This window comes from Otolemur garnettii, unplaced genomic scaffold (assembly GCF_000181295.1).
Source record: "Otolemur garnettii isolate 467f Iridium unplaced genomic scaffold, OtoGar3 scaffold00037, whole genome shotgun sequence".
NCBI classification, from domain to species: Eukaryota; Metazoa; Chordata; class Mammalia; order Primates; family Galagidae; genus Otolemur; species Otolemur garnettii.
The window spans coordinates 13863806-13931479 of NW_003852432.1; the positions used below are offsets into that span (position 1 = coordinate 13863806).

Genomic DNA, 67674 nt, shown 5'->3' on the forward strand with positions numbered 1-67674 from the left:
AAGCGTCTTCTCACACTCTACCAGATGCAGAGTATAGTGTTGACCAAGGGAGAAGGTAAATCAGATACCCCACTCACAAGGCAGGGCTCCCCCACAATTATTTAAACTTAACTGGTGGTCCTATCGATTTTCTAAAACTCATGAACAAGGTCATAAATTATGTTGACGCAAGTCCTAGAGTCACTTAACCTTACCTACTTGCAGTATCTAAGGTCCTTTCCTTTCTAAGTCTCAGGTTGCCTGTGGCACCCAGAGTGCTGCCCCTGGGTCCCCCACATCCCAGGGTGGTGATGGAGGAAGGGCATTCCAGGCCAAACATAAGGAATAAAGTCTTTATTGGGCTCAGACCAGGAGTCCATGGGTCTTGAGGACCTCTATGTATTTGTCAGTTTTCTTCTCCATGTTCTTTTCAGCCTCATGAGCTGCTTTTTCTTCCAGTAGTAGATCTTAGTCTTCTCCTAAAGTGCTCAAATTTATTAGACATCAAGAAAACTCAAAAGTGAAACTCAAATAAGATACCACCGTATAACTAGTAGAGTGACAAATAAAAATAGTAACAATCCCAGAGCTCAAAAGGGTATGAAACAAGTTACGTACTTTATTGTGGGGGAGCATACCTAACAGATATATGTAAACCTGTGTATACCAAATTACATTTGCGAGAATGTTCATTGTAGAACTACCCTTAGTGGGTCAAACCTAGAAACAAATAAAATGTCTACTATGATGTACTTATAAAACATAATATGATACAGCAAAAGACATTATATTAAGAAAGAAGTTATAGGATTATATAATTTTAAAGCTTACAATGCCACACAGCACAAACTCCAAAAATGTTTATACCACACTATTCACCAAATACTGTTCACTAGTAAGTGTGTCATTATAACTTTGAAATTGATTCCACTTGAAGGAATATAAATTCTTCATTGTACTTTTGACAACTTTTTGTTATGTGGTTTAAAAATATTTATGACTTGAGCGGCACCTGTGCTCAGTGGGTAGGGCACCAGCCACATATACCGAGGGTGGCAGGTTCAAACCTGGCCCCAGCCAAACTGCAACAAAAAAATAGCCTGGCACTGTAGTGGGCACCTGTGGTCCCAGCTACTCAAGAGGCTGAGGCAAGAGAATTGCCTAAGCCTAGGAGTTGGAGGTTGTTGTGAGCTGTGTGAAGCCAAGGTACTCTACTGAGGGCAACAAAATAATAATAATAATAATAATAAAAATACTTATGACTCATGTACTGAGCTAAACCAAAGACTATGCCTAGTTTTTTTTTGTTTTGTTTTGTGTGTGTGTGTGTGTTTAAAAAAAATTCAACATTACTGAAAGATAACTGCTCTATGGTAAAAGATAATTTGACATAGGAAAACTTAGAATAATGTTAAATGTATATATTCACTGTACCAAGATGTGCCTTATGAAAAATTAGGCAAGTTCTATTTATTTCTCACCTAAAAATTCAGATTACATACGCATAATATATGTATATTAATATAAACATGATTATGTATTTTTCATATTACATAGCAAAAATATTTCTGTAATGAATGTTGACTATGTTTGGACTGAACAGTATTTTAGGTGCATAAAAGGCACAGACCGAAATGTATTTTAATTTTAATTCATAGGACCAAATCCTACTGATAATTAAATACTAACTTGTAAATATCAATAATAATAATAACTATTATTAGTAGGTTCTGTTGCCGTAAGGGTCTCATGGAAAAGAGATGTGGCAGAGAATAAGCATGCTTATTGAAATTGTGTTTTAAATAAAGGTGACCATCTGCTTGCTCAAGCAAAATGGCGAGCTTCTTTATTTATGGTTGGTTTATATAGTCAATCTTGTGCATACGCCTTATACAGCAATGACCTCATTAACATTCATTACAATCCCTCTGCACATGCGCATTGGACATCAATGACTTCATTAATCCATTTAAACATCTTGTGACCATCTGCCCTGTAAATAACTCCTCCCTGGTAATCTGACAATCCACCCAACATACACCTTTAAGCATAACCCTTTCAATACAATCCAGTTTAACATAACTTAATGAAGAACATGTTGTCAGTCATTATTTTCTTTGTTCTTATCTGATGAAGCCTGAGGCTACAGGAGAAAGAGAAGATTTGAATGTTTGTTCTACTGACCATGCCATTTGGAGGCCATTAATTCTAATCCTTAAGCAAAACATAGAGAAACTTCTTGGGCATACAGGAATTTGTGTGCAAACCTCTGCTCCCATGTAGGCCTTAAAGCAGGGGGGTTTTGCTGGAGCCTTTTATAAGGAATTCTCAGGCTGGACTTCTCAAAAGCCTCTCATGTGCCCAGGTTTCATCTGCGCCATTAGATACCTGTACGCATTTGGTAAATTCCTCTTCTCTTGAGGTTCACGAGCACATTTCCATTCCCAAACCCATCAGCAAGCAACCTTCACCACACACCACAGATCAGGAAAGCTTACTGATGGGTATCTGGCCAGTTTTCCAAAGGGCTTTTTCGTTGGCCTTATAAAGTCAACTTTAATTCCTTACTGCAGTCTGGAAATGCTATTCCAGCCAAAGCCTTGGTCATGTTAGGCCCGCAACTAACCTGGTCATATGAGATTCTGCCTCAGTTTCTCACAAGTATGCCTGCACACACTGCTCTCTCTCAGTTTTTTTGGCCAGAGGCATATAGGTGTTTCACCTATAGGTTCTTAAGTTTTTAGGTCAGGAACATGGGATGAAAATTTTGTATACTCTACACAGTAAAATGTACATATGCACAAATTTAACATATAACTTCAGATAATTTTAGACCCTTTGTTTTCCATCTACAAACCCTGCAAAGTTCATATACCTTAGATTATAAACTCCTCACCTAGTAAACTAATATGATACAAAATTTTGACAGCTATGTAACATCCATAGCAATGCTACTGAGTTTGTTACAATATTAAACACTATTAGGTATCCAGCCTTGCATGGTAAATTCAGTTGATTCTTTAAATTGTTGCAGAGACATAAAGCACTCATTATCACTCAAAACTGTGCCAAGTACTGCATAAAGCACAGCATAATCTTCGAACTTTTGGAGAAATCTATAGTTACTGTTGAATTTTTATCTATATTAAGTAACCCAAAGTACAGAATATCCATTAAAAAAGTAAGTCACCTATCTTACAATACTACCCTATCAACAGACTGGAAAAAATGCAATTTTGTGTATGCCAATTTATTTGGGATATCATAATAAAACCCTCAGAAATTCTTAATTTTCCACATTATTTATTTCCCTCCTGTTCTATGTTGTTTCATCCTATCTTAGACCATTTATTGAATTCTTTCACAGAGTGAAGAAGGTAAAAGATTTCTAATAATCGGAATCATTTTTCTTTGAACTAATTCAGATAGTCCAAAGAAAATATGTAGCATATGCCTCTAAAATGGAGTAGTACAAAACAAATATGAAACAACTAAAGCAGTTCTTTTTTCACCAACATCAGGCATTGGTATTTGCTCTGTTTACTATGGAAAATATTTGGTCTAAATGAAGAGTAGAGTGTTCAGTTTAACAAAATACTATGGTAGATGGAGAATTGCCACATCCAGCACAGATGAGTAACCTTTTTGTAGTAATTTCAAAGCTACTTGAGGATCTTACATATGTATTATCAACATTTATTTTTAATACATTGAAATATAAAAATAACAATAAAAGGTAGTATTAATAGTATACTAGGAAGATGAGGTCATATGTTAAATTCATTCATTCGGCCTTCTATCCATCCAGTCATCTACCCACCTATCCACTCATTGATCTACTTATTGATTCATTGATCCATCCATCCCTTCATCCCACCCTTTCAATCACTTACATACTATGAGATCTAGAAGGTTGCAATGGTTTTGTTCTAATGGAACCATTAGAAAACTACCTTTTCACAAAGAAAAAATGTAAGCAAATACACAATGGCTATACTAGATGATAGTATTTCAAGTAATCATTTTCCTTATAAATTTTTGACCATCATAATTTTAATTGACTTGTATTTTTATTCTCTCAAGTCTTTCCATGTATTAACTCATGGAACTTGATACTTGTGACAACCCTTTGAGGTAGGGCATATTAGAATTCCTATTGTACAGATGGGGAGATAAGGTAGATTATTTAGATTCAATGGAAAGAGTAAATGATTACCTAAGGTCACTCAGCTAATAAATAGGAGAAGCAGAGGTGAGCTTAGGCAGTGCATCTCCAGACACTGTGATCTTAAACCCCACACCTGTATTGTCTCTTAATGATGAAAGTATTTAATATTTTCAGCATGAATAGCATTAATGATATACACAAATATTTACTCTTTATAATAGGCTTGTCACTATTGACCACTCCTAATAGACATGTTTTATTTTAATCCTTACAACAACCAAATGAGTTAGGCAATATTGTGTTTCATTTATAGAATGAAAAATGGGGCACTAGTAGTTAAATATCCTGCTTAAGACAAAATAGCTTATTTGATTTATACACATTGTATGCCTGTATCAAAAATCACATGTAACCTATAAATAAATACAACTATTATGTAACCATAATAATTAGATTATTTATTTTTGTATATATATATTTTTTTAAAGATGAAGCATCTCATAAGACAAACAGCAGGAATTTAAATCAGGTCTGTTTTATTCCAGAACTAACACTCTTGACTGCTTCATTAAACTTAGTCTGGTTAAATATGTTTAATAAAATACATATTTGTATCTAAAAAAGACATATATACATTCAAAAATGAATCTAAGTAAATCGCAAAAATTTAACTATTAGAAATAAATTCAAGTAAAAAGTTAACATATAGAATAATCTTTTGATAATTCACATTAAGATAGATAGAGTTTTGCCTCTATCTTAATTGCATAAAGATTCCAGACAACCTATATCATATTAAGGGATTTTGTACTCATGTTTCCGGGCTGATGCTCCTATCTAGAATGAAAGTGTGGTGTGGAAAATTAGCAGAGCATTTGGGTTAGCATTCTAGCACTATAGTCCCTGCAAGAGACTAAAATTAAATACATAATAATAGAATAAAATAATAAAATAAAAATAAATAGAATAGATGAAATATTAATTGATTCCTAATAAGATTTTAAAAGTAAATACCTGTCACAAGAATTAATAACTTGCAGAATTTCAAGTGCAGGCTTCTTTGAAATAGGGATGGCAGGCCCCCGGCTACAGATAAAGATTATAAAATCCCATGTGTGAAGCAAGCATCCAAATCTAACACGATAAAGAGAAGAACTTGGGTAGAACCCTTAAACTGGAGCTTATAAGGATTATTCTCAAGATTTCCTAATCAGTGACTAAAGGTATTATGTAAGGAAGTGAGATCCATCCTGATGGAGAAATTCTGTTGTTGCTGATCTCATCACTAGATGCTTGGCTGTGGAGAACACATTCTGGGTTTCACATTTAACTTTGTATCTCAGGATCTGAAAAAGTGCCTCACACGGAGTAGGCCATCAACATATATCTCTTTGCAAATAAAGGACAACTGTCGTAATAAAATGTCCATGTGGCACAGATTCCCTTGTTTTTAAGACATTTTAGATAATAAATATTGAGACATTTATACAAAGAAGTTAAATAATATCCAATCTCATACTGTTTCTTCTTTAAGAAAAAAAAAAAAAAACCAAGATTTTATTTGCATGAGGGGATAAAATTATACATGTAAATTTTGAAATGTCTAGTATGAAAATTAGTAATTTTAACACACTGCACTCTGCAAAGATATTTACATTTAAATATGAATCCACTTAGCAGTTAGGTTGTAAACAAAATTCCGCATGCCTGAGCATAAATATATTTTATATAAATATCTTAAATGTCGGAAAACCATATGATTATATGGACCCACAGCGTGCTGCTAACAAAGACTGACTTATTAAAAAATGTATTGTAAAACTACATATCCACAAATACTTATCAATGGAATTTTTTTTTTATTTTAAAAGTTGCTACCTGGAAATCTAGATCTTTTTTTGTTTGTTTGTTTGTTTGTTTTTTGTTTTGTGTACATTATCTCTTTTATTTTTTTTATCATGACTCTAGAATTTAGGCCTACTGATTCCAAATCTAGTGTGCTTAGCTATACATTTTAGTATCAAAATGTATATACTACGAGTAGATATTTTATGCTTCTCACAATTTGCTAAGATATTATCAGATAAAACCTGTCTTTCTCTTCTAGGGTTAATGCTGGAATCACACACAGCTCAAGGTAAGAATCCAGTTGATCAATTAGATTTCAATTTCCTTATGTGTTAAATAAAGGGGTCCTCATGATGCTTACTAGGCACCTTAAAACTTTAGATATCCATGACTCTACTTTATATGCCTTTATTTTAGTCAAAGGAGTTTAAAGCACATTATATAATACATATAAAATAAGCACTTGATGCTTGAGTACTATACTAGTTTTTCTCTTGTAAATTAAGCTAAAGAATCTGGAGATTGCCTTTGGTGGCAAAATCTTCTGTTAATATGATCAATTGCCTATACTGAATCATTCACCTCTCTTAGGAATAAATGACACACCTCTTTAAATATTTCTATGATAAAGCTTCCATTCTCTCCTGACTTCTCTGTGCATACCCCACTAATAGATGTGAACATTTTCAAAGGATATTTTTTCACTGATGCCATCTGATAAACAAATCTCTGTCTCAAACTATGGTGGAAGTACTATGCTTTCACTAATAGTCTTTTAAAATCCTAAGTATGAATATTAGTTCTGAAGAGATTACATAATTCATTGTATAGCTTAAGTCAGTAATTCCCAACTAGACATACAGCAGAGTCTCTGAGGGAGAGAGAGAATAGTGTAGGATATTATATTTATGAAAGGGGGCAGAGGTTGGAAAAGGTTGAGAGACAAACAAAAATTATCTGGACACCCCTGGAGATCTTTCATCAAGTGGAGAAGAAGAAAGTTCAAAAAAGTTAATTGATTTAAAAAAATAAACTAAATCTAGAACAAATTAATTTTAATGACTATTTTCAACAAATGATTAATTTGTTAATTATAAATTCTAAAACTAGAAGTTGGCATATGCCTGGTATATGCATGGAGCATCCTGGACTGAAGACCAGATAGAGCTGAGTTCAAGTCAGCTCTCTGTTACGAAACAGTGCTTCTGGATTGATGTTTTTTTATATGAAAATGAAGTTTCTAGCCTAGCTGGTTGCTAAATGCCTTCAAAGTTCTGCTACTCTATAACTCTACCTAATTCTATGTCATTTTTGGTAAGCCTTTTTATAGCCTCCAAATCTAAAAAGGGACAATAGCTGCACTTGAGGGATAACAGTTAAAATTTTTATAACTAGAACATAAGTCCCTGCCTGTGGCTGACAGACTAGCGGGTCATGCATCTTAACCAGGCTGATATACCAGAATCACTTGTGAAACATTGTCATCCTGGAAACTCTCGCTCAGTAAATCTGATAGCGCATCTGAGCTGGTGTAGTTTGAATATCTCTCCTGGTGACTCTGATACCTATCTCTGGGTAGGAACTACTGTTCCAGATTCTCTTTTGATAAAATGTTTCCTGAGCTTAGGTTGCAGTCCAAGACCAACAAAGGTAACAAATGCAAGTTATAATTTATCTCCAAAAAGATCTTTTCTTTCCTAGCATTGTGTGGATAAACTCAATCTCACTCAGTTGTAACTTCCACTGGATCAGAGCTTATAGACCTTAGGAATTTTAACTTTTTTTTTTTTTTTTTTTGCTTGAAGCTAAAAGGTCAAGTAATAGAAACTAGGCATGGGAATGGAATATGTATGAAAATGTGAATGTGCATGCATATTTTAACTTACATGCACGTATGTTACATATATAATTATAAATGTATATATCCATCGGCTTATATTTAATCTCTAATATTCTCTGATTCTTCCTCCTTATCCACTTTCCACCATTTTTTACCCTGATCTCTGCTCCAGGAGACTGGCCTGAATGTAATAGTTTCCATGCTCTCTGGCTAATGGGTACCCCGGTAGGATATGATAGAAAAGGAAAAGAGGGAATTTGGTATATTTATGTTCCTGGATCACTCCCACCAAGGTCATCTTTAGCTGGCCCTGCCCCTTGACCAGTCCCCAAATGACTCTTCATGGCACTCTTTGCTGTCCAATTCTGTTAATTGGTATTTTTCTTTACCCCTCAATGGGTGGCAACACCTCTGATGTGACTGGCTCCACTTTGTCATCCTAGTTCTTGTGGCTTTTCTACATTTACATTTTTTAAATAGACCCTTGTAAATAAAGCTTCCTGGGATTATTATTAAAACACACCATCTATTATCTATATACTGGGATCCTGACTGAAACTTTCTTGTCAAAGATACCTTTGAGAATCTTCAATTAATAACAAAAACAAAATGTGGAAAGTGGGCAGACTTGAGCTTCGGTTTGTAAAAAAGCTCCAATTCTGCTATAAACAATAAGCAGATGAGGAAGAGTGTGTAAAAGTTGAGTTGAAATTGAAGTAGTAAGGGATATGAGAAAAGAATATTGGTCTGATCTAGGATGTGGAAACAGAGAGGAAAAGCGAATTTTAACTGAATACCAACACTAACTCACAAGGCTGAGGCTACTGATGTTTCTTTTCAGGCTCCAGAGACACTTGACTCATAATATTGCATTCATTTGGGGGCAGCTCATTAACAGAAAAAGACAGGCAAGCTGCAAGAAGTTCATAGAGGGGAAAAAATGATAGAAACACTGGAGGATTGAAGTGTGAAGAGATTAAAAAAAGATGCAATCACTCTGCTTCACCTAAGTGGTGACTGAGGGGGGACAATGTCAGCTGTCTACAATTACGTGAAGGTTATAAACTCCAGAACCAAAGGAGTGATTACTACAGATCCAGAGAGTAGCTCTCTGCGTAGAGACACACATTACAAAGGGGATATTTCGATCAGTGGTTCCCAACCTTCCTAATGCCGCAACCTTTTAATACAGTTCCTGTGGGTTGCGACCCACAGGTTGAGAACCACCGCTGGCTTAGATCAAATAACAGGACCATTTTCTAATGTAGAGCTATGTTATGTCTCATAAAGCTAAGTGTTACATGCTACGGCTTTTGAAAAAGACACGATGAAAAACAAATTGTGAATAATTCCTTACCGTTTTATATATATATATGGATTCGCCATTATCTGCCTTCTATCTGTTGATGTGTTGTATGATAGACATCAGTCCATCACATGGGTAAGAGTAAAAATGATTCCCATTTTACTATAAGTTTTGTGCTAGACATTTAATGAGCATCTTATTTAATTTTTAACATTGTATTTTTAGAATGAAAGATATTGAAGGTCTGCACATTTGAGCAACATTCTGAAGGTCACCTAACTGGTAAGCAGCAGAGGCAGGACAAAGACCACAGGGTCTTCATCTGCATTCCTCTGCTCACCGTCAACCACCAGAGAGTTAAAAAACGTTAGGACATTTCATAAGTCTTCATTATTCTATTATTGATATGGATATATGGATTACTTCATTAATTTTACGAAGTATTTTTTAAATAATTTACTTGACCACATAACCATATATTTTAGGTACCTTAAAATACGGTCCCCAGGTTTGCATGGCCATAGGCCATTCTTAAGACAATCCGTGTAGTCACCATTCATTATAGCTATGTAAATGAGATAAAGCCTTAATAATTTCATTTCCTTATTCTCCTAATCACTACTCATTTTTATAAAAATAATTTCTATATTCACTACTTTATGCAATTCACACTGTTCAAAAAGTTATATTTATCAAGTTATCATTTGAAGAACTTTCAGGTGTCCACAAACTATGGCCTGCAGGCCACATGCGGCCTGCCTAGGACATTTATCCGGCCCACCGGGTGTTTTTGCCACCACTGTCTGTCTTGCTTAGCAGCCAACTAGTCCCGGAGCCCGCAGTCTGGCCCTCCAACGGGTCTGAGGGACAGTGAACTGGCCCCCTGTTTAAAAAGTATGAGGACCCCTGACTTAGGCCATTAGGCTCTTTCTTAAGAAAAAAGTTAATACAAAACACTTTTGTATTTTGTCAATTTAATTTAACTTATAGATATTTTGAAGGAAAAAAACCATTTTCATGTCTATAAATGGCTATTGGGCGAAGTAAGTAAGAGCTCCTTTCCCCCCCAAATCTTTAACCTCTCTGGTTAGAGGTGAGCACTGCTAATATTTTCTTTCATATCTTTTCAGGAATTTTCTATGCACATGTCTGTGTACATTTTCTTCTTCTCACTTAACCATTTACCTTGTTTATCTTTCCATATCGGCACATAAAGTGCTATTTTCTGTACTTTGCTGCACTGACAGGGAAAATTTCTAGCCGGGGCACTTCTGGGTCAAATCGTGTGTGCCCTTAACACTTGTATAGGTTTCCATCAAATTGTCATTCCCAATGTGCATTTTATATTAACAAAACAACATATGAGAGGATAAGCAGACTGTTAAACAGACTGTTTACAATTTAGGACTCACATCAAATTCTAAGATGTCATGGAAGAAACTTCTGTTTGGTGAGCATAAAATGGTAATTTGCAAAAGAGGAACATTTTATTCTGCATAAATATTTTTACTCCTGGGCCAGGCTTACCTTTTCCTGCTTATACTTCAAGTTAATTACACAGGACTTGTCAGTATTTTTCCAAGGATTATTATTTTTTTTTTAATTTACTAATGTTTAAAATAACGGATTTCATTTATTCTTTGTCCTACTTCTTGACTCAGGCTGTTTATTCCACCTGGAAAATTCACCTCCCACCAACTTTACTTGTCTAAATTCTACCTACGCTTCTTGGTTTAGTTCAAATGATACTTTCTCCATTTACATGATATTTCCTTCTTCAGAACTTTCAGCATCTCTATTTGACCCTTCCTTTCTAGTAAACATTTTGTATTTATAAACCCCAGGACATGGTGGCTATCCTTAGTAGCAGGCTCTGGATCTCTCCGGCTCTGTACAAGTTCTTAAACTCTGTGCCTGCACTTCCCTTCTCTAGGGGTTGATTTCCTGAAGATTACATACTCAGTATTGTGATGCTACTTTCCTGATGTTTTAAAACATCCTAAGTTTTAATTTTTAATGTCAACTGCTAAAATAACATTTTATCCTCATGTTACAGAGCTTTTAATGCAGCATAAAACTGTTTTTAAAATGCTGCTTTAAAACTCAATTCATCAACAGACGCAACTTTCAAACCTGAGCGTTAAATCTGAAACATACTGGCGAGGATAGCACAGATGCTATCAAATTAAAGGCCTTTGGAGGCAGGCTCGCATAGTTTACACGCCATCGGACCTATTTATAGATCTGACTCCTTTCTGCAATGTCAACTGTAACATTATCCTTATTTTAAGCCTCAGTATCTCAAATATCAGCCTCTACTAGTTGTACAGTTCTCCCTTATTTGATATCAGAGAGCCCAATGGAGCCTTCTGAAGTACCTAGTCAGATCAGCAAAGATAATTTTTTAGAAGTTCCTAATTTATCTGATTCTCCTTGTGAAGATGAAGAAGTTAAAGTTAGTTTCAGGCCTGGTTTCTCCCCTCAACCAAGCAGACGAGGTTCTGATTCTTCTGAAGACATGTACCTGGACATACCCGCTTCAGGGACTAGGCGAGTTTCATTTGCTGACACCTTTGGATTCGATCTTGTGTCTGTTAAAGAATTTGATTGCTGGGAATTACCGAGTGTTTCAACTAATTTTCACTTAAGGAAGGACACTGAAGAATATGTTTTATCTCCATTATTTGACTTACCTTCTTCAAAAGAGGATCTTCTGCAACAACTTCAAGTAAAGAAAGCAGTCCTGGAGTCTGCTGAATGTCTTCCTGGGTCTACGAGTATGAAGGGGATTATTCGTGTTTTGAATGTTTCTTTTGAGAAGTTAGTGTATGTGAGGATGTCCTTAGATGACTGGCAGACACATTATGATATTTTAGCAGAATATGTTCCTAATTCGTGTGATGGTGAAACTGACCAGTTCTCTTTTAAGATTTCATTGGTTCCTCCTTATCAAAAAGATGGCAGTAAAGTTGAATTTTGTATACGTTATGAAACTTCTGTTGGTACATTTTGGTCAAACAATAATGGCACAAATTATGCGTTGGTTTGTCAAAAGAAAGAACAAGAGCCAGAGCCTGTAAAACCACGGGAAGAAGTTGGAAACAGACAGATAAAAGGCTGCTTAAAAGTAAAATCAAGGTAAGGCTGGATCTACCATTCTTTGCTACTCATGATCTTAAATTTGAAAATGTCATTTCATGTAGGGAATGTGTAGTCATTCTATATAAAAGGTTACTACTTGGTATGTAAAAAACTATAGTGCCAAGCTTTAACAAGGTCATTGCTATTCAAATGATAACATTGCACTATCTTTTCAAATGTGAAAAAAAAATACGGGTCCAATGGAATAGATTTAAGAGGGATAGTGAGACATGTATAGTAAATGTATATATTACTTGCCTAATAAGTTATAAATTACTTATGTTTAATCACGAAATCTAGATTCTTCACATAGAAGAACTATTTTGGCTTTGCAAGGCTATCTATTTTGGGTGTTTTTTAAATGTCTAGGCTCTACCTTGAAACATTTTTGATAAACAGCAAACTGTATTTCAATATATCCTTAGTGCTCAGAAATGTATAGACTTTTCCAAAAAGCTGCAACACACATTTAAATGAGTGAGTCACAGAGGGATGTTTGAAGTGGTAAGAGTGTCTGCTCAGGTAAATCATAAGACACACACCTTTAATAATAAGCTAACAGGGAGATAAGAATAGGAGAAATACACAAATTGCACATAAAATTTCATAATTATAGGAAAATGTAACATTATGGAATACAAATTAGTATACTTCGGTAATAAATGGAGTAGAGTAAAAAAATGACCCAAATATAAATAAGGATATTCATTTATATAGATTAGAGAATTGGGATGGGACCTCTCATTAGTAACCCTGCTCTCCTGTGAATGTGAAAAATAAAGAAAACTGGCTTTCAGCTCTCTCTATAGAGTCAACTAATTTCCATGACACTAGGTTAGCAGTGGCATGGAAATTAAACATTCAGGAGGAGTTAGACCCCCTCTGTGCCTCAGAGTCCCCACAGGGAGGTCCACCATTGCTCCACCAGCCACAGGCAAGTGTTTGATGGTCCTCTGAGTGCTTAATTCTAACTGTCCCGAAACCCACAGAATTTAGTCACTGTACCAGAAATAGTGTAATATGAGGAAAAGGGAGCTGCATTAGGAATCGAGACACCCTGATTCTAATTCTCTAAGTGTAATTTAATTAAAAGAAAGTAAGGTATGGAATTGGTAAATTTTTAACTCCTTAGGCTTTAATGTATAAAGCCATAAGTAATAACTCCTAAATGCTTTGTTCCCATGCAGTCACAAACTAAATGGAGTACAGGTGAAAACAATTCAAACAGGAAATTCTTTTATTTTAATTTTCTTTTGAAATTGTTTTAAAGACTGGCCGAATCAAGTTTGTGAATTATGCCAACTTTTTCAATCTAAATAAAACTCTGTCAGATTTTAACTGGTGCTATGAAGACAGGTAATATCATAACCTCTAAATATCATGAAATAACGATTTAGATGCTTCTGAAAATGCTCAGGAACATACTAGCTCCACAGCCAAACAGGTTTGACATAATTTAGCAAACTAAAACATATATAAATATATACATAGTGAATACTTTTCCAATGAGATAATTGCCAGTGAATACCCACTAACCCGGCTACCACCTGCTGTGTATGTTACACAAAACAGAAGGTAGGAAAGCTGCAGCTCCTTGTGAAGCTGTATTGAACTCAGTGGATTTTTCCCAAGTTAAAGATGCAGCATTAACATTACAAGCAATACATGCTAAACTATGATTTTGATAGATTACTTTGCTAGAACAAACTCAACTGGATACCACGACAAGGACTGGATAACTGATAAGCCTCATCTTCCACCTCAGCCCTGATATTTCTGGAACCTTTCCTAGTAGATGTATAGACCTATATATATCCACACACGCATTTGTATTCAGAACAGTAATCATTGGATTCATAGCGGACACTATTCAAGTTTTAATATTGCTTTGGGGAAAAACCTGAAAAGAACTAAACCACAAAATGGTCTAAAGGCCTGTAAAGTTTCCTAATGAGTTATAAAAATGGAAAAAATCTCTCTCCTTCAAAACCACAAATACATTTTCTGCACTTCTATAACTTAAAAATGACCAACATAATTCAAACCACATTTCGAAAAAAAAGCATTTGCCTCTGGAGGAGGCTTTTTGGGCTGAGTTTCAGTCCGACATGAATTTTTACATCTGATTTATATACCACTCAGAATGGAGTGTATAAAGGAAATCCTGACAGATCCTTAGAGCTGCATGTGCCATAATAGAATATTTATACAGCTTTTCCATGATATAATTTATATGCAATGGGGTTTCAAATATTCCTAAAACTCACACAAGAGAGCATTATCAAATTTCTAAATGAATATTGCAGTTGGATTTTATTGTAAAGAATTTGGTTAGAGAAAAATAGCACACCTTATTAGTGTTATTTCACAAAATATATACTTGGCTAAAATAAAAATGAACTAATATTTGTTTGATCAAAAAATTATAGCTTCTAAAATATCTTCTTCCCTCTGAATAGTTATAGACTCTAAATGGGTCTTTTTGGGGGCATTTTTACACTTCTCGTGTAGCTTAATTTGGAGGCTATTTCTTTCAGAAGATGAAAACAAAAGAGAAATTTATATACATTTTTGCTTGGTACATGCAACGAGATTAGTAATAGTGTGCAAAATAAATCAGAGTTAAAATGAAAATTAGGCAGTCGTGGTATACAGAGTAACATCTAACTTCAATTCCTCTTAATACCAAAGTTAATTTGCTATCAGTGTCCCTGAGATTACATCTTCTGAAAGTGTCAATAATCCCTGCTAATAAGCATAGAATGAACTGTGGGAACACATTTACACAAGATTTCTGATATGTCAATCACCCACCCAGGCGTTATGTTTTCTCTACGGAGATTTTTCCTTGGTTAGGGTTTGCAAATCTCCCACATTGGTGTGGGTTTTCTTTCTCTTTTCTTTCTTTCTTTCTTTCTTTCTTTCTTTCTTTCTTTCTTTCTTTCTTTCTTTCTTTCTATGTTTAATAGTCTATTCACTTTGGACAGAAAAAAAAATCTAGAGGGAGAAGAAAGCAGAGTTTGTAACTCAGAGGCATGTGACTGAGAGTGACCCAAAGTTATCTAATTGCTCTGAGTGGTATGTATCACAAGACACCTGTTACGTGTCACTACATAGGCAGCACTGGAGTGTGAGCTAGCAAACACACTGAGCATATTTCTGATCTATATCCCCTGGGATTTATTTAAAGACCAACAACAAAGGATGACAGATAGATCACATTGAATAAGGTAAAAATATCACGCAGAAACAGTATAACCTCAAGCTCCACCACGTCTTAGCTGTGTGCACATAAACAAATTTGGTTTCTTCATCTGTTAATTGGGAATAGCAGTGGCTCTATTTCATAAAGGTTGAGATTTTTATGGGGTAAAATATTAGCATAGGTGCCTGGCACCTAAGTTATTTACTAATGATAACTACCACAATGGTAATGCTAATTCTAGCTTCAGGTGGATCTGAAACACTCCAGCAAAACTCAAGCTGCACCACAGTTTCCCTTCCTCTTTCCCTTCAGGGTTCCTAAATTGTCAACTTTGGAGACCCTTTCCTTGGTCTCTTGTAAGATTTTAATCAACAAGCAAAAGTTGACCAGTAAATTTTCTTGAGATTTGTGTCAGCTTATATCTGTAACATCTTAAACCTGGAAGAGAACTTAGCGACTGTTAACATTCCAACATTTAGTTGGTGAAAAAATGAAGAATCAGAGGGAAGGGGGAAAAGGCATTCATCTCAGCATTGAACAGACATGCCTGTTCATCCCAGGGATATATATGCTTAGAAGCTATGTGGCTGTGGGCATGTTATTTACTTCTTTGTCTGTCAAATAGGGGTCATGATGCCTGATGTGGCAATGATTAAATAAATGCTTTAATGCTTCTAGTTAGAGTACTTATAAAATTATTGTCAAAAGCTAACTATTATAATTGGCATAATAATACAGTATCATCATTGCTATCAAATCTTATTCAGCTAACCAATCTCCTGATTCCTGGACTTGCATCATTTCTCCAGGTACCATAACTCTCATTATTCAGATTCCAAAACTGATTCAGCAAATGTTTATTGGCAGTCCGTGTACCAGATTCTGGGCTGTCAGGCAGCAGTATCCAAATGAGAGACGTGACTGGAGTCAGGAGCTTATGCAGAGAGGAGGTTCCAGTGGAAAAGACCTCACAGGGCAGAGAGAGGGGAGGGGGAGAAATAAAACCCCCAAACCAAGCCCAGATTCTCTGGGTGTACAATGGAATCCACAGATAAAAAAATAAAACAGGAAAAGTATACATTGTAGATTTTGTAGGATATGGGATCTATAACTGGCATCATATACTGGTGAGGAGAGTGGTCTTCTCAGAATCTTGTGTTTTTGCCCCCCCAAAATGTAAAATGTTTGCCTGTTAAATGTTTGGTCTCCGCACTTGGGTACGTAGGTTGGTTATATCTGGCTTTGAATTTCATTAAGTGAAATCAATTTATTGTTGTAAGCAAGGAAATTATATGATGCAGGTATTTGATGATAAGTATTTATAACACGGCCAGGTGAATGCAAATGAAGTCCTGAGTGCTTTAATGCTAAAGAAGGGACTTAATGAGTCTGACCTTTTTGAAGAATAGAACCAGGCACATCTAGGAATGGAAAAGACAGAAATCTTTTCTAAAGCTCAATTTTTAAGAATACAGAGAGTTTATCTTTCAGGGTGGTAAAATCACTCAAATGAGGCCAAGAAAAGCACTGGGAAGTGGGGCATAAGACATGGCCATGCTGCGTGTTCCAGCCAGAGCTGTTAGATTGTGAGACTTCCTTAATTTACACATACAGTGTAATCTGGGGTCCTGGAAATAGTCCAAAGAGGTGTAAATAGCCCCACGAGGCCTTTGGGACTGAATGTATTCCATAACTAACTCGTTTTGAGTCTGCACTAATTGTGGAAGCTGGGTCTGTTTAAGGGGAGGGACCTCTGGCAAGGCCATATGGAAACATAAAACACAGCTGCGCGGGGCCCATCAAGAGGGGGTTTGGACGCGGCCAACTGTTTGACAGCAAGTTGCCAACTGGCTTCGAGTTTCCTTGGAGATTCACCAAGGCATCGTGGCTTCCTGGTTTTGTGGAAATCCGTACACCCATAAGCTTAGACTTTTCCTGGAGTAGTTTTCAAACTTTTCTGAGAAAAGAAGAACAAGAGAGTGTCCTCATTCAGAGGTTTGCTCAAGCTGTAGCTGAAGGGAATCACTAGCAATGTCACCCCTCAAAGGGCTCCTCTGGGGTCTCTGAGTCTAACCTCCCCACCCGAAACCCATCTGCAGCCTGGAAAAGTGGAGCAGGGCCCAGGAACTCTGAGCCAAAAATGTTCCAGGAAAAAATAATGATGGGACCATTGTGAAGTGGGCCAACTTAGTTTTCACCCTCCTCCAATCCTGCTAACTGTGACTCGTGTCCCTGGTTTATCCCAACCCCTCATCAGGAATAACATAGGGAAAGCAACCTCAGACGCAGATACGTGGGGGGCCCTGACTACTGAGTAAGTACCTGTCAGACTTACGAGGTCCTCCATACACTGACATTGTAACCGTGCCTAAAACTTACATGCATCTGTGTTGATGTGTGTGGACATGTATTTGTATGCCCACACACACACACACACACACACACACACACGGTATTTCCCTCTTTAAATGCAGACACCTTTCGGCTACCTGCACTGTACCCATTGAGGTTGGTTGCTCAGGAGCACTTTGTGTTTGGCTGGAGACAATGGTAACAGGTAATTTTAGAGCAGAAAGCACCATAGGTTATAAGACAGATCTGAGTACTTAGTTGTGCTAAGGGCTCCACGGAAGTCTGAGGACTCTGGGGGTTTGGAGCATGTGCGTATTGGGGGTTGTGAAATTCAAAAACAATGAAGTATAATAAAAAGAGCAAGGGGTCTCGAGTAGGTAAGTCAAGTCTTTGGGCTTTACTTCTAAGTAATTATTCCCTGATTGAACTTGGATAAATTGTATTTTATATCAGTTTTATGCAGGTATGAAATATGAAAGTAATTTCTACTGTCACTGTTTTCTAAAGGTCTCAACTGGTAAACTACACAGTAGTATTTTAATACAAAAGTCAAAGAGAACACCCAGCAGCAGCAGGTTCTCCTACGGGAGAATGAGATTGCCATGATAAGGACCGTACATTCACAGTCCTGACGGATGGGGGAGCCCAGGAGGTTAACAGCAGTCCACAGCTTTCTTTTGCTTTGAGTTCTGAGCATGGAAGATATTCGTATTACAGTATTTCCTCTGGGAGCCAGAGAATCAGAGACTTTATTTGCGAAATTAGAAAGTTAAAACTACTTCAGAAGATCACTCAGTTTATTTTTTCAATCCTACCTAAAAAGATAGCTGTATTAGAATTCTTGAAAACCTCTTAGGCAAATAACCAATACTTAAGAATAATAGTTACATTATTTTCTAGATATCTAATTTTTTAAATGACATTTCATTCGAGAGTGTAACTGTACAAATAAAATGTTGAAAAGAAATTTTGAATACATTTGTAGAAATCAAATGTACTATAGAGCAACTGAGATTTAAATTGGTTTAAGGGATATACTTTTGTGAAAAAGGTTAACATTGTGTCTACAAGCAGAAATCATTTGAACATATGTTACAGCTCTGTATTCTGTGTGTGTGTGTATGTACAATTATAACTAAGAGCTTTTTCCTAATCAATGACTATATACAGAGGACTGATACAGCCATTCCAGTTGATAATTTATTGAGGAGATTAAACATAGGGAGTGGTATAATACTTCCTAGTTATATTCAACTCAGCCTTGATATGCTGCTGTTTTTTGTGTAAAAAATAAAAACACACATATGCATATGTGAGATTTTGGCTTAAACTTTCTTTTTCTGTGTGTATATGTGTTTGATATGTATGATGTTCTTTGCATAGTTTATATTATAGCTAGTATTTTATATTTTCTATGTTAGTCATACCTCGTTCAAAATTAACTTACGTGACCCAAGTTAAGTTTTCAGATAATGGCAAGTAGGTAAATATTCAAGGTAATATTTGCAATCTCATAAAAGCTCTAGTCCTTTAGTCTGTTTTATCCACATTATGGGATTTGCTTTTTTTTGTTATTTTATTATTATTATTATTTTATTAAATCATAGCTGTGTACATTAATGTAGTCATGGGGTACAATGTGCTAGTTTTATATACAATTTGAAACGTTTTCACCAAACTGGTTAACATAGCCTTCATGGCATTTTCTTAGTTATTGTATTAAGACATTTATATTCTACATTTAGTAAGTTTCACATGTACCCTTGTAAGATGCACCGTAGGTGTGGTCCCACCAATCACCCTCCCTTCTTCCATCCATCCTCTCCCCTCCATTCCCCTCCCTTTCCCCTTTCTCCATATTCTTGGGCTATAATTGGACTTTTGACCTTTCATTGCTTTGTTTTGCTTCCTTTAAACTACCTTTGCTGTTAGTCATTATTACAAATTAACACTTAGCAAAAGATTTACTGCTTATCAGATATTTTTGTGTCTGGAAGGAATAGGACTTTGGCCTTGTCTTCCTCCGCTTACACAGAATGTTTACAATGGTAGCACTTCTAGGCAGTCCTTATCCAGGGATTGTATTTTTGTCACCTTCACATTAAAGTTTATCATTTGTAATTGTTATATTTTAATAATGTAATTTTATTCCTTTATGGAAGAACCTAAAAATTATTTTATCATGAAGAACTTCGTTCAATACTTAGACTATTTTCAAAGAAGGTCATTGACTACACTTACACTACTGCTTAAAAACAATTGTGAGACTGCATTTTACTAGCCATAACACGGACACGGTGATGAGAATAAGTAGTTGGATTAATTAGGTCAAATTCCAGAAAGGTATCCTTTTATTCCTGAAAAGTAGTTATTACAATGAAGAAACTAAAACTGTGATACTGAAACAGAAGGTACCTTTTGAAGGTAACCCTTGACCAAACTGGTACAGAGCTGATTCTGATTTCAAAACCACCCTCCCATTCATTATTGACTCTGCCTCATTAACATTTGTGAATAATTCAGAATATTAAATCTGAGTAATGTTGTGGAGCCTCAACACACTGAAATATATATACTTGGAGAGTTCTGCAGAGTTTATGATTAGAATGCTGGGACTGTATTTGGCCCTTTCTGGCTTCTGAAGCTATGAAAGAACAGGAGTGATACATCAATACGTTGTGGGAGATTAAACGGAGGGAGTGGTGGAATACTTCCTAGCTGTGTTCAACTCATCCTTGATGCACTGCTGTCATCTGTGTCGAAAATAAACACAGTGCTCTCCGCTGAAAGATTCCAGTTTGCATGTAAACATGAGCAGAGCCAAAGGTTTATTTTTAAAGCTTTCTGTCATTCAGACTCTAGCTCCTTCACCTGTCTCCATAGTTTCTATTCCAGCCAGTGGCCTGCCTTGAAAACTTTTTTTTCTGGTCTTTGATGATCCCATTCCTACCTTCCACCAAAGACCGAGCTCAATTTTCTCTCTTCCTTGAGGCTGTTCTGCTCTAATTTATTCAGGTCCTTCCCTTCTCCAAGTTTAGCTTTTAAAGCCTGTATCATTTAACTACTTTCTACACAGTAAGATGTTGCCTTTATCTTATCACTTTTAAAAAACTCACAGATGTGTGCCCTTCTTTCCAACTGAATTGAAGTGACTTGAGGTCAGGAACGGTGTATTAGTCTAAGTATTATGCAGTATTTCCCACAGTGACTAACACCAGCATTTATATATGAAAAGCTCTGAAAAAAATATCTGTTAATGGAAAATGGTTTTTCTCATTGATAACCCTAAGACCTGGTAAAATACAAAAGTATCTTCTGAATAATTAAATAATGAATTATGTGAACTATAGATTTAATGATGAGTGCTTTTATTGTTTTCATGATCTTTTCCCCTTTTTTTAGTGATCATTTTAAAGATGCCTCCTGGACAGTTTATTGGATATCCAAGTGGCAAATTAATTACCTTATGTCCAAAACCAGAAGTGCATCCCCCTACATTCTAGTTTCTTTTCATCCGTATTTTGTTTAAAATCATAGACATTATTCTTGTCATAAAAATAAGAAGCTTCAAGATCGTAATTTATTTTCTTCGGCTAATTTCTATTAATTTTACACCTATATTACATTCTCTGGACATAGAGGTAATGATTGCTTATTTGATCAAAAATAAAAAAAATTTTAAAAATGAATAATAGAATATGCAGAGAAAAGAAACAGATAAAAGAAAATTTTGTCCTTGCAGTAACTCTACTCCAGTTGTTGAATAAATTGGCTCAAAATTAAATTTAAAACTGGACACATTAACTATAGTAACATCTTGCAGATAATCTAAATTTAGATGATTCTTTCAGTTACAAAGGTATCAGTGAAAAATCAAATTGAGAGATTAATTAATATAGTCTGCTATAAATGTTCTAATTATTTAGTTTTTTCTTTTTTCCTGTGGCTTCTAAAGGGATGATTCATTGAGTCACTAATATTTTACTTTTCAGTATTGTCAAGTATTTCTAGCTTGTTAAATGAAAGAAATATTCATTGATCATCCTTTGATCTCCTTCATACTATGATTCAGACAACTGGGACCGGAACCAGAAAAGTCCCACAGGCAGAATAACAAAAGACCAAGGCAGATTTCTGTGCCCATAGGTCCAAATTGATTCATTCTTTCTTCTTGCCAGCGCCAGGCCTATGCTCAGTTAGTGTTGATGTGAATGTTCGTGTGGTCCTTACAGACGCTCCTATCTGTGGACACCTGACTGTTATGCCAGTGGCATCTCTATCTTGAGATTGGAAACAGTCTTGGTCTTTCTGTATATGAAACTAGAATAAGCAGAAAAGATTAAAGGCTAGTAATGCAATGCTTCTAAATTTTTAAACTTTAGACCTACAAAAAAGGTAGTGTAGTGTAGTATCCGCTACACTCTATTAAGTACTATTTAATTATTTTATTTTGATGTAATTTTAGATTTATAGAAAAGCTACAGGAAGAATAGGGAATTTCTGTATTTGTGTATATAAATGTTGCAAACTGTATAACCTAGAAGAGCCATATCATTAGTTCTAGATGAAGAAACTTTTACTTTTGAAAATTTTAACAATGATACCTTTCCGGTTTGTAACTGATTGCTGATTTTACTGCATATAAAACATTGGTGGGAGAAGAAAGAGATAGAATCCAATTTTTTAAGTGATACAAAATTACTAGATTGGAAGAATAAGTTCTAGCTTCTCTAGCACTGCAGGATGACTGTAGTTAACAATAATACATATATACTTTCAAATGTCCAGAAAGAGGACATTGAATGGTTTCCACACAGAATAATGGTAAATGTCTGTGATGACGTTTACACTAGTCTGATCTGATCACTATGTATTATATGTATTGAAAAGTTATTATGCATCCCATGAATAGATGCATTATTATTTGTGAATTTAAAAGCTAAAATTTAAAATTTCTAAACACATTTAACACAATATATCTTGTGAAAATATTAACAATTTTTTTATTATTTATTATTTATTACTTAATTTTAAAAACTTAAAAAAAACCCAGAATATTGCAGGGATATGCATGCTTTGGTTACATAGCTTGTTTTTGTACATTTTCCCCCTTTTAAAATTAAATCACAGCTGAATTTGTATATTATAATTAGCCATATTTATTTAAAAAATTTTTTAATTATAATTTTATGGCAATAAGAATTGGAAACAAATATCAATCTTAGGAAATTAGTATGCTAATTATGTATTATATAAGGCAAAATAATTATAAATCCCATCTATAATGATATATCAATTAACTCTTACATCACCATTCTTAATTAATTTTCTCAGTTTTAATTAAGAGTTTTACTAAAATTTGTCTAATAGTCTTAAGAACTTTATTTTATAAAACCTAAACTCTCTATCCAAAATATAAATGCATTATTGAGATAGGTAATGCAGAACATTTCAAAATATTTTATTTTTCACTTTCTTAGGATAAGTGTTTCAAAGAAAGTAGCTACCAGTTAAGGTTTTATTACAAACCTCTTGTTTTTTAATTAACTTTCAAAATACAAATATGGGTAAACTCCCATATTTGTATACAGAAATATAAAAATATCATGAGCTCAAATTAAATATAAAAATATTGTGAGATTAATTTAAAATTTTTTGGAGAAAGAATAAGCTATTGACTGAATAATACCGAGGGATACTCTTTTTACTGCAATAGAACTTACTTGCCTACAACAAGTATATCGTCTATGACAAATTGTGACCACTGAGAAAATTTGTTTTTTTTTAAAGGATTTGTGAAATTATTCTGGGTTGATTATAAGGTACATTTTTTTCTGTCTATATTTCTACAATTCTAGGGAATTCTTTGACTACGTGTAAAAATTTGGGAACAATTTCCTTTTATCTTTTTAATTTTGTATCTGAAGATCTGGCATTTGTTAGAAACTGCCTATAAAACCATGTAGGACTCTCATCTCATGTGTGATGAACTGTAGCTTATTGACAACTTTACATTTATGATATTTTACTATGTTAATAGCTTAGCTTGTTTCTTATCAATTTAGATATTTCTATTCATACAAACTTAAACTATATATGTTTTAAATCTCTCCATTATTACTTCTTAAGCTATATAACATTATCTCCCATTAGATCATTTATACATTGTAGGGAGCAGAGCCTCATTTCACATAAGAAAAAATTTAGTTAAATGAGATTTATCTAATGAAGTCCAGAAAATAAATAAGAGAAGCTAGGTTTGTAATTTAAGGTTTTTAACTCTTGTAGCTCTGAGGCACAGTGCCTCAGTAGACCAATTATTCATAAAGAATTTGTGGAGTCATCATGTTGCATAGAACTCTATTAGATAGCTTCTATCTTTGAGCAAAGATTTGGCTAAGTAATGATATTTTTACACATGAAAAGAGTGTGCCAAATAGGATGAGACATACTACGTACCCAGAAGAGTTGACAGGGAACACAGAGCAAGGAACACTAGAGAGATGATCCTGCAAGCTGCCCCGAGTAGTGACAGCATGATAGAAGATCTGAACTTGACCTGAAACAGGGAAGTTTGTGCAGTTGTTCTGATCATGAAAGAGTGCTGGATATTATCAAAAGCTTTTTCTGCATCAATTGAGAGAATCATATGGTCTTTGTTTTTTATTTTGTTAATGTAATGAATTATATTTGGAGATCACTTAGGGATCTAAAAATAGACCTGCCATTCAATCCTTCAATTCCTCTACTAGGTATATATCCAGAAGACCAAAAATCACTTTATAACAAAGATATTTGCACCAGAGTGTTTATTGCAGCCCAATTCATAATTGCTAAGTCATGGAAGAAGCCCAAGTGCCCATTGACCCAAAAATGGATCAATAAATTGTGGTATATGTACACCATGGAATATTATGCACCCTTAAAAAGATGGAGACTTTACATCTTTTGTGTTTACATAGATGGAACTGGAACATATTCTTCTTAGCAAAGTATCTCAAGAGGAAGAAAAAGTATCCAGTGTACTCAGCCCTACTATGAAACCAATTTCCATATGAATGCTATAATCCAACTACAGCCCAAGATGAAGGGGAAAGAGGAGGGAGGGGGGTTGGAAGGGGAGGATGGGTGGAGGGAGAGTAAGTGGTAGGACCACACCTATGGTGCATCTTACAAGGGTACAAGTTAAATCTACTAAGTGTAGAACATAAATGTCTTAACACAATAACTAAGAAAATGCGGTGAAGGCTATGTTAGCCAATTTGATGACAGTATTTCAAATTGTATATAAAACCAGCACATTGTACCCCGTAATTGCATTAATGTACACAGTTATGATTTAATAAAAAAAAATAAAATAAAAAGTTTGTGCAGGTGGAGAAGGAGAACATTTACACGGAGGAAACATGTACTTGTGGAGATAGCAGCCAAAGAATGAGGTGAAGATCTTGTTTGTTAACCAGGCTGCCTGAAATGGAAGAAACTGTGAGAGTCAATCAAAAAGGTTGTAAAAATATTGTACAGTCTTCTTAGGCTAAATATTTTGTATGTTAGTCTCTATGCTTGAAGACAAAGGATTATTTTAGTTACATTAATACTCCACAAAGATTATACCGGATAAATTAACATGGAGAAAAAACGCATGATCTAACTATTCACTAACTATAGAAAGGAAAATTGAATGTGATTCTAAATGTTGAGTATCAATTCCCCCAAATTTTTCTCCTAAGATGTTTTACATTAGTAATGTTATAGGAACAGTTCTTTATTGTCTTGAAAAACTTTTTATAACATTCATGAATACCACCATCACACTTACTGTGTTTGGGGCATGCCACGGTTTAAATAATTATTGCTATGTTCATAACCATTTTTAACTTACTATTTTTGTATATGGTGGTATTTTAAAACATAGATCTCATCCATCTTTTATTATCAATATTAATTATTGATATAATAATTCTATTATATGCTCTTTTTAGCATAATAAGCAGATGTATATTATGGCAGAGATTTTTTTTTTTATATTGCTATACTTGTTTCATAGGTAATTCACCTTACTCTAGTCATGCTTAGGGAAAAATTTTTTTTCTTCTTCTTTTTTTTTAGACAGAGTCTCCCTGGGGTTCAGTTTTGTTGTGTCATAGCTGACAGCAACCTCAAACTCTTAGCTTCAAGTAATACTCTTGCCTCAGCCTCCTGAGTATCTGGGACTACAGGCACCCACCACAATGCCCAGCTAATTTTGCTATTTTAGGAGAGATGGGGTCTCACTTTTGCTCAGGCTGGTCTTGAGCTCCTTAGCTCAATCCACCCATCTCCGCTGTCCAAAGTGCTAGGATTATAGGTGTGAGCTACCATACCCAGCAAGAGGAAATTTCTTACGAAAGTTTTGATCCAAATTCTTTCTTCAAAAATCTAAGGTTTATGTTTTAACTTACTGAAAAAAATTACCTCAGTCATCTCAACTTGTGCCATCTTGAATAAAGATGTGGAAATTACTGTGCTTTTTTCTATAATACCAATGATCTCAAAGTTGGGGACATGGATCTTTGTTATCATGAAAGAAAAAAATTATCAAAATAGCAGTAGCCAAACTATTAATAGGCTTTTCAACTTGTACATTGATAGGTAGTAAAAAAAAAAAAAAATCAGTGAGTAGAAGAAATAAATCAAGGATCTTCATTCATTTAGCAAGTACTTATTGAATATATACTCTGTGCCAAGTACTGTTCTAAGCACTGGAGATACATCAGCAAAAAATGATCCTGCCCTAATGTAGCTGACATTCTAATGGAGGGAGAACTAATAATAAATAGCAGACAGCATCAAGATAAGTAAGTTATGTTAGAACATGATAAATGCAATTGAGAAAATAAAGTGCAGACAAGCTTAAATAGAATAAGGCTTATTTCCTCACTGTCTGAGTGAAAAATGCACTTCATTGAGAAGGGGACAATTGATCAGCGATTTGAAGAGAGTTAACCACGGAGATGTATGCAGGAAGACAGTTCATACTGACAGAACCAGCCAGTGCAAAAAAGTCCAGGAGGGAGTGAAGAGGATGGTTCGAGCAGTAGCAGGAGGCCAGGGTGTGGCTGAGGCAGAGTGAAGGAAGGGGAGCGTAGTAGGAGATGCTGTCAAGACACTTGCAGGGAACCGAGGTGGAGAGCATTCCAGTCCATGGACAGTCCTTATCCAAGAGGCAGACTGATAGGCAGACCTGTGATTTGGGAGAGAGTTTAGGGCTAGTAAAAATTTAGGAGTTGTCAGATATAAATGATATATAAAAACACATGCCTGGAAGTATCACCAAGAGAATAGAATCCATAAAGAAGAGAAAAGAAGCAAGAGCTGAGCTCTGGGAAATTCCAACATTAAATAGCAGGGAATAGATGAGGAAGGAGTAGAGATGGTTAAAATTGGGAGCCAAGTTGTACAACACACTCTCTAAAAGTTGAGATTAGAATTGCATCTATAAAACTAAAGCAGTTGCCATGAATTTAAAAAAATCTGTCTTGCCTGGGCACAGTGGCTCATGCCTATAATCCCACCACTCTGGGAGGCTGAGACAGGTTTATAGTTTGAGCTCAGGAGTTCAAGAACAGCTGGAGCAAGAGTAAGACCCCATCTCTACCAAAAACAAAATAATTAGCTGGGTGTTATGGTGGGGGCCTGTTATCTCAGCTACTCGGGAGGCTGAAGCAAGAGTATTGCTTGAGCCGAAGAGTTTGAGGTTGCTGTGAGCTATGATGGCACAGCGCTCCATCGAAGTACTCAGGGCAACAGAGTGAGACTCTGTCTCAAAAAAAAAGTTTCTACAAAGTGCCTTTGTGCTTATAATCTTATTTGTTTTTTACAAAAACACTGTGATGAAGATCAGGCCGGTGTTATTATCTCCATTGTGACAACTGCAGAAAGCAGATTAAAGAGATTTACATAGTTTGTTGAGGTCACAGAATGAGCATGTGGGTTTTTGAGAACTTGAAAACAAATATTTTTGACACCACTGCATATGACTTTTCTACTACGACCTACAGGACCCCACACCACTCACAGCTAAGACTAATTCAATTAGTCAGAACAATAGTCCCTTGTAAAGGTCTTTGGCAAGAAGGACCATCTTTGTTTTTTGGGTTTTTTTTTAAGAATACTAAAAAAAGAAAATATACCCTTTATTACAGAATTTTATTTGCAACTTCTTATTTTAACCTTTTCAATTTCATTTCCATGAGGATAAATTAATTTGAAATACAAATTCCAGGTTTTTTCCTAAGTTACTAAAAATATATGCATTCATAACCTCACCATTTTGAAACAAATGTGAAATTATGCAATGCACATGTATTGGATTAGAACCTGCTGTGTTCATTCATTGATATATTGTGTACTACACTGTTTCTGGACAGTTTGTAGAGGTGGAGGGTCTATTTTAGAGTGGGAACGGTGTCCATGTTTAGAAATAGAATATTCTCTGTAATCCTAGCACTCTGGGAGGCCAAGGCCAGAGAGTTGCATGAGCTCATGAGTTCGAGACCAGCCTCAGCAAAAGCCAGACCCTGTCTCTATTAGAAAATAGAAAAATTGAGGCAAGAGGATCACTTGATCCTGAGTTAGAGGTAGCTGTGAGCTACGATGCTACGGCACTCTACCCAGGGCGACAGCATAAGACTCTATCTCAAAAAACGAAAAGAAAAGAAATAAAATGTTCTAGTGATTGACTTTCTCCTTCTGTTTTCATTGGCTTCTAATGCTCCTTAGGTCTCCAGTAGCCCAGAGGTCTCAGCATAAGGGGCCGTGCAGAGAAGGCACAGATGAACACATACCATCTGCACTGCAATTCGTCTTTGACAACAAACTCTTCTGGGGTCCCTTTACTCTGGATGATTTTTTGTCCAAATACCCAAATTCTATTCTGTAGATGTGTTTTTAATCTACTTAAAGACCCAGGTGCTAATTCTGTTTGAGAGATAGTGGAGTCATGAAACAGTTAAAGTAATCAATGAAGATCAATGAAGAAATTTCACCTTTGAGTTATTTTAAAAAATGCTCTAAACCATTATAGCTGCCATTATTTTATTTTTCAAAATGTGTTGATTACCTTGAATATAGATTACTGGATCTGTACATACTAAATATGTATGTAAATTGGCACTCATGAGAAAAAAATATTTTCTATAATAACAGTGCATGCTCTCTCCCTCCCCTTCTCCCTCCCCTCCTCTCTCTCTCTCTCTCTATATATATGTATATATGTATCAAAAAAACATTAAAAAGTGATGGTTCTGAAAGACACCAAGTGTAGTGTTTCAAGTGTCCTCACTTCTATACTATGTCAGGCAAAAAGAAAAGACTAGAAGATATGTGATGTGGTATTTTTATATGAACTACTCTCTTACACATAATAAACTCCAAACACATTAAGCTATCACCATTATCCATGAACTTGCATTTAAATCATTATATCCCAGCTCTGCCTTTTCAATACCTTGCACCTCATCTCTATTATTTTCACCTCAAGGCTCTAATTTTTCCTTTTATGAGCTCTAACCTGCTAGTGTCCTTGGTGATACACTTTATGGCACTTTCACTTACAGTAATTGTTTGGGCAATTTGCTGCATAGTTCAACTGGAAAACATTTTGCCAGCCCAGGTCTCAACCTTCAGAAACATGTTCAATTTTATAATAAGCCATAGTTTTTAACTTAGAAATGATGTACGTCTCTTATTAAAAACAACATCTAGGTTTTCTTTCAGTGAAAAAATAAAAGTAAATTTAAAGTCATTGAAGTATGGCTAGGCAGTGCTCACGGTGAATGGAAACTGCTTAGCAGGAACACAATTCACATTTCTACCACTATTCTCGCCATCCCCCTAGACAACTTTAACTGTAGAATATTTTTACTGTAGGAGTTAATTTCACCTTACCCATACATCTTCATAGTAAAAATCAGTGTAGAATAGTAGAGTCAGCTAGTGCTCCTCAAACGCCACTGCACGTAGTAAAGGGCAAAGGTACCTGTGCCCAGACCCCACGATGAAGATTCCAATTTAATTGGTCTGCGTGGTCCCAGCTTAAATATTTTAAAATGCTCTGCAGATGATTCCATATGCACAAGGGTTGAGAATAACTGATGTAAACAAAGGACATAAATATTTCTGCTTTCATTTATAACTTACCAAAAAAAAAAACAAGAAAATCTTTTAGTCACAGTATCCTCAAAAGAATAATTCTGTTTAAAAAGAAAGAAAAGTTAATAAATCCAAACAAAATAACACACCTAATAATGTGGCATGAGAGATTTTTAAGCTTACATTAATGCAAGGCGGGGCATCAAGATATAAAGAATAAGCTTTATAATCTATTTACTATTTTGCCCCTGTGATGACTTGGATAAAGGACACATTTCCTCAGGGAAAGGGGATGTTATACAACATAAGCAGAGTTAATTTTCCTTTAGAATGAAGTAAGATTTTAATAGATTCTTTTCTTCTGAAGACATTAATTAAGGTGGTAAAGACTGCTTTTCATCAGTACTACACTATGGCAATAAAGACGAGGGCCCAACATGAACGGATCTGTACAGAAGTGACAAGGCATTTAAAAAGGAGCCTGAAGGAGCGGAGAAGGGGGCGAGTGAGAGCGCAGGAGAGTCAGGAGAGTAAAAAGTAGACAGGATTGGGCTGTATCCATGCTGCCTAGGCTAGCTGTGTCTGTTAGCAATGACTGGAGTTAAGATTGTATCCCTCCACAGAAACTGGGAGACAGAGGCTCTGTCCTCACTGATGATCACATTTTAATGAGATGGGTTCAGGTCCTTGAGGAAAACACTCCTGAACAACTCAGGAGTGCCTATTCATTTAAAAGGGACAGGAAACATGTTCATAAGTATAAGCCCTGTTTCATAAATGGTGGTCCGGGGACTATGTTTAGGTTTTGGCTAGCACAAACGGCAAATTCTTTCAGAAGCCTTGAGCTTTCTCAAGTAGGCACTTTAAGAGAGGCGAGGGTCATCCTAGGAATGCAGCCTTCATCTACTAATAACCATGTGAGTATTTGTTTAAGGCTTCAATGTGCAGAGGGTGAGTGAAGAAAATCACTTGTCTTTCCAGGCCAAGATTGAGACCCAGTTGAGAACTGGGGCTTGCAGAGCCTGGTGAAGGTTTGATCAAGGAGAGAATCTGTCCTTACTGAGTCACTAAGATCCACTTCTACTCATCTTCTAGTTCTTTTCATCGGACATCAGTATCCTTTTCATTACCATGTCCCGTAGTATTCTATCTGCCTGGAATATTCTTCTGCTCCCTCCTCTTCATTTGAGTAATTATACTAAGACTTCAGTTCTCAGACAAACTATCATCTCCTACGGGAAGCCTTTCCTGGCCACCTCTCTTTCCAGGATTTGAGTCAATTCCCCTGTTGTTTTCATTTTATAGGGCTCCATGCTACCCTAATCACAATTGCAATTTTTAAAGTGCTGGTTTGTGTTCCTCTGTATCACTCATTATACTGTAAACTTTATGAAGGGAAAAAATTTTCAATCTCAGCCTGCACTAGTTGTGTTACTTGTGGCTGACTGCCTAGCACATACTAGATGTTTGTTGAATGAATACGTGTTCGATTTTATCCAATATTATTCTGAATTAGCATCATGTCTAACAGGTGGACTGAATCACTTTAAACCCAACTGTTAGTAATGTTCTTCTGCATGGTGACTACGAAACCGTGTGCTGCCTTGTTAAAAGTGGGAGCAGAGGTCCCTGGCTTTGTCAACATAACTGCATCTCAGAAGTTTGGCTCTTGCACCTGACTCCTTTGGCAATCCAGGATATGGTCCAACTTCCTCAGTCACCTTTTCCTTACCTTTCTGTGTGTGTCTGGTCCCAATATCCTCATAGACTAATCACTAATCCTCAGCCATAGTTTTCTTAGTGAACTCTCTTACTGCATCTTCTTAGGGTTCCTGGTAATGAACTTTGCTGGATTTCTTCAGGGATACAAAAGCCTTCGACTAGGCAAGCCCTCTTGGTATCTTTTATAAGCTTCTCCTGAAATCCTCCAATTCCCTCAAATGGGAGGCTCCAGAGAAAATGATTTGGCGCCTCCACTGTAAACTTCCTAATCACCTGGACTTATTTTTCTGAATCTGTATGTCGAGGTCTGTTTACATCTGTTCAAGATTAGAACCTGGGTAGAACCAATAACCATTGGATGTGTCATGGCATTTAAAATTGAAATTAACATTAGTTAGAATAGGAAGTGTAATTAGCTCCTTGTGATAATTATATTAAGAAGTACTGTTCCTGTTAAAAATAATATTACCTCCTATTTAAAGTGTTTTAATCAAATAAAATCTATGTAGGATCTCTTCAAGGGAGTGAGGACCATAGGCTAACATAAAAATTATATTACTCATTTTATATGGAGATGTGACTACGTTATGATCAATAGACATAAACTTATCTAGAAACCCAGTGCAGAGTTTAGGGTATATGGAGTGTAGAACTAAAGAACTAAGGGTTTGATTCTCCTGAATTTTAGTAAAGTAATAGTAACAAAACATTACCTTGTATTTTAGATTAACCTAGAGTAATAAAGTGGCAAGAAAATGAATATAGACAGTAAATAAAGCTCCAGATGAAAAGTTATACTATAACGTATTTTCCACAACATGATTTGTGGATAAGCTTAAAAAATACTTGAATACCTTTACGTGGGTTCTGTAGCTAATTCTGTTGCAGAAATATTAGTTTGATTTTGATCCCCTTCTTCCTGGACTGTTAGTTCAAAGACTGAATGATTTTTACTCTATAAAATTTTTCATATAGTTTCAAAAGGGAACATGGGTGTTAACCACCATTTTGCATAAATATAAAATACTAGCCTAATACTAACAGCTAATACTTCCTGAATCCTCCCAGGCCCTGAAGGATTTGCATCAGTTTCCTTGACTGTGTATTACATTGACATGAATACTTCTTCTTACTTGGTTTAACTACCCCCTTTTTCTTGGGTCCTCCCTCAGGCCTTTCTCGGCTCCCATTTTTCTATTCCCTTACCCTTTCTCCACTCATTGTCAGACCATATTATTCCAGTGCTGTTTACACTGTCCATGTTTCACAGTTTCAATTAAAAAAAAAAAGAAAGCAAGCATTATCTTTCTTTGCTTTGGTCTGTGATTAGCTACAAACCAAACCATTGAAGAAAAATATAAAATCAGTTTTGTACCATGTCCTGAATTTGGCTGATTTGGTCAACATGAATCGAGTGGTTTATGGCTATCAACCCGCCTTAAATCAGAGAAACACGTGCGGAACGGGAGGGAGTCTCTAAAGGTGAACAGTGGAGTCTACATGAGTCTAGCATCTTTTGTGAAGATCTCTGTAACAGAGAATGGAAGAGAGAAAGTAGTTTACAGAAGGTGTGGGTGAGGGGTTGGCAAAGAAAATATGCAACACAAAATGTGGCATGCCTCAGTGCTTTGCATTAATAATTTGCATATTAAGAAGTCACAAGTCGGCACATTAATGAATCCCTAACTAGGCTCTGACACAATAGACTGATCCCTCCCTGGAGAAGTCATTATGGCCTATCATGTCAATGATTCGCATGTTAATGACTCTCTCCCTGCTCATCAACAGGTAGCCTAATAGGCTTCCATTGAGTTCTTTTTCATTTGCTTTTTAAATATATTCTCTCCTCCCTTCCTTTTATAATACTATTGTGAAGAATTGACAAAAAGGTGCATTAAGATGATTTTAATGTGTGACGTAAGTTCACAAAAGCATTAAATTTAGAAATAATGCTTTAAGACTTACTGAGTCTGCCAGGAAAACTTTTTAAATGCACTTAAATACGATTCTAGTTTGATAATAGGTTTCTTATTTGGATTTTTAACACGAACCATCTAACCCAGTTTACCGTATTTCGATTTTCTTTGGTGTACGATATGGTTAGCATGAGTAAAAGAACTCGTTTGAAATATGTTTGTAAAATGAAATTGGTTGAAAATGGATATAAATTCCTGCAGACTTTACATCATAGAGGCTGCGGAACACTTATAAAAACTAAAAGGCTTGAATTAATAAGGTAAAAAATTTAAAAATACAGAAGAAATACTAGACACATATTTGATTGCATAGCAATTTAGACATATGCCAAGCATCTAAAAATTGACTTCATAACTTTAAAAATTTAAGATTTAAGTAAAAATAGCCCCAGCAAGGCAGTGCATATCATAATGTTCTTACTTGCTTTAGCATGCTTTAACTTTTATTAATCCAAATTATTACATTATAACATTTAAGATAGCTGGTGTTGTGTTTTCTTTTGTTTTAACAAATTTAAAGTCTATGATTAAAGTAGACTCTGTCAGTACTTTTATTATTAAATTATATGCATATACACTTGATTTATTCTCCAGATAAAGGAAGAACTATTTTTTTTCTTTGAGACAGAGTCATGCTCTGCAACCCTGGGTAAAGTACTATGGCACTGTAGCTCACAGCAACCTTGAACTCTTGGACTCAGGCATCCTCTTGCCTCAGCCTCCCAATTACCTGGGATTACAGGGGTCTGCCACAATGCCTGGGTGGTTTTTCTATTTGGGAGAGATGAGGTCTGCATTTTTCCTCCAGCTGGTCTTGAACTCCTGAGCTCAAGCAATCTACCTGCCTTGGCCTGCAAGAGTGCTGGGATTATAGGCAGGAGCCACGGTGCCCAGCCAAGGACAAACTGTTGATATGTGTTTGAAATTGTTTTTCAAAAGGCAGGAATGAGCCAGAAACTGGGGGGAAAGTTGGTACTTTGTCCCCTATAAAAAATAACAAAGCAACCAACCATCTCAGAACATCGCCACATTGAGGAACAATAGGAACTCACCAAATAGTCAGGTGAGTGGCTACAGGTCTGTGCTCTGTGCCACTATCAATTTGGCAAGAGATCCCGCCCCTGAGAAGTGTCACTTCTGAATGAGTTGATTGCAAAGTGTGGACGTCTCACGCCCCTTTCTATTTATTTCTTCCATGAACCCTTTCAACCATACACCCGTACTATCAATTTACATTTTAAGTTATCTTTTCTTAACACAGTTTCAAAACAAAATGTAATGCAAATGCTGATACAGCAGTGTCCAAACATTTTTCTTTTCTGCAGTGTATTGGAAAAATAAGAGTTGTCTTGGGTCACACATAAAATACACCAACACTAGGAAAAATGACAAGCAAAAGAAAAGTTCTATGCATACTTTTTGTGATGTCCAACACCACAGATGAGCAAAACAGGTCTCAAATAATTTGCATGTGGCCCCCCAGGCCACAGGTTGGACACCCCTGCTTGGATGTCGGAGCTCAGCATTAACAAATCAAATAATCTAGGTGACGGTTACTGCAGACTCCACAGAGAAAACATGTTTGAACAGGTTTTATTTAACTGCTATTAACTGGCTCAGTAATCGTGACTTCATGATAATAAATTTTATATACCACCACAACAAACTGATAGAATTACGAAGAAAACAATGTCCAAAACTCAATATCTTTAGGGGGAAAAAAGTACACATAACTGTACGCTGGCGATTTTGGAAAGAGATAAGTAGCATAAGAGTATACCATACTCTTTGTAAGGGAATCGTAGAGAACAGGAACATCAGACACCTGAGGGAGCGAATCTCTCAGGTGGACAATCTCTTCTCATCATTTACCTGCTTCTAGGGCAGTGGTTCTCAACCTTCCCAATGCTGTGACCCTTCAATACAGTCCCTGTGGGTCGGGACCCTCAGATTGAGAACCACTGTTCTAGGGTGATGACTGCTTCCTTTAAGAACTTAGGAAAACAAGAACTTCAGGTCAATAAGTTTAAAAATATTTTATCTAAGGTACATTCTTCACTTTTCCCAGGATCTATCACTTTTAAAACTGACATTTCTCTCTTGGTAGAATATATTTGGCAGATTGTGGCAAAAGAATTACTTGGGCAAGGGTCACCTGTAAGGCCTCTTTGACTTAAAATGTATGAATTTTGTTCATCATTACATCCCATTTCAAAGCAACATACAATATTTCTGGTTCACGCTCAGATCCTCACAACTGAGTATCGCTTTACAAAGTACAGATCTGTACAGAATTGTACATTGTGCTCAATTCAATTACACAATTAAATCTAAAAAGTTTTTTTCTCTCCCTGATTCCTTTGGGGAGCTAGACAAAATTGTATGCATGTTTGGACATGACAAAGCAGATGTACACCTATGAGATCGGACAATTAAGTTCACAAACTCATCCGAGAAAAAGTACCACATCCCTCACCGCCACCTATTACTACAGCCACCAAATGGGTATGGAGAGAACGTCAAAGGGAACAGCATTCTCATTTTCAGTATGTTTTCAAGATCAAATGCCAAGGCAATGGTCAATATTCTAATTTAGATATTTAAATAGAGAAGAGTTTCAGGAAAGTTATGAGTCAGCTTTATGCAAAACTTCAAAATGACTTCACAAAACCAACGGGTCACTAACATACTAACATGGAGATATATTCTTAGTTATTGATATGCTTACTCAGTTTATTCAAGGAGCTTATGCTTTTTGATTACATTTTCAAAGCAGTAAATTTGCTTGTATGATAGGTGTTACTCAATAACATATTGGCCTCAATCAACTGAAGATGCTGATAATGTGTCTCTATTTGAAAAATTTTATTGGACATAAATAAAATGATGTGGACACAAATCATTCCATAATAGGTCATCAAAATAATGACAGAATACTAACAAAATATGCAGGTAAGATTTCTGTGGTAGTAAATTTAAACGGATAATGCTGACCAGGAGATTTAATGGACTATTTGTGGCTATCTTGCAATTTTAAGTTGGTAGTTTATTATCTCTATGAGCATTTTTATCTTTTAAAAAACAAGAGTTTTTTCAAATTAAGCATTTCTACATCATATTCGTATAATTTGTTAGTGATAGAGAGCTAGAAGCTATGTTATTTGATATCAAAGAAACCATAGCATTCAATAACAAAGCTTAAAAGAGCAGATTGGTTCCATTTTGAGCAAAGGGGAGGCTGATACGTGGTGGCTATCTGGCTGTGTAAAATAGAGTTCTGTGTCTTTATGTAGCCATAACAAGAAAGTCCCTTTACCTGTTATCAATGGTTGCCGCGAGTGCTGTAAAGGGAGGTCAGTGTGTGTCGTACTTGACCTCTCTAATCTAACTCAGAGGTTTCCCTTTATAGATAAGGAATATGATGCCCACCAAAACCCCGGTGCCAGTCAAGTCAAAACAAATCAGAACAAAATGAAACCATGTGCCTTACCATTCCAGTTACTATTTCCCAGATTCAGCATCCGAGGGGAATATAAAGCCATTTTTAAAATTCTGACTTTTTTCCCCCTTTAAGATTATTTCTTGCATTTTCAATGCCTGTTCATAATATTGAATTATCATCAAGAAACTTAATGTGTCTTTTTATCCTTTATTTCTTCTGCATAATGCCTTAACTTTTTTTTTTCCTTTGGACACTTCTGTTCACACTTAGAAATTCATCTCTCTAATTATCTTTCTTTTGATCAAATATTTCTCTTCTGTTTTCAGTTTTATTCCTGATCAAGAGAAGACCACCGGTATTTTACCACCAAAGGAAAAGATACTGAGCTGTTGTATTGGCTAATGTATTATGAACTTACCTCTACTTAAGTACAAGTCTTTGCGTTCCTCCTCCCTCCAACATATACATGGCCGTGAAATGGCAGAAGGCTAGAAAGACAACTTTTAGGGAAACGGCAATAGAACATTATGAAAGGAATTTTTACCCTAGGAAAACCTGTACAGTGTTTTTACTTATGTCCACTTAGTACCAAGGCTCATATGCTATTCTTAAAAGACTTTAAAAAAAAATCTCCAATAAGGTTTGCTAATTTATTTCTGATGTAAAAGATCATTTATTTTCCATTTTTTCTTGTGCTGGGTAGGGATGGGGGTGAAAGTCATCAAATGCCATCACAGCTTTGAACTAAGAGGACAGGTCTGAATGTCTTGAGGAGTTTCACATTTCCTTTTTAGCTGTTTATGTTATAGACTGAGAGGTGATGCCCACGAATTCCAAGTTTGATCTTTAGACAATTTTGAGCACTTTCAGGCAGTGTTAAGGAGACGCACATACAACATTCATGACTCACTTTGAAATGATCTACTTTTATGCCAACATTTTGATTCCCGTTGGAAGAGTTACACTTTGCATCTTGCAACCTAATCCTGTCATTCACCCTAACAGGTTGGGCAATTCCATCACACCAGACGGGTTTTGTGGCAAGGGTTTCCATGAGGTTTCACTCATATTTTAAGAGACACGTGGGGTTTTAGCACAATGGCATTACAGGACCTTAGGAAAAACCATATTATTACTTATACTGAAAACTACTACATTTTGACAGTGTTAAAATTAACCATAACTCCAAAAGCAGAAGTGCGACATACCCAGAAACTGCAGTAATATTAACATGGTGCCTAAATCCTGACACTGAATAAATCAACTGGGTAATAAAAGAAGGTGTGAATTAGCATTCCAGGGCACACTGGACTTGGAGAGGATACTTTTAAATAAAAGCTTACTTTCACTGAAGACCCACTGATTTTTCTTTGAAGAGAGGTCTTCCCATATTAAGGATATGTTAAAAAGGTTAAGCAAGTATGGTATTATGGGCTGCAAAGTTTACTCTTAAAAATAGCTTGTGAATTTATCATAAGAGAGAATATGATAATCGATGAAAAATAAACACAACTCCAAGTAAAAGAAACATTGAAGGCATTGGTTCTGTGATAATGTAGGAGTAATAATCAATGGGATATTAACTACATTTCCCTAATAAAAATAATAAATCTATTATTTCACTAATAACAAACTCATTATTTCATGTGTTAGAAGCTATGTTAAATTATCCCTCTGTATAAACAGTAAGTAACATTTTGCAGAAAAAAGAAGCAGGCAGAGGTTAAGTATCTGGTTCTAAAATCACCTGGTGAGTAATTGTCTTAGTAAGTGTTAATTCAGAAAGACTGAGATCAGCATTCAGTTCGTTCTGCCCTTTTTTCACTCTGAAGGGACCCTCTATAGAGAGAGCACTGGCATGGTGACTAAGAAACTTGAATCTAGTTACAGCCTTACCACCAGCTTGCACAACTTTTACCACATTGTTGAACGGGGCTTTGGTTTCTTTCTCTATAGAGTGATGAGATGGGACTATCTAAGTGTGAATTCTCCTGCAAATCAGAGAGGAACTTGGCATACAAACTAAAACACACTTTCTGTAAGTTAGATGGGACTCAGAAGAGTCTATAGAACTCAAACTTCTGAAGGATTAATAGCTGACCAGAAATAAAAATTATTGTTTGCTTGTTTGTTTTATTAGCTAGGTTGACAATATTTTTCAATTTCTACCCCATTAATATCTTATCACTTTATTCTGTAAAGCACCTAAAATGATTGGCCTATTCTTCAATGTACGTTTTTCTTTTTCTGGTACATATGTGATACATAAATAATTATTTTCTTTTGTGCATAGAGCTACAGCTGTTCTTAATATAACTAAGCGTGACTTTTTATTTGAGGTATGTGTGGTTAGACAAATACTAGTCACTGTCACCTAACTCTGAGATTCCAGTTAAACATGCAGATTCCCACTCCCCACTCCAGAGATGTTGATTCGTTAGATCAGATTTCGGGCTTCTAAAGGAAGCGTTTATTGCAAGCACCTGAGCACTGTCACACAGGAGGGCTGTGAATCACTTTTTGTGAGGCACTATTTGGACTTAAGTTTGTGCTTCTTGAACTAGCTGACTACTAATAGATGCTCTGGCTTTTAGCTCTCATTTTTCCCAAAATGTATCTTGAATTACTTGACATAGGTGCAATGATTCTTTTCTACTTAGCAGGTATTTTTCATATGATGTCTTAAGCTTGGAATTGCATTTCTGCTTTTCAGTAGCAAAATGCTACCTCTGCTTTAGGTTTCGCCTTAGGAGCCATGTCATTCTGGAAGCTATTTGACCTTGTGGTGCACCTTGCTAAGCACACAGTCAGCACACTGTGGGGTTATTGTTTTATTCAAGTGTCCATCTTCTCCACTAGCTTGGGAGCCATCCAAGGGCAGGGACACTGACTTGTTACTTTGTGGTGACTTAATACAACATTTGGACATTTGTGAGTACTCAATAAATATTTGTTAAGTGATAAATGAATGAATATGGTTCATCACAAATTTAAACTTACTATGATACTTCATAAATGTAACTATTGGCTGGCAACCATTCACTTCTTCCTCTGTTCAGCACATTTACTTTTTATTATCTACTTTAAGTCGTCACATAAATTTTCAACATTTTGTCCCATTTCTTTGAAGTAGGGGTAAATTTACCTCAAATTGTAAAAATGGTACAAGTCTTTGTGCATTGATATTATGACAAAAAGAAAAGGAGAAATGAAAAATCTGGGCATTTTACATTCAACAAGCGCCAATTTTCATTTCCTATTTGATCAAAGACCTTCTGGGTTTCTTGCATTACCTTCAACCCATGCCTCTCTGCCTAAATTCTGCATCTCAAGTGATGGTGTTTCCATTCTTTTAAATGCTTAAATTAGAAACCTCTGCATCATCTTTTAGTTTTCTTTTTATCCTAACGATTATCTATATAATAAAAAAGAGTGCCACAAACTCATATAAAACTAGTAAGAGGAGGAACTGGCTTGGGGGCCAGGAGGTACACCTGAAAAAAATAATGCTCCTGACCGCCTGTTATCTAGGGAGGGGTAGGGAGGGGTAGGGAGGGGCTGTCTGCATAGCTTAAGCCAATGGATTTGGTGCACTGAGATACACTGTTGTCTATGTCAGGAGTTTGCAAATCTGGCCTCATGTCAAAAGCATTGTGGGAGATTTTAGCACCATCATTCTTTAGTCCCCCTCTCACCTCCACGCATAGGTCTATTAATTCAGACTTTACAGAGCTAGGATCTGGTCTGGGAACCGTTGGTATGTTTGAGAACTGTAGTATTCACGTGAGAAAAGAGGGACAAAGCATCAGGGCTCTGAAACAATTGAGAGGCTTATAGTTTGTATAGGAACTTGATTTCTAGTTCGTTAGAAATTCATCCATGTTGAATGCCCATACCCACTGAAACAGATTGGCAAGGACTACCTAGAATGTTATAAAGGCAGTTCAACAAAGAATAAATAGTATACATTCTGCTTTCCCCAGTGAGGGACTAGAATGAAAATCAGGAGCGTACGCAAACCTTACTGGTCCACTGTCTAGGCATATGTACCAGAGATTAGGGAGGGAGACTGAAGGAAGTGTCCACATGATCACCTGAAAATAAATCATCCAGTCCTTAAGAGACCAGAACCTGCAGATTAATTCAAGATCTTGTTGACTCATAGCACAGGAGTTCTAAATTAACCTTGTCCTGGGTCTAGGGCCAACACTGTAGATTTCTCATTCTCATGAATATAAGAAAGCATTAAAAAAGTTGTTAGCATTTAAAAAATCTATATACAGGGAATTTATCAACAAATTATACTGACATTTATGTCAGAAGTTATAACTCCAATGGGGGTCATCTTCTCTTTCTTCATTATCTTCCCCCTTCCCTCTCGTCATTTTGTACCTGGAATATTGCAGGAGACTCATAGGACTAGTATTCTTACTTCTTTGTGGTTCATCCTACCTAAGTTTCCATTATGTTACCTCCAAAGTTAGTTCCCTAAAAGTAAATCTCTGTCCTGTTTAACCACTGCCCACTGCCTGGTTAAAAAGAAAGTAAAGAATTTAGTTTCATTTTTCCTAGCTTGCTGAGCCCTTAACAGACTGGCACAAACTAATCCCAGTTCTATCCCTTAACATTCTTAAGTCCAATCCTCTGAATAGCTTCTCAGAGTTCTTAGATGGGCCTTTTCCTTTCATGCTCTCTTACTTTCATCCTTGTCTTCCTCTTGTTTTCTCTGCCTATGATGACCTTATCCTTCTTCTCTGAGTGGAAAACTCCTTGTTATGCAACTCCATAAACTCTAACTCAGAATGTCACTTCCCTTATTTTTCCTATAGCATCTCATTTCTGTCCTCTCTTCTTCTCTTGAGAATTTCTACAGGATCCCATTATTTATTATACTATTTATCGTTTTATGATAATAATTATAATTGATTATTTATGGCTCTATATCCATCCTGACATTACAGCTTCCTTGAAGTAGTAAGATAGAGATTATTTATCTTTGATTTCCCAGTATTTATTAAAATTTATGGCACACAGTAGGTATTCAAAAAGTATCTACTAGAAGAATGGAGTGACTCCTTTTAGAGTAAATAATATACCTGACTATATTATGTGATTTAAAGTGTACTGAAAATTAACTATTGCTCTGCGAAATTGATATCTCCTTGGCTTTTTAATTTCAAAAGTCATAAGAATTTTAAAATTCTATTTAATTAGTTGACCCCATAATTAAAAGCATTGTCCTGAACTTTAGAAGGGGTGATATTTTAACGCCTTAAAAGACATGCAAAAACATCCATACTTTAAAATATTATATCCTTCTCTGAAATTAAATCTTAATGATGAAAAAAGAGAAGAACAATGACATGGTGATGTGGGCAGGAGGTAGAGAGAAGAGGAGGTAGAAAGGATGCTGCTTTTATCACGTCATTATTATGTGTCAGGCACTGGGAATTCAGGAACAAAGAAAATCCCCTGTTGAAAGATTATTGAAGGAACATAAAGGGGAGATGAGAAATGTTAAAAAATCTGTTTTGGCTCGGCGCCTGTGGCTCAAGCGGCTAAGGCGCCAGCCACATACATCTAAGGTGGCGGGTTCGAATCCAGCCCGGACCCACCAAACAACAATAATGGCTGCAACCAAAAAATGGCCAGGCGTTGTGGCGGGCGCCTGTGGTCCCAGCTACTTGGGAGGCGGAGGCAGGAGACTCGCTTGAGCCCAGGAGTTGGAGGTTGCTGTGAGCAGTGAGGCCATGGCACTCTACCCAGGGGGATATAAAAAATCTGTTTTATTTACATCACAATTGTAGTTCTAGAAACTATCATTATCAACCAAATTTTTTGTCTTTTTCTTAACATTTTCTAAAGCTGTTTAGTTAAACTCTTTACATGTAATTGGTCTTATGAAAAATGCTTTGAATTTTAGAGTGAGATTTTATTTGCAGACATTCTCTAATCTAGGCCAGAGAGCAACCCAGTTGTCTGCATAAGTTATCTGAAACTGGAGTTAAACTGCATATTTAGCTAAGCGCCTGAAAAAGTCACCCCATTCAATGACTGACTTCTAGCCATTTCCTTTCCCGATTTCTTCCTCTTACCTTGTCCCACCTGATATAACCATAATCTTGAAAATAATGTTCTTTTTCATATAATTGTCATTATAAAAGCATATGTTCCCATACATATTAAAACATATATACTTATGTAAATACATATTGAAATTGTTTTGGTAATTATTTCTCTGATGAAATATTTTGGGATTGTTCATTTTTATTTAATATTATATTGCTAAGATTTATCCACACTGTTGTGTGACTCTGTGTTTTATTAATTTTGAGTGCTATCTAATATATTATGTTGTGATATTCACGGTTTTGTGTCTACCCTTTTGTTGATAGGAACTTGGGTTGGTTCAAGATTTATACAGTCAATACCAAGGTCAACATGAACGTCCTATAGGACCTCAGGCAATGTGAATGCGAGTTCCTCTTGGATCTATATCTGGGGATGGATGTAGCACTGGCAGATTATATAAATGTTGATCTTTAGGAGATGACATCAGTTAACTTTTCCGAAGTGGTTTAGCCTGTTTATTCTCTCACCCATTACATATAAAAAAAGGTCTGTGGCTCCAAGCCATCTCCAACTCTTGGTATGAATAGATACTCAAATTTTTTATCAATAGGTATAAAATTTTACCTCCTCGTGGCTTTGATTTTTAATTCTCTATTCTCTAAGAATATTGACCATTCTCTTATATGGTTATCAACCATCTGTGTGGTTTTATCTCTTCTGTGAAAATCTATCTCCCTTACCTCTTGCAATGAATTGTTTGTACTTTTTATTGATTTGTAGGAGTTCTTTATGTATTCTTGATACCCATATAGGTTGATATTTTATGATGTAAATATCTTTTTTCCAGTTTGTAATTTCTATTTTTTCTTTATAGAAAGTCTTTTAATGAACAAAGGTTTAAATTTGAATAGTTAAACTGACCAAATTTTTAACAGTCTCTGATTTCTTTCTTTATTTAAGAAAATATTTCCTACTCTGAAGTCTAAAAGATATCCACATACATTTTCAATTAAGAATTTAAAAGTTTCTGACATTTAAGGTCTGAATTTAACTGATAGCCATTGTCCCTATCTCCCTTTACAGAAAAGTCCCTTATTTCCCTATTGTCCTTTAACAAAGTTCTAAGTTTGTGTGATTCTGTTACCAAGGTCCTACTTCAGTAGTTTTTTCTGTCCATGTATCAATATAGCTCTGTCTTAATAATTTAATCTCATAATAACACCTGAAATCAAGTAAAGTAGGTTTCTCCTTCCTGCCATTTCTCAGAAATATGTCAGCTATTGTTAACCCTTTATTTGTCTATTTAGAATCATATTTTCAAAATCTGTGAAACTCATTTTGAAGTTTTTGTTAGATTTGAACTAAATCTGCAGATCAGTTCAAGAGAGAAAAATATCTTCATAACATTTTCTTCCTATCTATGAACATGGTATATTTCTTTCTTTCTTTCTTTCTTTTCTTTTTTTTTTTGGACATTTAAAAATATTTCTTGATAGGATTTTATTCTTTTCCCTGGAGAAATCTTGTACATTTTGTATTAGTTTTGTTCATAGATATTTGATATATGAAATTTTCATTTATTTCTACTTTCTTTTTTCATTTCTCCCTAAATCTAAATTTTTCCTCCTTTGTCTCTACATTTATGTATTTTTGTGAGACACTAACATAATAATGCACAGTTGAGTATTTAATCATTTGTTCTCAAAATAAGTTGAAGCAGGCTCCTACCATTTTGAATCAATCGTTTAAAAATTAAGGTATTTATTTTCAATAAATCTAACTGAATTAGATTTATTAAAGGAAAAAAAAACTATGGCCAGGTAGGAGAAATAAATTCTAGTGTTCTATAGCACTGTAGGATGATTATAGCTAAGGGTAATATGATTTCAAATATCTTCAAAGAGAATATTAGAGGTACCTAGCATGAAGAAATGATAAATGTTTGAGACAATGGATATGCTAATTACCCTGATGTGTTCACCATACATTATCTACATCAAAATACCACTATATTTGCCCAAAATATTGCAATTATTATCATCTAAATAAATAAAGTCAATGAAAAGATTTTTAAATAAAAATTACTGATAACATTTTAATTAGGTAAAAACAAAAGCCTTTGAGTGAATATTATTTTTCCTTTACAAATGCAATGTTCAGGATTGTTATGGGAATAAAGAGGAAGAAGGAGGAATGCTATGTAATGGTTGATATTTTTGTAAGCACGTAGGCATTATGTACATGGGGAAGGAAAGATGTGTCAGCTCACAGTTGAATTTTATAATAAAAATTATGCATAATTTTTAGCCTCATTGAGCAAGACAGATTTATAGATTATGTCAGCAACCATAATGGAAACAGTGTATTTTTCTAACAAAGTTATATTCATATAGAAATATTATTTTCATTTATGGACCCACTAAATGTACCAAATGATTTTAGTAAAGTTAAAACTAAGCATCCTAAATATACAAAACTGAATTACCTTCTTTAATGGTCAGAATGGAACAATTTGCAATCTCATCATGATTTATTGAAATAAAATTAGTCTTCCTGGAGTTTGGATCCGAATTCTTCATGCAGTGAAGATTAAATTCTGTTTCATAAATGTATCAGCCATTGCCAACTTTCCAGGTTTCTTTTGTTGCTGAAAAGTCACTGAGAAAAGAAACTAGAAGAAAATTCCGCTGGGACAGTATAAGAAAATGTGGGTACTGGTCAAATATTTCTGATAAATTGACTTGTGACATAGCTATACACAAAGGGGGCGTTTTCATGAATACTTTTTCCTATGTAGTGTCACGGGCAAATCTATATTCTAATCATTCCACAAGTATACCAAAAGACAGTAAATTTAAAAGAAAAAGGCATTTATCTTTTTAAATGGGTATGTATAATATGCTAGAAAAGGGAATGCAACTTGAATCATTTTAAAGAAAGAAACTGTATGCTTGCATATGAAAGATCTGAAGTTTTGATCATAAAATTGGCCTGTGGAAATACATTTAACCGAGTATAAATTTAGCTGCATTTCAGTTAGCTTATTTCTTTTCTTATTTTCTGGAGAGAGAACTGATGTCACAAACAGTTCAACTGAAAGAATTTTCAGTAAAACAGAATACAAAAAATTAATAATTGAAATGTTAGAAAGCAATTTCCATGACCACAAATGGACTGGCAGTTCATAACATTTTATCATTTAAACCAAAGAAAAATGTTCATACTTGTGAAGATTAAATTCATGAATAATGGAATCATCTACATTTACATGTATTTTTACTTTGGTTATATGAGTTTTAATATGAGAAGCACAATCTGGTTAAGAAATATGGCATTGTGTAAAGTATTGTTAAAATTTTTCTACAGCCAATGTTTACTAGTATAGCATTTTACAAGATCAATTTTACTTTAAAGCATACAGAGCGATATTTGAAAATATGAAAGCTCACATAATGTTTATTTGGCTGGCTTGCTATTGATTTGAATTTCCTTCTGTAAAAATCAATTCTTAGACAATGTAATCCCAGGAAAACAACATTTTTTGTTTTAAATTTAACAGTAAAGAAGAATCATCAGTAACATCGGAAGAGAATGACTTTGAGAATCCAAAGATTACAGGTAATGTTATTATCTAATTTTTAAACAAAATTTGTCTCTTTTGTTAAAATCTACAGTTAAAATAACCTTACACTGGTGCACTTATATTAACTTTTCAGATACTTACATCCCAACAATCGTTTGTTCTCATGAGGACAAGGAAGACTTGGAAACCAGTAATCAAAATGTAAAAGATGTAAACAGGGGAAATGATGAACATAATGAAAAAGAATTAGAGCTGATGGTAAGTGTTCTGGTTGCCACGGTATTAGGGAAGATGAATCCATTTATGTTTCAAAGATGCCACTATGCCTGCCTTTCAATAGCTTCCACTAATATAATTTGCAAATGTGGAGCGCAGCCTATTCTATCCTCGCATCTCTAGCTTGATCAACAAGGCACTTTGATTTCAGTATGTTGCTTCTGGTCTCTGCAGTGGTAAATTAATGACTTTCATTTCTTATCTCTTTACCAGCGGCTCTGAGTAATAGTTTGTAGGAATTACAGGAGAGGTAGCACTGTCCTAATGTGCATTTCTAATCTTTGTGGCAAGTGTACACTTAGCATAAATTCGTCTGTAAAATGAGAGGGCTGGACTGGATGATTGTTAGGGTCCTGTTCAACTCTACAAGTCTATGATTCTTGCATTTGGCAGCACTTTTTTTTTTCACTTCCATCCTTGTAAGCGTCTCAAAGTTCTACATCACGGTAGAGTGTTAAATTACCAAGTAAGGAGAAAATAGCCTGTGCCATAATTTTTAGACAGGAAACACAACCAGTGCTGTACAATTCGGTATTAAATTTGTTATAAATTTCACACTTGATGAACATTCAATCTATAAGGAATTTGGGGGGGGGGATGATTTAGATAGCACTTTTATCACAAAGGAAGAAATAGGAGTAAATGAGTCACATAATGCAATTTCGCCTTTATTGTATTTGGTTGGAGCTCCTATCATTGTGATACATGGATTTATAATCATCTAAGATTAAAATGACATTTGCCTCTTCCAGTGTCAGTGCTGAAACAGAAAAGAAATAGAGCTCCTCTCTTTCTCTACATATTCCACCTTTTCTATAGTGATATGGGAGCTGCATCACTAAAGTATGCAATTTACTTTGCTCCAACTTTAAGAAACTACAAAGTTGTCATCCATTGTGAGAATTCTCACCAGCTGAAAGTTAACATCGCCATTTTTTTTTTCAAACCACAGAATATAATGAAAGGGCCCTGGAAAATCACATACTTCACCAATACATCTCATTACCGTGAGCAGGCTCAAATATAAAAGTTTGTTTAGAAGTTACTGAGATTGTACGTCCAATAAATGAACAGGGAGCTGTAATTTAGATGCTAATTTGCTCCATGCTGACGTTAATGCATAAAACAATGAAGCTCTATAATAGATGGAAATACAACCAAATCTGTGGAACCCACAGGCATTGGCTTACAAGACAGCTGTGCAGTTGACAAGTAACATGAGCCTTATGTGAGAAGAAGGGGAAAACGTAAGATTTGCATATAATTATTGAGATCATGCAAATGTCAGTTATGAGGAGGAAAAAAAAATACAGGCATCTCACTGTTAAATCCTGACAGTTGGCATCACTGAAGAGCTCAAATACATTTGAGTACCAGTTGGCAGAGGGTCATTAAAACAGAATTTGCAGAGACATTAACTCCCTCACTTTTCTTTGAGTGACGTTTTGCTATTAATAGTTTGCAGAGGCTTTGCAGAAAACATATTAATAAGAGAAACGGTAATGGGGGCACCTCCAGCAAGTGTAAATGTAGCAAGGGGCACCCAGGAAGCTGCTCTCTAATTGATTAGCATGGAGCTATCAATGTGTATATCCCAAGTGAGGAGAAAGTGCAATGACAAGCAAGAATAGTTGAATAATACAATGTGATATTTGGAAGCTGGGAAGGAGAGTGATTAATTTGGGCCCCTTTTTTACTAATCTCATTCCCTAGTCATAGCCTACGAGGATCTCCCCCAAACATCTGGATTCCAGAGTTTGTATGAAACCCACAAATGAAATGAGTCAAGGAAATCGGCCAGATAATTTCCAGTCAAGTTAATAAAACCTATCTAATTCGTTGTGTGTATTTAAGAAAAGATCACATACTCATTATTTTTGTTGTTTTCATCCCATAAGATAAACCAACACTTAATAAGATCTAGAAGTGCGGCTTCCAGAGATGAAAGGAATACATTTTCCACAGAGCCAGTCAATTTTCCAAGTAAAGCTGAGGGATTAGAGAAGAAGCAAATCCATGGTGAACTAAGCGCTGACTTGTTCCAAAGGCCTTTGTCTCCAAGTTCATCAGCAGAAAGCTCCTTAAAGGGAGATTCTCACCACAGTGAAAAATACTCCTTGGGAAATGAGAAGTGTAGTCATCAACCTGCAGAGGAAATTACTGCAGATATGGAAAGAATCAAGAAGTCGTTGGGAGGTCCTAGTCGTGATGAATTAGCGCAATTACACGTCAGCAGCAGAAAAGGCCTAGATGATGATGCTAATCCAGCCCACAAGAGGGGCAGGGTGCATGTATCCTGCCCTTCCTCAGATCTACTAATGGCAGGCAAAACTGAAGTGAAAGACTGGCCATGTTTAAGAGGAGATTTCTACTCTGATGCCTCTGCATATCTCAAGGAACCAACACGTGTATCTCCCAAGGAAGATTATGGCAGTGGTAAGGGTGATGAGGAACAAAGAACTCATTTGAGTGTTAATGAAAAACAAAGCCACGTTTGTCAATCAATCTCACTTGACCAAGGAAGGAAGATGGGCCACTCCGAAACAAGCGTGGAAGGGACTGGAGCGACTGACGAAGACCTGACTGCTATGCTGAGCAAAGATACCTCACTTCCCGCCCAGGCAATTACAGCGTCTCATTCACCAAGGACAAATTCAAGTTGGGAAGAAGCTATATTAACTCCAGAGCGTGATCACTTGACTGGTGAAGGCGTCCCTTCAGAAGGAATAATGAGTCAAGTCTGTTCATCAAGAAATGGAAATGTTTTTAAAAATGATTATCTTTTCCAAGTTGAAGAAAGAAAATCAGGTTGTATTAATTCTGCAGATTGGGGTAAAAACTCACAGCATAAAGAAAATTGGAATGTTCTGGAAAGTCAGGGAAAAGCAAGAGAAAGTAAGACAAATATACCAGAGCAGAACAAAGAGCCAGAGGACTGTGAAGACCTGTGGGAAAAAAGAGATAATACAAGGGGGTTGAAAGCTACGTCTACAGACTTGTTTACCTGCCAAGAAACAGTGTGCTGTGAACTGTCTTCCCTAGCTGATGATGGTATTACTGAGAAAGCAGAAGCAGGTACGGCTTATATAATTAAGACAACATCAGAAAGTGCTCCAGAAAGCATGTCTGCTAGAGACAAAGCCATAATTGCTAAGCTACCCCAAGAGACAGCACGAAGTGACAGGCCCATCGAGGTAAAGGAAGCAGCGTCTGATCCACATGAAGGGAGAAATGATGCTTCACATTATACCCTTTGTCAACGAGATCCAGAGGGTGTAATCCGTGACAAGGATTGTGAAAAGAAATCATGTTTAGGTATTTGTAATGTGCGTGTGGGTGAAACAGAGAAGAAAGAAGCCACGTCTACCTACAATCCTGGGAAGACATATGACAGGGAGCAACTCGGCCTTGGAAGTGTAACATCTATGGAAGAAGAATCCTCGCAGGCCATTACAAAAACTCAAAAGGCAACTTCTAAACCAGATTCACAATTGGGAATATTACCCACAGGCAAAAACATATTACCAGAAAACACGGAAAGATCCAGAGATCATGGAAAGGTCCAAGAATTATCCCATCAAATGGACTTACATCCCACTGCGATTTCTGCTTTTAACTCAGACACTAATACAGGTTCTCAGAAGGACTCTCACATTTCCAAACACCACACTAAAACTACAGGGCCATCTTATAAACAGGCAATTTCTGTACAGAGTACAGTCACTACCATGACTTTCAGATCTCTTTCTACTAAATCAGAAAATAATTGTAACCAATCAAGAGAAATCCAGGGTATTGAGAAGCACCCTCAGACTGGGTCTACACCTGAAGAAATTTCCAAAAGTTCAGTAATGAAACCAGGTAGCAGAAAAGAAAGATGTATGGGCCAGATTTTCCAAAAGGGAGACAGCAGCATGGAAAAATCTCTAGGGCCTGTGATTTTAATCAGTGAACCTCTCGAGAACACGGAAGAAGCAAGGCATGAACATGAAGAATTAATAAACTCTGGACAATTGCCACGTTCTTCAGGTGAAAATGAGCCTGAGAGCTCTGCTTCTGCTAGTCTCCCTGATCAGGAAAGTCAAGTTCAAAGCAACGAATCTTTGTTTTCGAAATATACCAACTCTAGAATACCACACATCCTTTTGTTTCTGATATTTCTTGTAACTATCTATCACTATGACTTAATGATTGGTTTGGCATTCTACCTTCTTTCATTGTACTGGCTGTCCTGGGAAGGGGGTAGACAAAAAGAGTCTGTCAAAAAGAAATAACCTCAGCCCGAGTATTATTCTCTCTTAAAAGATAAGCTATTTAGCCCTAAACATTTGGATTGGTGAAAGAGACTATTCATTGTTCAAAGATCCAGCAGTTTTTCTCTTGAAGGATCATTTAAAAAGGAATGCGTATGAAGTTTGCTCCTTCATATAAGTAATTATTCTATATAGGACCATTATGTTTGGATCATTAAATACCTATATGAATATGAGATCTCAAGCACGTCAAGCTGAAATTAGGTACAGCTGTTGCTCCTTAGCAGGCTGTGAAGTTGCAATGCTTCACGTCTCTTCACTACTTCAAGTGCTATTTCTTGCATTCATTTCTTTTGCAGTAAAGATTCATTTTTTTTTGAGAGTATATGTCCCCCTATGCTTTTCAGAAACAGATAAAACAGGGACAATAGCCGAGGAATTTTTTTTTTTTTTGGCCTTTTAGTACTGAGCATGAAATTTGGATTTACCAACACATACTAATAAATCAAATATTTCAACTTCTATTTCATGTTTTTAAGAAAACACCTATGTATATTGAAATTGTAAACTTAAAGAAACACTTTCTGTTCACTTGAATAATACTTTATACACACACTTTATATACCTAGAAAGCCAGTGCATTCATAACCCATATTTGACAAAGACGGAAACAATCAGGAGATTATCTTTCAGGTCCGTTTGTGGGTGGCCCGTCTTTATGGTTTTTCTCTTGTAAAAAGAGACTGTAACACAGCTGAACTATTTCAATACCAACTATTCAGAGTTGAAAAATGTAAATGAAAAGTTCCACAAGCATTGTTTCAGAGGAAATTTGTACCTGTAAAGAATAAGGCATTAAATGACGATAATAAAAATATTCCAAATGGACTATTTATTCTTCATGGTAGTATTTTTGTCTTCAAAGTTTTAATCTTTTGTCATTGTAAAACAATGAATTATTCCTGATGGTGCATTTAGAAAACAAATAAGTCTTTGGTAATATTTATCATCTGATCATTAAGTCATTAGATGATAACTCAAAATTGTAAGTAAACAGATTATGTGGAAATCTGAAGAAGAAATGAAAATCTGGTAGAGCAATTTGGCTGCTGTTATCACTCACAGCTAAAAGTGTGAAAGGATGAAACTAATCATTTTAGTGAAGTAAGGGTTATGCAAATATTCATTTACAATTTATTCCAACAACTATTAGCTGAATAACTACTGTATGCAAAACTCTGTGCTCTGTTCCATGGTGGAGCATTTCCTTTGATAAGCTGCCCAGCTATCTAGGCATTGGTATGCAGTACTATGATACTTTTGACTTGGCCACGAGGCCAACTGGAAGGAAGCCACTCAGAGCAATACTACTCGAATGATTCCTTTTTCATAAGAACTTCTTTAATAAAACATGTAACATTTATCTACTAAGAGAACAATTAATCAGCTTATTTACCTGTAAAGGTAAATTCAAGGAGGAAAACTTGTACATATCACCCCATATGTCTAAGAAATATGCATTTATGGGAAGACAAAACAAGAACAAAACATCTATATGGTCATTTATTGAACAATAAATGAAAGATTTCCTTCTTTTCATTAGGTACATTGATATTTCTAAATCTCCTAATCGCATGCAACCCTCAAGCCCCATTGAAAATGAATGGTTGACTTCAACTTTTTAGTTGACCGAAAGCAAACATCCTGAAGTAGAACGGAGGGCAAATATTTGATTATTTGAGAAGGCACATTTTCATTAAGTATGAGTGGAATACTACAAGCAGTGCCTAGAAATTATCTCTAAAATTGCTATCCTGATAATTTTGTTGACAGGTCAGAATGACCATGGAGTTAAGGTTAGCATTTCTGTAGTTCTTAAGTGGCTTGGTTTTTGAATTCTAGCTTTAAGAGTTTTAGTCAACTTGCTATATCTCCTTAACGCAAAGAACACTGCATTCATAACTTTATCAACACAGGTGGTCTGAACTGGAATTAGTCCCTTAAAAGAACAACACAACTGCTTTTATCTCTCTTATCTGACTTTGGTAACCTTAACTTAACCAAAACTTCTCATACTCAGACACATTTGTAATATGACAATAGAAGTTTCAATAGGTTTTAAATACTCAATAATGTGTTTCTCTGTATGCAAAGAAGAAATAATTGATTATTTAACTGTCTTCCAAACATTACTTACAAAAAACTTGAAACAAATCATAAGAACTTGTGAGACTATTCCTAAGTGTAGAAGAGGTGGATTGTTACAACCTGTTTTGATCACATTATTATGTCAATCCAGAAAACTGGGTCTCAGGAAGAACTCCTGGTTTAGTATGGATTTGACTGTGACTCATCACAGCCAGGGGAATCTTTATAAGCACAGTGGCCTGCACTGTGTCTCTCCAAGTATTGATGAAGGAGAAAACGAGGATGTCGTGGGAGAGCGAATGAAGAAAGGTACATTGCATATCTGCTTCATACTCATAGACTGGGGGTGGAAATGTGATATAATAACCATCACTTTTTGTCTTGCTGAGTTTCTGACTGTTAGAAACAAAATTTAAAAAATTAATTCACACGTCAAGAATAGGTAGTAAAAACAATTGTCTTTAAAAAATCACATTTGTATAAACTATCAATATTGCAATAGCTCACTGAACGTGAGAAGGAACAAGCCGTGGGATGACACCCCACATCAAAGAACACCGGGTCACACTGACGCCACGTTCAGTGGCTTCCTGCTGAGCTCTAATATGTTGATAGGAAATCATTTCAGAGAGTATCTGTATCTATATTGTCTATCAACATTGTGTTAAAGAAACAAGATGACCTTCTATTTTTTCATCTCCAGTGTGCTGGTTAAACGGAAACCTTAAAAACACCCGTACCAAATCTGGGAAAATAATAAGGTATTTTCCCCAACGTCATTACTAGTGCTTTCTTAATAAAATGTTTTCCAGCCATAAATATCATTTCATATCCCCAGGTCTGTTGTTTTCTTTATGAGGGTCACCTTTTCTGCATGTAAATGAACTAAAAAAGGAGATAAAGCCAAACAAAAAAAAAAAAAAAAAAAAAGAAAAAGAAAAAAACCTCACAGAACAACTAATGAGGATACAGGCAGGTCCGTCTCCTGATTTTTGTTATCATGATCTCTGACCTTTCTTTCAAATTTGTACTGAGTGAATGTAGAAATTGAACTACACAATAGGATCTTCTTGTGGTATTTGAATTTCGCTTTAGCCAGTTCCTGTGGAACTGAGGAATAGGACTGACTTTGATTCTGCAACCAGGTACAACAGAAATATGACCGGACAAGCTCTTCGGGCATCTCCGCAGCTGTACCCCCGGAGGAAGAAACAGTCACAAAGGTTACTGCAATATCTGGTTTAATTCCTTTGTTTATCTGTTTCTGGTTTCAGAAATAATTGGTAAAAAAAATCCTGGCAACATGATTTACTTTTCATTTTATAAAAACAGAACTGGTCATTACTCCAATATGCTTCCATCACCTAACCGAAATGTCTTTAAGTAGTGGATTAAATTTTTACTAGATTTGAATGATCACATTTTATAAGAAATGTCTTTATTGTAGTGTAAGAACCTTATTAAACAAAACACTCTTTGAAAAGTTCGGCGTCTTTTGTGTCATTTGTCTATATGTAAGATGCATACGTATTCCCTTCATTTTTCAAATGTGAGACAATCCACTAAGTGAAGATTTCATGACAAATCCCTACGCCTTACCTCAATATATCTAATTCCTTATATTAATGGCAATAAGGGAAAAAGAGGCCTAGGCAAATCACAAGTAGGTTCCAGAGAAATCCTTTTTAATTGGCTGTGATGTCCCCAATATCTGATTTTCCAGCGATATCAATGCTTACTTAAGTTACTGGGCTTGTGTAGAACTGGTGCTCCTCCCTTCTTCTCACCCCACTCCAACCATCCAGCCATATCTCTCGCTGGTCCCTGCTTCTGTCGGTGAAGCAGATCACTGTCCCCAGTACATGTCATGCTTCTCTGTTCCTCCACAATTTTGCTCACTCAGGCCCTTCTACCTGGAGGGCACTTCTAGTTATCTCTACGCCTTCCCTCATATCCAAGTATATACCTTTTGCTATGTAAAGTGGAAGTCTCCATCCTTTTGAAGTAATACTTCTGTCTGTGGGATTGTGCCACTTTTATATGTCTGTGACACTAGCCTTCCTCTTGCCTGCACTGGACATTCGACTACTTATCTTAACTGGACTATCTTGTCCAGGACAGGGACACAGGTCTCTTTGCTCCCATCACTCTGAAATTCATAGTGTGTAGGAATCCTCAGTCAATACCTGTGGACAGAACTGAACTGTGTTATTGCTTACTGTCCTTGAAATGTGGACAACGTCATGTGAGGTCTGATTTAAACAAGAATAAATGTAACCAAACTAAACCAAGATGTTTTAATAAACTACCAAAGGCAAGGTTGAAAAAGGTAAGGAGAAAATGGGGACGGAAGACAGAGTGGGCCAGCGGATTTAGGATATGAGAAGGAGAAAGACGGTTTTCTTTCTCCATTTCTCCTAACAATTAAATGGATTTCCCATTTTTATAAATCTTGCCTAGCACCTGAAACATTTCCTTTATTCTATTTCATGGGAAATAATAGAACAATTACATATCAAAAGAATGATCATTTAATTCATTGGCTCAGGTGAAAATTAATAGAACAAGGCGTATTTTCAGGTAAAGTAGCTCAGTAGCTTTAAAAACTCACAAACATCACAAGGTATAAAGTGTAAGAAACTTAATCTTCGCAACTGCTGCCATGCCCTTTGCAAACGGCTGATCTCTCAATTTCACACCTGTTCTGCCTGGTGACTTTTAAGGTAAGCAAATAGAACAACTAGAAAACTATATCAGTGGATATTTAAAAAAGAAAGCATTTGCTTGACTATAAGGGACTATGCGCGCGCGCGCGCACACACACACACACACACACACACACACGATTCTAACATCCAATAAATGACAGGCATGGCGGTGAACATAATCTCCTACCACATGTAGAAATGTGTGGAGGTTTATCCTTTCCTTGAAGAGACTCATCTTATGAGATTTAAATATGAAATTAAAATGATTAACACAGAGACATGTCTACTTTTGAGGCAGAGTCCAAAGGAAAACTGTATACAGCCTGGACATGCAGTAGCACGTCACATAACAGTTTAAGACGATCAGCAAACAGCAGAGACAAGGTGCTTAAAAAATCATTAAAAGAGGTTAGAAATTCTCTTTGTAAACATTCAGATAACTCACACTCTACTTTTAGTGATGTTATGTAGAAGGCCTTTAGTTTGGAGTCTGTAAAATATTATTTAGCATGGAGCATTTGTGAAAACGGTGTCTCCCACATTTAAGTCATTTTATACGTACGCTTTAAAAATTGTATTTCATTTCTATACATTAACATTTATTTATTAATGAATAAATCCTTGGGAAATCCAAATTGTCTTTTTTCACAAGGCATATACATTTTCCCTGTTTCTAAGTGAAATGACTTTTTTGTCCCACCTAAAGACGGGAACAAAGATCGAATATAAATATAAACGAAAATGTTTTAAACACATTTATACTCTTTGAATGTTGGAAAAGAATATAAGAAATAAAAGATTATAAATGCTTTTCATGTGTATTTCATATCTTTCCTGCTTTAATTACTATTTTTAATTAACACACAATAATTATACATATTTATAGGTACAGCATGATATTTTGGTACATATATACAATATGTAACTCTCAAGTCAGGGTAATTAGTATATTCATCACCGCAAATATTTATTTATCATTTCCTTGTGCTAGGAACATTCAAAATCTGCTATTCCAGCCACTTGAATATATACAATAAACTATTGTTAATTATAGTCATACTAAGTGCTACAGACCACTAGAACTTACTCCTGCAATCTAGATACAATTTTATATTCATTAACAAACCTCTGGCTATCTCTGCTTCTCTCCATTCTTTGCCAGTCTTTAATAATCACTATTTTACACTATACTTCTATTAAATCAACTTTTTTAACTTGTAAATCTGAGTCAGAACATGTGGTGTTTGTGTTTCTGTGCCTGGCTAATTTCACTTAACATAATGTCCCCCAACCTCATCCATGTTGCCATAAATGACACTTTTTTGTTCTTTTTATGGCTGAATATTATTCCACTGAATATACCACATTTTTTTCATATTCATGAATTGACAAGCACTTAGCTTGATTCCACAACTTGGCTATTGTGAATAACACTGAAATCAACATGGTTCAGTTCAGATTTCTCTGTAACATACTAATTTCCTTTCCTTTGGATAAATATCCAGTCATGGGGTTATTGGACCCCATGGTGGTCCTACTTTTAGTTTTTGAGGAACCTCTACATTATTTCCCATAATAGTTGTACTAATTTACATCCACAGCCAACGTGTGCAAGAGTTCCCCTTTCTTCACATCCTTGACCTCATTTGCTATTCTTGTCTTTTTGATAACAGCCACTCTAACTGGAATGAGGGGCTTCTTTCTTGTGGTTTTCATTTGCATTTCTCTGATGATTAGTGGTGATTAGCGTTATTTTTTCATGTATCTGTTGGCCGTATATATATGTCTTTTATTGAGAGATATTTAGCTCACTTGACGCTTTTGATAGGATTATTATTCAATTTTCTGTGGAGCTGCCTTGGTTTCTTTTTCTTTTTCTTTTCTTTCTTGCTTTTTTTTTTTTTTTTTTTTGGGGGTTCGTTGAGGGTATAAGAAACCAGGTTACACTGATTGCACTTATTAAAGTCCCTCTTACAATCATGTCTTGCCCCCAAAAGCTATGGCACACACCAAGACCCAACCCTCCTCCCTCCATCCCTCTCTCTGCTCTTGGTTTCTCGTATATTCTGGATGTTAATTCCTTGTCAGATGAATAGTTTGTCAGTATTTTCTTTTTGCTAGTTGTCTCTTCACTCGATTGATTCCTTTGCTGTACAAAAGTTTGTTTGATGGGCCCATTTGTCTACTTTCGCTTTTTTGTTGCCTGGATATTTGACGTCTTCTCCATAAAATCTTTGCAGGGATCAGTGTCTTGAAGCATTTCTCCTGAGTTTCATTGTTTTGAGTCTTACCTTTATACCTTTAATATACTTCTAATTGATTTTTGAACATGATAAGAGAAGTCTACTTTCATGGTACTGCCTAGGCATATTTACTTTTCCCAGCATTAATTTATGGTGCCTTTGTCAAAAATCAGTCAGCTGTTTCTGTGTTCTGTATTATGTTCCATTGGTCCATTTGTCAGTTTTTATGCCAGTCTGAGGCAGACTATGAAAGTTTTAAGATACACAAAAATCTAAAAATGTGAAATCATTTTGATGACTATATTTTCTCAAAATAATCTCCATGACATTCTATGCACTTTTTCATTCCTATAACCCATTTTAAAGGCAATCTTTCCATTTATTTTCTTCTCTAAGCTCACTGTCATAGGTGTGAACAGCTTCTGCAGGGCTGGGGAATCTTTTTCTGTCCATGAGAGTTTTTACTGTAGAGAACAGAAAACAATCACACGGGACCAACTCTGCACTGTCAGGTGCATGAGTTATAAGGTTAACCTCTGTGGACTCCAGGAACTGAATGGTGATGTTGACTGTGTGGGCGAATGCATTGTCATGGTGCAATATGGTCCCTGGCAGTCCTGTCCTAGGCCATTGTTCTTGAAGCTTCCTGAGAACCTTTGGAAGGCATACTCTTGTGTGTCACTGAGCAGTGACGGTTGTTTATTCCTCCAGAGGAACAGTTGCAACATGACCACCTTTGGAGAAGAAAGGGTCCACCATTTTCTTTCTGACACTTCTGGAGCCTCTTTATTTTTGTTGCTGGATTTTCATGGGAAAATATCCACACTGTTGACTGAGACTTACTCTCTGAATCAAACTGGTAAATCCAAGTTCATCACCAATAACAATGTCAGAAATACCTCTCGACTTGCCTCCCTTGAATCTGAGCAGCATTTCTTCACACCATTCATGCACTTTTGCTCCTCTTTCAAAGTATGAGGCCCCCCTTCAGAATGAAACTTTCCTGACCTGAAGATAATTGTGCAGAATTTTGGATACTGCTGATAATCCAATCTGTACTACCACTTTAATATACTTAAATGTCACCATTTTTGCCACAGTACTAATGTATTCCTCAGTCACTATGGTCACCAGATGTCAACTTATCTTTCAGTGAAATTCCGCCTCTTCTAAATTTTTGAAACCACTGAAAAATTGTTGCACAGAAAGTAATAAGGTACTCAAAATCTTGTCGCAAATGCTCAAGGCGTTGAGACCTGTTTAACCCACTTATAAAATTATATATAGGAAATCATCACACAAAAGTATTGTCTTCCCCAGCTCCACAGCTGATGTGCTACGTGGGCAGAAACAAATGCAGTCCTCTCAGCCACAGCGATAAGCCCAGCAGGTTGAAACTTGCAAGACTGAATCAGAAAGGACTGCTGTCAATCCGATTTCTTGGAAGTGAAATAGTAGCCCATAACACAGTCTGTCTCAAAACTTTCATAGTGACCTTAGTAGCATGGTGTTTTAATTTCATAGCTTTATACTATAATTTGAAATCAGGTAGTAAGATGTGTACAGGTTTGATCTTTTCTTTAGTATTGCTTTGATTATTGGGAGCCGTTTGTGTTTGCACATGAATTTAAGAATTTTTTCTTCTCTATTTCTGTGAGGAATGTCATTGGCACTTAGCTAGAGATTACATTTTATTGATTGCTCTGACAATATGGTCATTTTCACAATATTAATCTTTTCCATCCAAGAGTCTGGGATATCTTTCCAATTTTTTTGTGTGTTCTTTTCAACATCATTTATCAGTGTTTTATACTTTTCCTTGTAGATATCCTTCACCTCTTTGGTTAAATTTTTCTTTAGTATTTTTTGGTAGATATTATAAATAGGATTGTTTTCTTAATTTCTTTTCCCACCAATTGGTTTGTAGAAATGCTCATTTTTATATATTGATTTTTTTATCCTGCAACTTCCCTAAACTTGTTAATCAGTTCTAAGAGCTGATTATAAGATTTTAAAAATATACAGTAGAACCTCTGTAAGTGACCGCCCAAGGCATGGTAACTAACTGGTCAATATAAGAGGTGGCCAACATAAGGAACTAGGCCTATCATACTGATATGTACTGTGATGCATGTCAGTCAATTAATTCAACATAAGGAAGTGGTCATTGTAGGGAGAAGGTCAACTATGGAGCTTCTACTATATATCACATGCAGATCGTGTGACCTGCAGAGACAATTTGACTTCCTCTTTTCCAATTTGTATGCACTTTATTTTTTTCTCTTGCATAACTTCTCTAGCTAGGACTTTCAGTACCTGTTAAATAAAAGTGATAAGAGAAGTCATCCTTGTCTTATTACTTATCTTAGAGGAAGAGCCCATTCAGTTTGATTTTAACTGTGGGTTTTTCATAAATGGGCTTATTATGTTGAGATATGTTCCTTCCATACCTACTTTACTGAAAGTTTTTATCATGAAGGGATGTTTAATGTCATCAAATGCTTTTCTGCATCTGTTAAGATGATCATATGAGTTTTGTCTTGCATTCTGTGAATGTGATGTGCCACACACATTATTTACAGAGGGCATATGTGAAATCATCCTCAAATCCCTGTGATAAATCCCACTAGACCATGGTGAATGACCTTTTTATTACTCTTCTGGATTCAATTATTTTATTGAGAATTTTTGTATTTCTGTACACTGAGGACACTGGTCTGTAGTTTTCTACTTTTGTTGCTGTCATTACATCCTTAACCTGGTTTTGTTATCAGGGTGATGATAGTTTCCTAGGATGAATTTGGAAGAATTACTTTCTCCTCAGTTTTCTGTAAGAGTTTGAAAACTGACAACCATTAGCTAAACTAACAAAGAGAAAAAGACCCAAATAAATAAATTTAGAAGCAAAAAAGAAAAAGGAGACATTATAACTGACACCAAAGAAATTCAGAGGATAATTACAAACTATGCACTGATTAATTGAAAAATCTGGTGGAAATGGATAAATTCCTAACTAAGATTAAACCAAAAAGAAATAGAAAATCTGAACAGACCAATTATTAATAATAAGTTTGAGTCAGAAATAAAAGGCAATGAAATAAAATAAAATCCCAGGAGCTAATGGCTTCACTGACGAATTTTATCAAACTTTTAAAGAAAACTAACATTATTTCTTTTCATACTCTTCCAAAAAATTGAAGAAGAGGGAATTTTTCCAGACCTGTAGCCTTTAGTATGCTGTAATAGGCCTATAGTCAGTTTGGCCCTTCCTTTGTGAATTCTTTGATCTAGTTTTACTATGATCCTTAAATCATTATTTAATTCAAGTGCAACAGACAATTTGTTTTACATAAATAAACAAGGCATCAAGTTGTAGGCTCAAACTTTGAGTACCTCTCCATGTATATCCTCCTGACCAGTGTATGAGAATTTCTGTCTTTAATAATAATAGTATAAACAGTAAAAACAAGAAATATGTAGCCAAATTCTTGAGTGTTTATAATAAATTGGGCAGTGTGTAAAGTTCTTTATGGGAAATGTATTTATTGTTATTTTCATATCTTCACGAGAGATGTAATTTTACTTTCTCATTTTATAGGTAGAAATGGCTTTATAAAATGGTTAATTTTTCCAAGGTCACACAGCTAGTAAGTGATCAAGTCTAGATTGAGACTTTAGTCAGTTTTCTTTGGAGTTGATCCTCTTAACCATTGCACCACATTGCCCCTTCAATTCAGAGACACTGAGTTATCTTATGACTTGCTTAGTTCTATGCCAGCATGATAAATGCTAGATTCACATATTATGTGTTACACAATTTATCTCTGGCACAGATAATTCTCTTATTATTAATGGTCCTAAAAAGCAAAAAGTTTCTAAAAATATTCTATTCTTTTCAATTTATTTTTGTTCAAATCATTTCAATTCAAAAAACACCCATTGGCTGATTTCAAGGCCACAAGCAATGTATTAGGTCTATATCCTACCCGGCTTGAGTACAACAAAGAAGAGGGATGCAATGCTTTGTGACCATTTCAAGAATAGAGATAAGTTTTAAGAATATAAGTGACACAAGGGAAAAGCTGTCTCACCTTGTAAACACATTGCTTTATACATTCCAGAGATGTGGCATCTTTCTAAAACTATAATTTCAGGGATCAAGAAAATCACAACAAAACCCTCCAAATATCTTAGTATACCTACATTTTCTATACACAAAAACTAACATGAAGATACACCTTGATGTGATTGGTATAGTGTTTATTTATGCCTGATGCCCCAGTATATTAACAACACCTTCTTTAACTTTCAAAAGTAACATAGTTTGGATAATAAATTATAAGGTCAGTCTAAAAATCTAAGAAACTAACCTAGCCAGTAGACAAAAAGTACCCTGTGTCATATGAACAAAAGGGACAGCTTCTAATTCAAAAGTCATCTACAACCTGCAGATAGAATTCTTATCTTTAGACTATAATTCAGATACACCAAAACCCTGATAAGTTTAGGCAAAGCCAAAAAACGTTTTTTTTTTCAGATTCAGTATCATCAAGGGATAGAATAGGAAAAATAAAAAATAGGAATATTTTTAAAATAATGTGCTGGTTAAAATTTGTTAGAATGAAATCAGTTACACCAAAGAATCACAACATTTTAAAACCAGGTACTATATCCTGTTCAGAGGGCTCTGGATATGAGAATTCCATCACCCAAGATAGTCAACATGGGAACAAGATGGAGAAACTTCTGCAAAAGTCATGGAGGCCACTGTGTGTTACTCAAAATTATAACGGTGTGTGCCGCTGAAAGCTGTGAGGAATATACATTCTGCTCATCAGTAACAGGAGCTAAAATCATGAAGGAAGCAACTAGATCATATTACTGGGATTTAATAGTTACGGAATAAGATTAAACTATCTGAGTAAGAAAAATAAAAAATGCAAACAAAAGACTCAAGATAGCCAGTAAGAGACCAATGTCACTCAACCTAGTTTTGGTCTTGGCACTTAGTTATCTTAACTTTTAGTTTTCATTCAGGTAATATTGTTCCGAGACTGTTAATGCATGCCTTTTTCTTGACTTCTGCTCAAGGAATATGCGTGTGGCAACTTATCCAAAGAGCTACTGTCATTAGTTAAGACTTCAGAATATGTTCACACTGATGTGTCAGCAAAGGGTTTAGTAGAACAGTTGTCCTAAAAGCCTTGGGCTGTGACTCTATTGATTTCAACTTAACCTTACCCACGCAAGACACAGAGGAACAGTTTTTAATACTACTGTATCTTCTCTTTGCTCAATTAAAAAATATCACTGAGGTCAAATTTGTGCATCTATAAAACTATTCTAACATTGAAGAGCCTGCAATATTTTATGAAGTTGGGCATTATCATTTTTAGGACCAAAGATAATTTGATAATTGTCAAGCTGTTGCTCTTTGATTGGCAATAAACAAACCCCCTGAAAGGAGTTGAAGCCAAAAATGGAACGTATCATAACTAAACTAGGCAACTCCAGGGTGAGAGGTGGCAATAGGAGTCATTAGGAACAGCATCTAGGAAATAAAAAGCCATTATTACAAAGGGCGTTGCTCCTGGTTTTCATGTTCTCTCATTGGTTTTTCTGCTTCTGGTTTCCACTTAATTTTTCTGTTCTTGTTAATGGGCTTTTTCTTTCCACTTACATTTCAGGTTGTATAGTGCCTAAAACAGAATTCCCCAGCAGCAGCCTTACTTCTAAAAGCTAGCTGATTAGAGTGTTTCGAGTCTCCTAAGAGACTTAACTTGTAGGACAGAAGTTCATTGCCTCAGTCTGGATTAGATCTTCATTCAGTGTGCAATCATTGTTTCCTGATGCCTGGAGGCAGAGGGTTCACTGCCTTCTTACAGGAAATGTGAGAGAGTACTCCCTGTAAGGGGAGTGTTTCTAGGTTCTCAAAAGGCTGCTGGGAAGAGTAGATTGGTAGCACTTGTCTGGAATATGCTAATATTCACATCTTCATGAATAAGAGTCTGCCCTTCTTTTTTCCTTTCATAGATATACAAGGCCCTAATTTCTATAAATTTATATTAGATCTTTATATCTAATAGGGCCATTTGTTCTTTAAATTTCTAGAACTCTTGGTCTTTTTTCCTTCATATGAATTGCAGAATCAGCTAATCAAGTTTCATGAAGAATGTGATCTCTATTGGAGCTTTATTTTTTTAAATTTCAGATTAATATAAGGTTACATATAATTAAGTTACATTGTTTGTGTTTGTAAGGTAAAGTCTGAGTTTTAGTTGAGCCCTTCACCCAGGAAGTGTGCCACATAACCGTTATTGAAATTTTATTAAATGTATACATTAATTCAATGAGATTCAACATTTGAAGAATGTTAAGTCTTTCCATGTTTCCTAATTTATTCATGTCTTTCATTCCTTCAAATATGATTTATAATTTTTTCTATGAATACATTACACATTTATTATTAGATATCATATATTCTTAGGTACATCATGGTTGCTATAACAATAAAAATACTGGGGAAAGACATTGTAGCAACACATTTTTGGAAATTCTAACATATGGATGAGTGATAATTTACTTAAAAGATCAAATAAAGTTGAAAAGACAAAATAAAGTTGTAGCCTGGTGTTCATAGAAGATCAGAATCAACCCAACTCCTACATGACAGAAGAAATGTTAAGAAATCAGAGGCCCTAAATTCCTCTGAAAATGGCAATTCAGTTGGAGTTGAAAACATAAAGAATGATTGAAAAATTACATAAGACGTACTTAGACTCCTAGACTCCCTTGCTTTTCCTGTACAGCTAGTCAACTATGTTCCCCCAGCCTTAGGGACTAGGGGTGTATTTTCTGAGTAAATTGGCCACCGTATGAACCCAGAGGAAAGAAAAAATAGCCCTCAGGGACAGTAAACTTTCGAGGTCCATTATTTGAAGACTTACGATGTATCCATAAATTATACTACCTCATATCCTTACATGAAATCCAAAAGACATCCAAATCATGTTTGAAAATTATTATATTTGGGCAGTACCTGTGGCTCAGTGGAGAGGGCGACAGCCCCATATACAGAGGGTGGTAGGTTTGAACCCACTCCTAGCCAAACTGCAACAACAACAACAAAAAATAGCCAGCATTGTGGGCGGGTGTCTGTAGTCCCAGCTACTCAGAAGGCTGAGGCAAGAGAATTGCCTAAGCCCAGGAGTTGGAGGTTGCTGTGAGCTGTGACATCACAGTACTCTACTGAGGGCAATAAAGTGAGACTCTGCCCTCCCCCCCAAAAAAGAAAGAATATCATTATATTTGAAAAAATGGAAATGATCCATTATTAAAACTTCCTGGACAACTGATAAAATACTTGTTTTTGTAGTCCAAAGTCTCCCAAAGATTAAACAACAAAGGACAATAGAATGAAGAATACCTCCTTTGTCAAACAGCTGAAGTACGTGCATATGAAGTAGTTGGTATTATTTTTTAAATATACCTCACCCTGCATTTAGAAACCTGAGAAAGAAGTCAGTTTTTGGATTTCTAGGCTCTTTTATTTTTTTCATTTCCATTTTCCATCCTGCCTTCCCTTCTTTTTCCCTAAACTTTTCTATGTGAGTTTCTTTGTGTTCCCTTGAGGTGGTCTCAGACATTTAAATATTTCTCATGAGGTTTTAGGACTCAGTCAAAGCAAATCAGTGCTTTCCCCTGCTAAATTATAAAATCACTAAAATATGAAATAATGCCTAATATCTGAAAAAAATAGGATGAAAACTTATCTTAGTGTTAAAACACACATTATCCAAGGGTTGGATTAAGTTATTGCTACGTTTCAGTTTTAAAAGGCAGGGCCAAAGCCCAGCCACATCAAAATATCTCAGGGCAACCTCTTCCCTGGTTATTTGTGTCACTTTCCTAAGCAGCATCCTGGTGTACCGCTGACCTATCAAGCTATCAAGTCCTGACAATGGTTGTAAAATCCCTTTGATCTTATTCAGGGAAAATGTCTGGTATATATTTACTTTTCATTATAGGAAAATACATCTGTATGGAGTACCTCTTAAAACACATGCTCTAATGCAATCTAGGAAATTGAGTATGGTTCCTAAGATACCAAAACAATTCCTGCGTAGGAAAAGATGGAATTAAATTGGGATTTTACTAGCATATTGAGTAAACACTTCATCTTTGATATGTTAACACTACCTGGAGATCTTGAGGGATTTTTTTTTCCTCCCAATTTACAAATTAGAATTTTGCTGTAGGTATGATCGAAGAGTTTTTGTTTTGTATAGTCCCATTCGGGGTCTTTCAAGGTGCCCTGCCCTCTGCAGAAAGGTGAGTCAGTGGAAAAAATAGGATCCAAAACACAGAAGGTTAGATAATCATTTTTTTCTTCTAAGAAAGAATTTCATAACTCTTTATAACTATTTCTCCCATTATAGCCAACTACGGCTGACCACAAGGATTTCCTATAGCTAACATATCTTCTATTCGCTGATGTGTAAGGTTAGACATGTACAATAATGCGAAAGAATAACCATGTTGACATTGGAAATGATTTCACAGAAGAGTTGGCTTCTAGGCAGGTCCTTAAAACTAGACTAGGATTTTGACAGGAGGTAGGAGAGAAAAAGCGCTTTACCCAAAGCAATTGAATTAATTAACTCAATAAATACTTAGAACAAATTATAGTAAATAGAGTTAACATCAAATCTGCATTGCTATGTGCTAGGCACTACTTGAGTATTTAACATGAATGATCTAAATTAATCTACTTAAATACCTGAGCTGGATACTGTTAACATATAGCTGAAGCCCTGAGGCATAGAGAGATCACTGAGAAATTAACTAGACTCAAGATTCAGTTCCAAACAGCCGAATTCAAAGCCCACACTACTGAAAACAAGGGCCCTAAAGCTGACTGCCTGGTTTCAAATGCTGATTTCATCTACTGTGCTTACAGAAGTGCCTGAAACAGGGTAAATGACTAATGAATGTTAACTATTTAGGTTATGTTTGTACATAGTATAAGTTATTCAATATACAGCAGATGACAAAAATATTATAAGTCTCAGTTCTCCATGATTTCTCAGTCCTGTGGAAGAAATAGATACAGTCAGTCCTCCATATTTGTAGGTTCCACATTTGTGGTGTCTACCGAGTGCCAGGAAAATATTTGGGAGAAACCTGTATGGTTGCAGCTACATGCATGCATGTACATATACTGAACATGCTCGTATTTTTTTCTTACCATTATTCCCTAAACAATATAGTATAATAACTA

The 67674-nt window shown here is 35.7% G+C and overlaps 1 protein-coding gene across 1 annotated transcript; it reads left to right on the forward strand.

Moving 5' to 3' along the window:
• The first annotated feature begins 11475 nt into the window (after positions 1–11475).
• PPP1R3A (protein phosphatase 1 regulatory subunit 3A) lies at positions 11476–51779 on the forward strand. The gene is made up of 4 exons (XM_003789804.2): positions 11476–12279; positions 46743–46801; positions 46900–47024; positions 48941–51779. The coding sequence occupies exons 1-4, from the start codon at positions 11501–11503 to the stop codon at positions 51314–51316; spliced, it is 3339 nt and encodes a 1112-aa protein (XP_003789852.1). The 5' UTR covers positions 11476–11500; the 3' UTR covers positions 51317–51779.
• Positions 51780–67674: the final 15895 nt, after the last annotated feature.

Coding starts and splice junctions, on each gene's coding strand:
- PPP1R3A (XM_003789804.2), top strand. CDS start 11,501: ATGGAGCCTTCTGAAGTACCTAGTCAGATCAGCAAAGATAATTTTTTA. Junction 12,280..46,742: donor TGCTTAAAAGTAAAATCAAG/GTAAGGCTGGAT, acceptor TAAATTTAACAG/TAAAGAAGAATCATCAGTAA. Junction 46,802..46,899: donor TGAGAATCCAAAGATTACAG/GTAATGTTATTA, acceptor TTAACTTTTCAG/ATACTTACATCCCAACAATC.